At 35.6% G+C, this 68,656-nt stretch overlaps 10 protein-coding genes across 17 annotated transcripts; 7 read left to right on the forward strand and 3 right to left on the reverse strand.

Annotated features, from left to right (window-relative positions):
- Positions 1-6,200: 6,200 nt before the first annotated feature.
- LOC121254268 (ubiquitin-conjugating enzyme E2 28-like) lies at positions 6,201-7,939 on the forward strand. The gene is made up of 4 exons (XM_041154238.1): positions 6,201-6,432; positions 6,543-6,670; positions 7,037-7,141; positions 7,519-7,939. Exons 1-4 carry the CDS (start codon positions 6,363-6,365, stop codon positions 7,660-7,662), a joined length of 447 nt encoding a protein of 148 aa, XP_041010172.1. The 5' UTR covers positions 6,201-6,362; the 3' UTR covers positions 7,663-7,939.
- A 5,200-nt stretch (positions 7,940-13,139) lies between these two features.
- Positions 13,140-16,481, forward strand: LOC121254269 (probable receptor-like serine/threonine-protein kinase At5g57670). The gene is made up of 10 exons (XM_041154239.1): positions 13,140-13,504; positions 13,617-13,690; positions 13,775-13,893; positions 13,987-14,102; positions 14,184-14,741; positions 14,828-15,076; positions 15,170-15,333; positions 15,420-15,647; positions 15,735-15,884; positions 16,021-16,481. Exons 1-10 carry the CDS (start codon positions 13,348-13,350, stop codon positions 16,279-16,281), a joined length of 2,076 nt encoding a protein of 691 aa, XP_041010173.1. The 5' UTR covers positions 13,140-13,347; the 3' UTR covers positions 16,282-16,481.
- Positions 16,482-17,366: 885 nt separating this feature from the next.
- LOC121254272 (basic leucine zipper 23) lies at positions 17,367-21,249 on the forward strand. 4 transcript variants are annotated; one of them, XR_005938599.1, is made up of 4 exons: positions 17,367-18,736; positions 20,004-20,126; positions 20,785-20,857; positions 21,071-21,249. XR_005938599.1 is itself a non-coding variant. In XM_041154242.1 (2 exons), the coding sequence occupies exons 1-2, from the start codon at positions 17,956-17,958 to the stop codon at positions 20,030-20,032; spliced, it is 810 nt and encodes a 269-aa protein (XP_041010176.1). In that variant the 5' UTR covers positions 17,389-17,955; the 3' UTR covers positions 20,033-20,445. The 4 variants fall into 4 exon arrangements, 1 of the variants encoding a protein (XP_041010176.1); XR_005938598.1 differs by having other exon boundaries at positions 20,785-21,249; XR_005938597.1 differs by lacking the exons at positions 20,785-20,857; positions 21,071-21,249 and adding an exon at positions 20,234-20,445 and having other exon boundaries at positions 17,389-18,736.
- Positions 21,250-22,248: 999 nt separating this feature from the next.
- On the reverse strand, positions 22,249-25,653 carry LOC121254270 (WD-40 repeat-containing protein MSI3-like). The gene is made up of 6 exons (XM_041154240.1): positions 25,170-25,653; positions 24,432-24,755; positions 24,184-24,327; positions 23,581-23,705; positions 22,966-23,061; positions 22,249-22,754 (listed from the first exon to the last, which is right to left on the reverse strand). The coding sequence occupies exons 1-6, from the start codon at positions 25,488-25,490 to the stop codon at positions 22,538-22,540; spliced, it is 1,227 nt and encodes a 408-aa protein (XP_041010174.1). The 5' UTR covers positions 25,491-25,653; the 3' UTR covers positions 22,249-22,537.
- Positions 25,654-27,467: 1,814 nt separating this feature from the next.
- On the reverse strand, positions 27,468-28,450 carry LOC121254275 (heavy metal-associated isoprenylated plant protein 26-like). Its single transcript, XM_041154245.1, has 2 exons — positions 28,168-28,450; positions 27,468-28,065 (listed from the first exon to the last, which is right to left on the reverse strand). Exons 1-2 carry the CDS (start codon positions 28,246-28,248, stop codon positions 27,682-27,684), a joined length of 465 nt encoding a protein of 154 aa, XP_041010179.1. The 5' UTR covers positions 28,249-28,450; the 3' UTR covers positions 27,468-27,681.
- An 11,258-nt stretch (positions 28,451-39,708) lies between these two features.
- Positions 39,709-41,662, forward strand: LOC121254271 (probable BOI-related E3 ubiquitin-protein ligase 2). Its single transcript, XM_041154241.1, has 2 exons — positions 39,709-40,747; positions 40,900-41,662. Exons 1-2 carry the CDS (start codon positions 40,403-40,405, stop codon positions 41,431-41,433), a joined length of 879 nt encoding a protein of 292 aa, XP_041010175.1. The 5' UTR covers positions 39,709-40,402; the 3' UTR covers positions 41,434-41,662.
- Positions 41,663-43,925: 2,263 nt separating this feature from the next.
- LOC121254273 (CDP-diacylglycerol--inositol 3-phosphatidyltransferase 1) lies at positions 43,926-47,816 on the forward strand. 2 transcript variants are annotated; one of them, XM_041154243.1, is made up of 11 exons: positions 43,926-44,058; positions 44,392-44,503; positions 45,018-45,102; positions 45,212-45,261; positions 45,900-45,939; positions 46,132-46,176; positions 46,274-46,339; positions 46,471-46,585; positions 46,665-46,721; positions 46,820-46,918; positions 47,444-47,816. In XM_041154243.1, the coding sequence occupies exons 2-11, from the start codon at positions 44,437-44,439 to the stop codon at positions 47,501-47,503; spliced, it is 684 nt and encodes a 227-aa protein (XP_041010177.1). In that variant the 5' UTR covers positions 43,926-44,058; positions 44,392-44,436; the 3' UTR covers positions 47,504-47,816. The 2 variants fall into 2 exon arrangements, with proteins under 2 accessions (XP_041010177.1, XP_041010178.1); XM_041154244.1 differs by lacking the exon at positions 43,926-44,058 and adding an exon at positions 44,068-44,204.
- Positions 47,817-49,651: 1,835 nt separating this feature from the next.
- Positions 49,652-52,477, reverse strand: LOC121254276. Its single transcript, XM_041154246.1, has 2 exons — positions 52,028-52,477; positions 49,652-50,711 (listed from the first exon to the last, which is right to left on the reverse strand). Exons 1-2 carry the CDS (start codon positions 52,337-52,339, stop codon positions 49,872-49,874), a joined length of 1,152 nt encoding a protein of 383 aa, XP_041010180.1. The 5' UTR covers positions 52,340-52,477; the 3' UTR covers positions 49,652-49,871.
- A 1,943-nt stretch (positions 52,478-54,420) lies between these two features.
- Positions 54,421-57,733, forward strand: LOC121254277 (glycerate dehydrogenase). The gene is made up of 13 exons (XM_041154247.1): positions 54,421-54,733; positions 54,819-54,902; positions 55,031-55,171; positions 55,491-55,612; positions 55,731-55,812; positions 56,199-56,271; positions 56,401-56,492; positions 56,587-56,661; positions 56,751-56,858; positions 56,950-57,027; positions 57,148-57,192; positions 57,306-57,420; positions 57,508-57,733. Exons 1-13 carry the CDS (start codon positions 54,611-54,613, stop codon positions 57,528-57,530), a joined length of 1,161 nt encoding a protein of 386 aa, XP_041010181.1. The 5' UTR covers positions 54,421-54,610; the 3' UTR covers positions 57,531-57,733.
- A 1,226-nt stretch (positions 57,734-58,959) lies between these two features.
- Positions 58,960-68,391, forward strand: LOC121254278 (heparan-alpha-glucosaminide N-acetyltransferase-like). Of its 4 annotated transcripts, none has more exons than XM_041154251.1 (15): positions 58,960-59,616; positions 60,940-61,257; positions 61,899-62,036; positions 62,140-62,221; positions 62,516-62,592; positions 63,233-63,333; positions 64,166-64,295; positions 64,619-64,735; positions 64,801-64,877; positions 65,182-65,248; positions 65,442-65,520; positions 65,807-65,898; positions 66,249-66,392; positions 66,811-66,864; positions 68,250-68,391. In XM_041154251.1, the coding sequence occupies exons 2-14, from the start codon at positions 61,153-61,155 to the stop codon at positions 66,844-66,846; spliced, it is 1,245 nt and encodes a 414-aa protein (XP_041010185.1). In that variant the 5' UTR covers positions 58,960-59,616; positions 60,940-61,152; the 3' UTR covers positions 66,847-66,864; positions 68,250-68,391. The 4 variants fall into 4 exon arrangements, with proteins under 4 accessions (XP_041010185.1, XP_041010184.1, XP_041010183.1 ...); XM_041154250.1 differs by lacking the exon at positions 68,250-68,391 and adding an exon at positions 66,974-67,211; XM_041154249.1 differs by lacking the exon at positions 68,250-68,391 and having other exon boundaries at positions 66,811-67,211.
- Positions 68,392-68,656: the final 265 nt, after the last annotated feature.

Genomic DNA, 68,656 nt, shown 5'->3' on the forward strand with positions numbered 1-68,656 from the left:
CGTTTCATATGTCTTCCTAAGGAAGCCTTCTCCTCATACGTTCCGGTTCCCCCCCTTCTTCTTCCTTCTCCAGTTCTTCTTCTTCTTCCTTCTCCCTTCTTTCTCGCGTCTCCCGTCCCAGTGACTGAACCATCCCTTCTCTCTCGCGTCTTCCGTCCTAGTGCCAGCGTGCTGCAGTTCGTCGTTGCTCCTCCGTGCCGCCGTTCCTCGTTGCTCCTCTATTCAGCTTCCACCTACGGTGAGCCCTAAATTTAATTCAAGCACATCTCTTATGAATTGGAGCCAGCAGTTGTGATTCTTGTGAATTGGTTGTATTGAATATTCAATATAGTCTCAACACGGCGCTCAAAACCCTGAATTTTACATTGTATTGCAGACTTGCGCTCGAGCGAGGTGTCGAGCGCACGTTGTATTGAACATTGGCTCGAGCGCCACATCGAGTGCAAGTCGAGCGAACCTCCCTGGATGGATTCTGCTCGAGCGCCACGTCGAGCGCAATTCGAGCGAACCTCTCTGGATGGATTCTGCCGAGCGCCACGTCGAGCTCAAGTCGAGCGAACCTCTCTGGATGGATTCTGCTCGAGCGCCATGTCGAGCGCACGTCGAGCGAACCTCTCTGGATGGATTCTGCTCGAGCGCCATGTCGAGCGCATTTCGAGCGAACCTCTCTGGATGGGTTTTGCTCGAGTGTCACGTCGAGCGCACGTCGAGCGAACCTCTCTGGATGGGTTCCGCTAAGTCGAGCGCAAGTCAACCGAACCTCGATGTAATAATACATCGATACAATAATATATTATGAGACAATAATACATGTCCCATTGTATAATACAATAGCCAAGTTTATTTTTAAACTAATTTTTTGCTTCTAATTTAATTTTTTCAGCTTCATTGATTGTGATATGGATCCTAGACATAGTGGAGATGATCGTCCACAAAGGAATGTGGCGGATGCCAATGCTACAACTCCTACACCGGTGGGTACTTCCACCCCTAGAGCCACATCTAGGGCAGCTACATCTAGAGCAGCTACATTTTGTGCGAGTAGTCGACTCTCACTCCCAGTTGATATAGAGGATGAGGATATGTTCAACGAAGAGGAGGAGATGCCCATTGAGCAAGATCAACCACCACGACCTTCTAAAAAGAGGTCGTGGACATGGGAGCATTTCACCAAAATTTCTGGTGAAATTGCGAACCCAGTAGCAAGATGCCATTACTGTGGATCACTTTATGGATGCCATTCGAAGAAGCAAGGTACCAGTGTGTTAATAGCACATCTAAATGGTTGTCAACGATATAAGATAGCGAAGGGATTGCAAGCCACTGATCAGACCAACCTCAGTTACCAAACTTCTACAGCCACTGATGGTATACAGACTAAGAAATTGGTCATCCCTCAATACAGTGAGAAGATGTTGAGGGACATGCTTGCAGAGATGATAATTACTGATGAGATGCCATTTACCACAGTCGAGAAAAGAGGCTTTTGAAAGTTTCTAAATTTTGTTGAGCCACGATTTCCCATTCCATCACGGTATACAGTGATGCGAGATTGTATGAAGAGGCATGCGAAGGACAAGGAGGAGATGAGGAAGATGTTTATTACTACTGGCCAGAGAGTGTCTTTTACGACTGACACATGGACTTCCATACAGAACGTCTGCTACATGTGTATCACAGCACACTACATTGATAGTGAGTGGATTTTGCATAAAAAAATTATTGGTTTTAAAGAAATTGTGGATCATAAAGGTGCATCCATTGGGGCGAAGATGGATGATTGTTTAAAGGACTGGGGAATTCGAAAAGTGCTGTGTATTACAGTTGACAATGCTAGTGCGAATGAAACAGCAATTGATTGGTTTAAGCGGAACACGACGGTGAGAGATGATGTCATTCGGGCCCACGAGTTTATTCACGTTCGATGTTGTGCTCATATCATTAACCTCATAGTTGTTGAGGGATTAAAAGAGGTTCATGATTCCATAACCCGAGTCCGCAACATTGTACGATATGTGAGGGGTTCCCCTCAAAGGCTTGCCAAGTTTAAGGCAATAGCAGAAGATCTGAAGATTGAATGTTCTAGTATGCTGTGCTTGGACGTTCCGACTCGATGGAATTCTACATACATGATGTTGGATGTGGCACAGAAGTACCAAAAAGCATTCGAGCGGATGGAGGTCGAGGATGGGGGCCTGAGGTATGCTTTGTTGGAGCCAGCAGGACAGGGGCTCGGTGCGCCGGACGCACATGATTGGACCAGTGTGAGCTATTTTGTTGAATTTTTAAGAACTTTTTATGAGATAACCATGCGGCTATCTGGATCCAAATATACGACTGCGAACTCATTTTTCAACGAGCTCTCGGAGCTTCACTTCCAGTTGGAAAATAGTTGTACTGACTCTGCTGGATTGTTATCTGCTATGGCTACGAGGATGAAGATCAAATATGATAAATATTGGGGGAATATTGAGAAGATAAATAGATTGCTATTTGTGGCTGTGATCCTTGACCCCCGAGTTAAGTTGGCCGTTTTAGAATTTTGGGTAAATTCCGTCCTCGGGGCAGTGAAGGCTGCAGAGTTTATTAAATTGCTAAAAAGTGATGTTGATGACTTATATCATCACTACAGTACTAGTGCTCAGCCTTCATCCGCAGTTGGTAGCTCCTCACATTCAAGGCCGACAGGATTGACAGTTTCCTCAGGTGATACTGACCCATCTGTAGGGGCTAGAGGCAATCGTATTATACAGCAGTATCATCAACTCATATCAACAAGGAATATTATGCATTGTATATCTGAGGTTGAACGATATTTTATGGAAGCTGTCGAGGCACCTAGTGATGTATTTCAGTTATTAACTTGATGGAAAGTTAATTCCACCAAGTATCCAGTCCTTTCCCGTGTGGCCCGAGATGTGCTAGCCATTCCTGTCACTACAGTTGCCTCAGAGTCGGCATTTAGCACTGGAGGTCGCGTGTTGGATGCTTATCGGAGTTCATTGTCACCGTCAACCGTGGAGGCCCTCGTTTGCACACAGAATTGGATAAGTGAAACGCATATTGGACTAGATACCGTTGGCGTTGATGCCGAGAGCTATAGGCTTGAATCGAGTAAGTTTATATGCTTTTAAATGATGATTTAATTATTTTTAATGTTTCTAACTTCTAATTTTTATGATTTTATAGATCTAATTGTGAACCCTAACATAATTACCGATGATTGAGAGTCTGGAGCGGATGCTACTTGAGAGTTGGGATGGAGTTGGGAGAACCTCCTTTCTTGGTAAGAATCAAATTATTCTTTTACCGTATTCAATTTTTTATTATCAATTTTTTTTCATCTATTGATTGCTACTTTCTATCTTCATTTCAGGCATGACCAATGGAACAAAAAGTATTTGACTGAAATCCGTGTTTAATCGAATTGTAGTTATATTTCAAATTATAGTCATATTGTTATTACGTTATAAATGAGACTGTTATAACTTATGGCTACATCATACATGTTATTTACTTTTTAAACTATTTATATAGTTATATTTATGTAGTTATATCCCGAGCAAAGACGTGAGATAAGTACTCTTTATTCTATAATTTCTATTAGTACTTATCCATCCTCTCTCAAATGTTTAGAATTTATTATCCAACTGAAATTAATCAAATTATAGAAATTCGTACCATCATTCTTTTTTATAAAATTTTAAATTTATGTAATTTTCAACTCATGAGTCATGAGCACTTTTAATGCTAAATTTCAGATGGACATAAAACAAATTAAAGATATAATCAAAATTCAGTAACAAAATCAGAACGAATATTTAAATTATTGAAAACTCTTGAATAAACCAAATATTTGTAGATCGTTTTACTTTTAAAAAAAATATATATGTTGCTCACTATCTGAAACGAAATTGAACAATAAAATTTAAATAATAATAAAAAAAAAAGAACAAAATTTTGTTCGGAGTTTGGAAATTTTGTTCGGAGTCGGAGCTCCGACCTCCGTTCGGAGTTCCCATCGGAGTTCGGGGCTCCGACCTCCGTTCGGAGTTCCGATCGGAGTTCGGGGCTCCGACCTCCGTTCAGAGCTCCGACCTCCGATCGGAATCGGACTCCGACTACGTTCGGAGTCGGAGTCGGAGGGAAAATCCGACTCCGACTTTTGTCGGAGTCGGAGGTTGGAAATGACAACTCCGACTCCGTCGGAGTCGGAGCCCACCCCTACTACAAACTAGATAGCAAGCACCGACCATTTTCTTCTCCCTTCACCTTTCTCATTTAAGTGGGTTGTAATAGAGCCGAGTCGATTTTTAGCTTGCCGAGCTCACCTCGACTCAAAATATTCGAGTTCGTGCTTGAACTTGAGATTTTTTTTTTATTATTTGTTCAAGCTCGACTCAATAAGCTAAACTCTTAACTCAAGTTCGAGCTCGTCTCACAAACAAGTTCAAGTATAGCCAAGCTTGAGCTAGAATTGTTTATTTTATATTTTTTGAGTAAAATTTAATAATTAATAAATTAAATAAAAAATAAAATATTTAATATTGAATTTATACAACTAACAAGTAGAACTTCTATTGAATTATAAAATTTTAAAAAAATAATTAATTAATATCAAACTAGTTTATATTTATCCAAAATAGCAATATATTATATGTCTACATATATTATTAATATATATACTTAATATAATAGCATATATCTATTTTATATATGGTTCCTACATACTAGTATATGAAATTATTAAATTTTATCGATTAATTATTATACAAATTATAAAATATACCTATGAAGTATATTCACTATATATGCATAAGTAATTAGATTACATATTATATATTTAATTATAAAAGTGGTATGCTTATATTATTAGCTAATGCATATATATATGTATATATATAGATGTATATATATATATATATATTTATCAATATATGAATGAGTTTTAATTAAGTCGAGCTAATGAGTTGACTTGAGTATAAATGAGCGGGCATTAACAAGTCTTAGCTGAGTCGAGTTTTGTCTGGTATGTATCATTTACAAATTGAGCGGATATCTACTTTCATGAACGAGTTTTTTTTTTTTTTTTTTTTTTTTTTTTTTTTTTTTACGAGTTAAGTTCGATTCGAATTTAACCGAGCGAGCTATCGAACAAACTGATTCATTTACTCATTTACAACCTTAAGTGCTTGTAATAATCTTATCTCAATACTTGGAGACTTTACTTAAGCATGCGCAACTTGCGTGTCGAAAGTTACCTTGGAAAGGAACGATACAGAATTTAAAATGGAAAGTCGAGCGAGGAAAGCTAAGAATATGATGGGCCTATCAACATTTTCTTGTGCAGAATCTTGCATCTGTTTTCCTTTCGATTGGTTTGTAGAACAATTGGTGGTGTTCAGCGAACCATTTGAGCTAAATACGAATATCTTCTCTTTGAAATTTTGAATGATACACTCACACCTTTTTTATAACTGTTTTATCACCTCTTTGAATAATACACTTACACCTTCTTTTTTTTGTTTCTTTATGCTATTTAAATCAGAATTAAAAATTTCAGAATATGATCTTCTTATATAATTTATAAAAAATAAATTTAATCAATCAATATAATCATGTAATTTAATAAAAAATACATTCATTTTTATAAAAATTGACATTTTTTTACTCTTTGAGTCAATTTTTATAAAATTAAATTTAATTTTAATTAAATTATATGATTTCGTTAATTGATTGAATTTATTTATTTTTTATAAATTATTCAAGAATGTTATGTTTTAAGATTTTTAATCTAAATTTAAAAGATAAAAAAAAATAACTGAATAGTAAAAGCTATAATAAAATATGTGCAAGTGTATTATTTTTTTTTTTTTTTTTAAATCCTCTAGGTATATTAACGGTAGTAATCCTCAAAAAATTATGATTGGGATGCGAGTCCCAGGGATCTTTACCTTTATTCTCCGCTGTTTATCTTTATTTCTATGTACCGTATTCGTGGTGACGAGACGTTCATTGAAACTTCCCGGCCCCTCTTATTATAACGCGATAACATGCAAAGCCACTATTAGAAATTTCTTTCAGATCAGCCCCAGTTTTCAAAAACCTGATTCTTTGCTTGCAACTTTTTAGATGGAATCTATACTATGCGCACTTTCATCAGTCCAAAAGGAGTTATTGACATCTTCCTTCATTGGCAGCTCCCTCCCAATACCTCCCCCATTAAATACACCACCATGCACCTTTCCCTTCAGCAGTACGCGTGCTCATAGATTGTTTTCCTTCTTTTGCAGACCCATCTCGTCTCTTCAATTCCTCAATATATACTCAGTTCGAGATATTACAACTCTGAATTTGCTTTAATGGCAGCACGGAGAATATTGAAGGAGCTCAAGGACCTGCAGAGAGATCCACCAACTTCATGCAGTGCAGGTACTTAGAGGGCATAAAGAAACTGAAATTGGGCTTTTAGTAAAAACTACGTACTTAATTTTATTCATGAACAGAAGATCATTACATGATTGCTGATCGTGGATTTTCAGGTCCTGTGGCTGCGGATATGTTCCATTGGCAAGCAACCATCATCGGTCCAAATGACAGTCCCTATGCTGGAGGTGTTTTCGTTGTGACCATCCAGTTCCCACCTGATTATCCTTTCAAACCCCCAAAGGTATAGAACAAATTAATTCGTTAGCTAGTACTATCCTTTTGGCATCTAGTTGTTATATATGTTTGAACGTTGATGCGTTCCTTCAAAAAGCTACTGCTCTGCCACAATTCTATAAATCTTAAAAGTACTGCTACATCTGAAAAGCAATTATACAAAAAATAATTTTATAAATTGACATAATTTCATCTTATCCGTTAGATCTATTTTATAATTTTAGTAATTTTATAATCTGACGAGCCATATTAAATTGAGTCAGTTTATGAGATTACTTTTATGTAATCTTTTGTGATTAAAGTATTTCTCAATTTTAAATATGACTTTGAAAGAGAAAAATGGTGACACTCTCCTGTGTAAAATTGCTTGCAGGTTGCCTTCAGGACCAAGGTGTTCCATCCAAACATAAACAGTAATGGGAATATATGCTTGGACATACTCAAGGAACAATGGAGCCCTGCACTCACCATATCTAAGGTGATATAAGGAGACTCTATGGGCCCTACAATATTTATAACTTGAGAGTGATAATCAATAAACTAATGTGTTATAGAGTCTACTTTAATTTTATGCTTGTTTTTCTCTCAGTACTGATATAGACTGGTCTAGAATTCGGGTGAAAACTTTAGAGGATTTGAATCTATCCAAATCCAACACAAGGGCCTACATTCACAACATTTTCACCTTTTTTTAATTGTTTGGGAATGTTATGATCAATTTGCTCCTATTATGATATTGTCCTTATATTGTTCAATTTTATATCCCCACTCTCTCTACTCTTGCTGATTTATAATTGCTTGAACCATTGACGTCATTTAAAATAAAAATGATATATATTGGAGGGATTCTTGCAGGTTTTACTCTCCATATGCTCCTTGCTGACTGACCCAAACCCGGATGATCCTCTCGTTCCTGAGATTGCTCACATGTGCAAGACTGATAAAGTCAAATATGATTCAACCGCTCGGAGCTGGACGCAAAAGTATGCCATGGGCTAAGACCATGATGTCTATTTATATATATACATATATATAGAAGTGTATTAATTATATAAAACCTTCTATATATATATATATATTATATATATATATAAGACATTTTATCTCTCATGCTGCCTTGGTGAGGTATAGGAATGATCCAAGCTAGGCTTTAATTTTGTAATTTGAGCATCTCTTTGCTTCGAATAAATGGCTGGACAACCTTAAATATTGGCGCCTATCTTTCATGTTTATTGCTTAAGATTGTAATAAACAGCGTCAACTTCACCCTTCTTCATCTTGGGCTATGTGTCACCTCTAGTTAATTACATTTAGAAGTAGATGCATATGATATAGTTCGGGCTAGTTAAAAATCGAAAAAAGAAACCTAAATCAGATGGTTCCACACATGATGATCATATCGAGCGCGAAAACCACGCAGTTGAACAGTACTCATTCAAGTTCGATCTGCGCCAGTTTAAATACGTAGTTGACTATACGTACGTGTTTCCATTTCGATTCTTATCGAGGGAAATTATACACTAGCTAGTACTGCAGTAGTACTACTCCCAAACTACCTACCACTTCTTTTTTAAGTGCAAAAGATCATCTAATTTGCATCCTAAACTACGAAAAGTTTTAGTCTGTACGTACCGTGAACTTATATAAAAGGTTTCAGTCATGTCCACTGGTCTAAACTGCTGCCACTTCTTTTTTAACGGCACGTCTGCATGCTTTTTCACTACATGCCCTGCTAAATTAAGCCAGTAGTACTTGTCATCAATGACGTCCTATCGAGATTGATATATAATATCGTTGTCAAGGAAACCCGTGGTGTTAATTTTGAAACGTAGATTGTTGAAGTGTTTCATTCCACCTTTTCTTATGATCACAATGTTCGCGTTGATATAATATATATAGTTAACTTGAGCTAGATGCGCTAGGCATATTATCAAGAGTTAGTCTGCGTATAATCTGTAAATGAAAACTGCTCTACAAGTTTATATAGTTATATATAAAAAGAAAATTAAAATTACAATAATATCTTTTTTAAAATAATTTTTTTTTTCTTTTTATTTTTTTCATCAATGAGACTACACACACAATCATCCACTTAGCATAGTTCCGTAAATAGAATTTCTCTATTATCAATGCATTTTCCTAATGTTTCTAACAGGCGGGTGCGCACGGCATGCATGCGTGCCTTTTCTTTCACAAATTAAAATATATAATATATACACTTTGTGATCATATAATATATTTCTGGATATATATATATAAAATATATGTCGCTTAACCTACCGAATCACAGAAGCAGATTCTTCCCATAATATATTTAAGGATTATAATGCGAATGTTGGTTAGAATATTGTCCATATAATAAACTAAGAAATTAACTGATATATTTTCCTTGCACTTTGGCCCGTAATATCGTGTATATATATGTCATATAAATAGGTCAGCCTCAGAGATGTGCCAAATAATATTCGAGTCATGTGAAGTACTGATGAAATTCCACTGATCATCCATGTAGAGCCAAATTATAACCAACGTACATAAATGATTTTTAAGTGGGACTGCGCCCAATATCTTTTAACTTATACAGATCATCAATATCATATATGTACATAACTACTAAAGTTGATGGGTTGAGTACATGCATTATTATTACCTTAAGTAATGCATTATTATTATTATTATTAATTATTGAAAAAAAAGGAGGTAGCTAGGGCATACTTACAAATTAATTACCTACCTGCGTACGTATATACGTACCTAACATATATTCGCTAGCTGCTTCAAAAATAATTAGCTCATACGTGAGTGCATGCTGATACTGCATGCACATTAATGCAGCTGATTAGTTCGTCGATCGATCGCGTCTTCATTAGTTTTCGAGTTTATAATATATATATATATATATATGGTACTTGTTAAGAAAATAACGCAACAGTACTACCGGAGAACAGTAGTGCAGTCAAAAAAATTTATAAGCTGCATGCACGCGGGTGGCAACTTGCTCATTAGTTATGGGTACTATTTCTTTTCATGGCCTTGCATTTTGTCTTCAAACTTAATTTGCACGACATTAAGGAGATCATTACATTAACTTCCCAAAATTGTTCCTTGACTGTTGCCCCAGAGGCAGGCATGAGTACTACTGTTCCTGGTACGTACTTACCAACATCATGTCTCATGTCCATCGACTTTCACTAGATTATATAGCAGTGGTCAGATTCATTCAAGTCTCTCACATTAATTAATTTTTTTCCTTTTCTTTTTTCCAAAAGGCAATAGATTCAGATTGATCGTTACCTGACATAACTGTCAATACAGGGTATGGTCGATACCTATATTTGACAGGAGATCATATATATTGATACGGCACATGGGACGGCAAGTGATGATGGATCGATGGCCAGCAACCATTATCTGTTAATAAATGAATATGGTAGACAAATAGGAACTAACGTGCATGAGGTAGAAATTAAAAAAGTTACCCATTTTTTTTTAAAAGCATATATATATGTAAAAGATCAACTCATACTGTATATATATGATACTGTAGAAGGATCAAACTGCCTATAAATTATACGGAAAACGCTATTTTATCCTCTCATTTGTACTGTTCTATTTGACTAATTGACAAATTCTTTTTTTACTTAGTGATTAAAGAAGTGATTTTAAGTGTATTGATATATTTTTTTATTTTTTTAAAAATATTTAAATATATTAAAAAAATATAAAAAAAAATGTACCGCCCAGCGGTAAGAGTAGTGGGGCGGCATAGTAGCCCCACTCAAATTATATTGTTTCTAATAACAATGATATGGAAATGTGGTAGACATGAAGTAGCTTTCTAGGAACTTGACAAATTTCTAAAAAAAAAAAAAAAAAAAAAGGTAAGGGTACTAAAAAAACATGATTGTTATAACATCTGTAAAATAGGAATTTTTAATATTAAGGTGATATATATATATATATACACATATATACACACACAGTATGATATCAGTATAGGGACCCAACTATCAGTATGAGAATTACCATGGAAAAAGCATGCCAGACATGCATGAGTTGGGTCCCTATACTGATATCATACTATATATATTATATGGCGCTAAACTACTCCACTAAGATTAATGTCCAAGTGGGGGAATCTTTATCTGATCATCACATTATAATATTCTATGTCCATTAATATTACTGATCATCTCTTACTTTTTGTTGTGCTTTGTTCTTTTATAATCCTATCCAATTACGTACCACACATACCACTTCTCATGATTTTTGGCAATGGAGATTCAAATTTCTCTAATCTAGATCATGTATTTATATAGAAAATATTTAGACCTGATTTGATTATATAAAATTAAATTATATCATCTCATCTTATTAACTCATATAATCATTGTAATTTTTTTAAATTTATATAAAATATAATAAAAATTTAATTTTTAAAATAAAAATAATATTATAATAATATTTTATTTAATTTTTAACACAAACATCTCGTAATATAGTTAGAGTCTGTACGGGCATGTCACATGCACGTCGTTTCTTCGCGGACATGGATACACGTGTAATGAGTGAGACATGTGAGCTAACAAAATGGCAGAGGAGGTTTCTATTCTTCAAAATTATATTCTTTAATTTTCTGAAAAAAAAAATACGGATTGCATGCCCCAAATCCAATTGAGGGTGGACGTCTTTTACACGGGAAGTTTTTACAATTTAATTAGCTAGACGCCTTAATTGGAACCGAAGACCAATCAATGCAGTCAACATCGCAGATCAAACTTGGATAAATGAACCCAACTTGTATGCTTAGCTCTCTGTTCACGTAACTTTTCTATGTATTAAAATTAGGTCAAATGATTCAGGTCACCCTATATATTGACCACCTATATATATATATATATATATTATTATATGGTCCTCATCGAATTATTCGGCACGTCTCTGTTATTATCTTAATAGTATATATGTAATATCCCCGTATATATATATATATATTAGCACAAAATAAATAGTGTAGCTTTCTTGTTTGCATTCAAAATTTATCTTAACTCATCTCATATTATCATTACAATTTACTCAAATTTTCATGTAAAATATAATAAACAATTCAATCTTTTCAAATATCAAAATAATTTTTTCCAATTCCCACGTAAAATATAATTAATAATTTAATTTTTATTCTACTATTCATAAACCATCTCAACTAATCTCTGAATCTAAACAACTACTTTTAGTTTGTGAAATTTATAATATTCCTTGGTACGTTTTACAATTTGAATTTTAAGATATAATAATTGTCTATAAAGACAGGCAATTTATCAAGGACTTATATATAATTCGAAACTAAAGATCTACACATAAATAAAGCTGAAGATCATAAGTTTTTACTAAATGAGTTTGCTTCTATCTCTTCAAGAAAAATATTGTTCCTCTTTATTCTTCTTTATTATAAATATATATATATATATATTGGTGCAAATCCTATAACGTGATGACACTGTAATTTTAAGCAAATGGTAAACGTATAAAATTATTTAAATAGAAATGATAAAATATATATAGAATAAAGATTAACAGTATTACTCTGATCTTGAATATAAAATTTAATATATAGGACTATATATGTTAAGATTCATTCATGGCTTTGATTATTAGTGTAAAGCATAATAAGATTCAATTGTCAAAATGACAATTGATGGCCGGAGCAATTAAGGGGCACTTTTGCTCGTCTATAAGGTTTATAATTATAATTTGATTGTTTCGTGAGTCAAGCAACGTGTATCACAATCAGTCAAGCAACGTGTATTATAAGCTTCTTGTATTTATTTACTTTCTTTTTTAATTAAAAATAGATAATCTCTCTCTCTCTCTCTCTCTCTCTTCTGGTCTGAAACCTTGTCCTTTAGTCGTAGCGTTACGCCATGTGGCACGGCCTCGGGCCTCTCGACCCGCAACAGCCGGTGCATGGAATATGACCGGATATCCTGCGTTTCCCGCTAAAGCTGCCGGTTTTTTCTTCTCCCTCTCTCTTCACTCGAAAAACTCTCGCCCACTTCTTCATGCCGTTACTTTCTTCGATCTCCTTCATTCCAAGCCTCCTCATCCTTTTTTATTTTCTTCAATTATTTTCTATTTTTTTAAATAAATCCCAATTGCCTTAAGATATCTCTTTGAAATTGAGCTGCAGTAGGTAGCTAGGGTGATGCTGTTTAGGTGGTATTTGCACATTTAAAACAATTTTGGCTCCAACGATATATGGTCACCAAGACGTGTGCAACTTTTAGGTACATTAATTGTCGGGTCTCGTTTATCTTTTGCTAAGAACATTTTCTCTTTGGGTAAAGTTTTGATCTTTGACGCAAGATCTCTTGTGGGTTATCCCCGTAGTTTCAGGACTTTATCTCGTGGAAAGGAATATAAGATTCGTTGGAGATTTTTTATAGATTGGGATTTTGTTTATTTATTGGTAATCTGCTAAGGGGTGCTATTGGATATGTTAGTCAAGCTTGAGTGAAAATGGCAAACTTTCAATGCAGTAGTTGATTTTTCTTTTCAATGCAGCAGTTGAAATGATCCATTCAGTAAGTGGCAAGGTCAGAAACTAGACGAGTTCAAGAAGGAACAGAATTTAATTAATCTTTTGAGGTGTGAAAGAGATCGATCAGTTAGGAGGAAAGGATCAAAATGACAGGTGAGGAGGAAGTAAAGGCTGCTGAAAAGAAAAATGTCTTGGTTGGCATTCGAATGGACAGCCATAGCAGAGAGCTGCTCAGCTGGGCTCTTGTGAAAGTAGCCAAGCCTGGAGATTGCGTGGTTGCAGTTCATGTTTGTCGAAGTCCTGGTAATGTCCTTATAGAAAAATTATGCATCTTTATAGAAGACTGATCTTAATTTTCAACGCTTTACCGATTGATATTCTTGTTTCTCTGGGGTAACACGATTCATCACTACAGATCAGGCTTCGGAAAACAAGAACTTGTTGGATTGTTATTTAGAAGTTTATGAAGGCTTGTGTACTGTAAAGAAGGTTAGTAATGCTTCAAGTTTCACTTTTCTATCTCATTCATTGGAATGTCCTTGGTTGCTCATCATTTGTCATACTTGGCTTCAGGTTGATCTCACCGGTCATATCTTCACAGGAAGTTCAGTCCGAAGGGTTCTGGCGAGAGAAGCAAAGAACCAATCTGCAGTGGCAGTTGTTGTAGGGATAAGCAAGCAAAGCGCTCTCGGGTAGGGGGAGAGCCAGAACTCTACTTTGCAGTTCGCATTGGTTTTAGCATGTGCGATTCTTTTCTGGTTTCTCTAAACAGATATCGTTTTCAGGGGTTGGGCTTCCATAGCCAAATATTGCACCAGGAGACTCCCTTCAACAACTGATGTTTTGGCTATCCATAAGGGAAAAATTGTCTTCAGAAGGTTCACCAATAATCAACTACCAGGTTTGGTATTTGGTGTCCTGGTTTAAGAGCTTGTAGAACATTTTGTATAAATCATATAGTAATTTGCTTTCACTATGTCAGGCTTTAAAGGAGTTCCAAAACCAAGTTTCACTCATATAGAAGTTCCCACTTCCAAAGAGTGCCCATCTGAATTTGGTGACTCCGAGGCAGAGTCTGAGAAATCTGTTTGTGAAGTGGTTCAAAACTCCAGAGACGGTTTAAGACATGATGGGGAAAACTTGAAGGATGAAGTTTTCAACCTCGCATGCGAACATAACAAACTTGCTTTGATATATACAGGAGACCCTTCAGAGCAGAGACTTGGTTGGCCGTTACTCCGTAGCACTAGTTCATCGATTCCACAAACTCCACATGCAAGGAAAATGTCTGTGGTGCAATGGGTAATGAGCTTACCAGATCGTTCCCCAGAGCTTAGTCATGATCAGTGTTCAACTATCAAAGAAACTGCGTTGGAAAGAGATATCGGAGACATTTTGCATGAGAGTGCCAAAAATAATGGTGCCTCTGCATTGCGTGAGCTGCCAAAAGGCTTGGAGCATCTCCTCAAATCAGACTCATCAGGCTGCAAATGGTTCGGTCATGAGGTTCTGAAGACTGCAACTTCTCAGTTCTCTTCAGGTGAGTACCTTTTCATCCTGACTTACTCATGAAATCTCTTTCCTATTCAGACTTATGCTTGTCCTAAATATCTGCTATTGTGACAGAAAATATGATTGGGAAAGGAGGTTGTAATCGTGCATATAAGGGAATTCTTCCAGATGGAAAGCCAGTGGCAGTAAAGATTCCGAAGTCAACGAAAGAAGCATGGAAGGATTTTGCCCTTGAAGTTGATATCATCTCCTCACTGAAGCACAAACACATCATGCCCTTGCTTGGGGTCTGCATCGAAGATAATGCTCCAATCTTGGTTTATGACTACCTGTCTAAAGGAAGCTTAGAGGAAAACCTTCATGGTAAAGCTTAAATCAGCTTTGTGCTTTTTTTTTGGTTTTCACTCGCTATAACTGTGTCAGACACCAAACTGATATGTTAAATATTTAATGTAGGTAAAAACAAAGACAAATCTGTGTTGTCATGGGAAGTGAGATTTAAGATATCTGTTGGAATTGCTGAAGCTCTAAATTACCTACATAACGAATGCCCTCGGCCTGTTATTCACAGAGATGTCAAGTCTTCAAACATTCTACTCTCTGACGAGATGGAACCACAGGTAACTCACCAGACTAAATTAGATGATATTTAAAAGTAATAAATTGTCAAGATGTGATATGACTAATTGTTGTTGCGGTGTGACAGTTATCTGATTTTGGGCTTGCGATATGGGGACCAACAAATTCATCATTTATGACTCACGGCGATGTAGTAGGAACATTTGGTTATCTTGCTCCTGAATATTTCATGTATGGGAAAGTAAGTGACAAGATTGATGTGTATGCCTTTGGTGTAGTTCTTCTTGAATTGTTAACAGGGCGAAAATCAATTGGTTCTGAGACTCCCAAAGGACAAGAGAGCTTGGTCATGTGGGTAAGAGAACTCCCCCCAAAATAAATAAATAGAATTTCAGCTTGTATTAATTCTGTGTATGATAACCTTTAAAACAAATGAGTGCAGGCAAAGCCAATAATAGAGAGTGCAGATGCAAAAGGCATATTGGATCCAAATTTAGAGGGAAACTATGATGAGGTTCAGCTGCAGAGAATGGTTGTTGCAGCAAACCTCTGCATCACACGGGCGGCTAGGCTTCGCCCTAACATCAGTCAGGTAATAATAACTATATGCAACATTGAAAATGTCATGCTCTTAGTTATGAGTCATGTATCGACCAATATTCCAAATACAAGCTTCTTCAAATTTTATATGAAAGCTACTTGAATTATTAACCAACTTACTTTTTCAGATACTGAAGCTCCTAAAAGGGGATAAATGTGTTGAAGAATTGGTGAATTTCCAGAAGGGTGATCTTAAGGATGATTCAGAAAACCTGGAAAACAATGATGACGAGGTCTATCCGAACTCTAGTGCAGAGTTACATTTGAGTCTTGCACTACTTGATGTTGGCGATGATACCACATCATATAGTAGTGTGGATCAGAGCAACAGTCTTTCTTCAGAAGAATTCTTGAAAGATAGATGGAGCAGGTCATCCAGTTTTGAGTAGCTTCAGCTTTACTTGAACATAAAAGGGGAACAAAAAAAAAGGAGAGAATAATTATAGTTGTTCCTCCAAAATACTACTTCACTCTTAGCAAACACAAATTTGCTTAACTTTGCCAGATGTGTAGTTTGTACTTTTAGGGATGAGGAAAAGAACTGTTGGCATCCAAATGGTGAGGTGTTTCATAGATGTAAAAAAACAAATGTAAAAACGCTATAGAATGTTATTCTCTGATATGACCAACCCCTAGTTTATCAAAGTTGAGACAACATTCAGAAACTCATACACAAAATGGAATATGATGCTTAATAATAGCAAACTAGACCTTGCATAAAGAATGTGGACATAAGATTAAAATAAATGCAACTGGTTACATACCTCTATTAACATTAATTGGCAAGAAAATCTGCAGTTAAACAAGGTTCAAGAATATTTGCTCTCGCATTTATTATTTTTGGGATAATGATATCCTTACACTTTCTTTACTACTGATTTATTACTCAGTTTTGTTTTTCCCTTTTTGTTTTTTGAATCTGGATTAAAAATCTAAAGAAATGGTCTTGCATAAGTTAGAAGAAAATAAATTCAATCAATCAACGTAATCATGAATTTTATAAAATTGACTCACAGTGATGATCATAAGATGTAACCTGCTACACTCTAGCCACACTGCACTCTACAGAATAACTTGGCCTGAAATTTAATGGACGGTCAGGATCAGATACTAGTTAAACATTATAGTTGAGGTGAACCCACACTGACCAGCTATCGTAGTCCTTCACCCACTGCAGAATTTGCTTTGTTTTCTCAATATTACACTGATCTTTGGACTCTCTGCACTAATCACTCGGTATCTCCGTTTCTGCCTCCACTCTCCCTCTTTCGTTTGAGCAGTGATATCCACGAACATCTTTTACAGTATATTTTATAATACATATTATAAAATAAGAATATATTTAGAAGATAATGTTAGTTTTATAAAATATTTTATAAAAATAATAATGTTAATTTTATAAAAATATATTTTTTTTAAAACATTATTTTGTAAAGTCTCGTGTGATTATATTTTTCCTTTCGTTTATGATGCGCTTGGCTAACATCGTCGATCGTCATTAAGGTCCCACCTAAGGTTTCATAGTGAGCCCGCCGAGGACTACCTGGGGTTTCAATTTCTTTCAAAGCCGCGACCTTTCTCCGAGTCTTCTTGTCACTTTTTTTTTTTATTATTCTGAGAGTCTTAATCGCATCAATTCATTGAATTCAAATTATGATTTGAATCTTCTGTAAGGTTCATTAGGTTTAAGGTTGTGATGGTAAACCTTTGCTCCCTCGTTGGAAATCTGTTATTGTTGGCTTGATCATGTAAATTCTTTGTAGTTTGTTGCCATGAAATCTAATCTGACCTGCGGCTGAAATGGTTGGATTGTTTGTGTTTACGCAGTTGATTTCCAGGGTTTCTGAATTTTAATGTGCAAAATCTCAAGTGGGGGTGTTATAGTAGTTTTGTTTTGGGCATCCGAATCTTTTCAGAACCACAATTTCCCATCTGGTTATTTGTTAATTTATATCAAGACGGAGAACTGGGCTCAAACTTCGTCTGGTTCAACTTCACAGCCATAAATTTGTTACCTTGTCACGTAGTTTATCATTTTGTTTGGTGGAAGTTTTGATATCGAAATGGACGACGGGGAGCTCGATTTCTCGAACCAGGAAGCTTTTTCAAGTCCAAATATGGGGGAGCTTCTGAGAAGTTGCTCAATGGATAGTTTCTTTGAGGAACTTCTTAAGGACTCTCACGCTTGTACTCACACTCACACTTGCAACCCACCCGGCCCTGATTCTTCGCACACGCACACCTGTTTTCATGTGCACACTAAAATAGTACCGGCCCCAAGTGACGACAAGGTTGCCACGGATGATACTGCGGAGTCCACTGAAAAGAATTGCAAGAAACGCCCGAAAGGCAATCGGGAAGCAGTTCGCAAGTACCGTGAGAAAAAGAAGGCCCGAGCTGCATCTTTGGAGGATGAAGTTGTGCGATTAAGGGCTTTGAATCTGCAGTTGTTAAAGAGGTTGCAGGGTCAAGCTGCATTGGAGACAGAAATTGCAAGGCTGAAGTGTTTGCTTGTGGATATTCGAGGAAGGATTGAAGGGGAGATTGGATCGTTTCCATATCAGAAATCAGTCAATCCAAACTTGCCTAATCCTAGCATGCCTGGCCCATATGTGATGAACCCATGTAACATGCAGTGTGGTGATCAGGTCTATTGTCTTCGTCCAGTGGTGGATGGCCAAAGTGGAGAGGACGCATTATTGAATGGGCAAGGCCTTAATGGCTGTGAATTTGAGAATCTTCAGTGTTTGGCAAATCAGAATTCAGTGTCAAAGGAGCTTCCTGGTTGTGGTATGGGGTATTTAGCCTCCGATGTCAATTCTTCTGGCACAAATAAGAGGAAAGGTGAAACTTCATTGCTTTTCCTATTCTGTTTTATTGTGATGTGGAACTTGTTTGCCTATCTCGTTAGCAGTGCAAACACTGATAGCGATTTAGCAATTTTTTGGGTGGAATACCTTTATAACATGTTAGAAATGGAGCTTATTATTTTGGAAATGAACGGCTGGTTATTGGGTCAAGCAATGTAGTTGTAACAGATATTTGAGTTTGCTATTATAAAATAAGTTGTATTGTATGTGGCTGTTGTGATCTGGGCTTGTGATTAGTAGCCTATACTGTTGCAACTTTGTAGATCATCTTCTTGTTGGCTTTCATGAGTAGGGATACAATAGGAAAATTTTGAATGCAACACCCCTGTATACTCTTCCTTTAGGTCATTCGAATCCGTGTATATCTCATATTGGTGATGAGGTTTGGATGCATTTTTTTTTTTTTATTTGCTATAAATATCAAAAGAATGTCTATAACATCCTGATTTGAAGTAGAAAAAACCATTATTATAGTGTATGTGCTTGTAACATATCCTGACCTCTGTAGTTATTTAATGATATCGTGCTCGAGAGTGAGACCTTCAGACAGAGGAGTTCAGTGGACCATGAGTTAGAGCCTTAGCTGGGGTCTGCATGCGGATGACAGAAAGTTTTGACTGCAAATGAAGATACTTAAACATCATATAGAAGAATATAGACTTCAACCATAGAAAGACTTACCTAGGCTGGCTACTGACCTTTCTTCCCTGGATTCCTCTGTGGTCTAGATTTTCCATTTTAAATTATTGGAAACTTGAGGACTGGCCACTGGGCTTGGTTTAAGCAATTAATAACTTGATAAGATTATGACCTGATTTGATGTCTACTTGTACTTTATACTTAAAAGCATTTCTTTTTTGCTGTGTGGTTCTGTCTTTCTTACTTTGCAATGTGGTAGACAGTACAATTCATGCACCTGAGAAAGAAAAAGAAAAAGTATTTAGTTCATGTCTCACCTCGACCCTAAAAACCATGTGTCTATAATATGCACGGCTTTCATATATGAAGGAGCTGGAGTTAATATACCTGAGTTTAAGCCTAGGAAGAAGGCCTATTCTTCAACTCGAACATAGGAAAGGGGAGAAAGAGGAGGAGATGGGAGGGGTATATATGCATGCATGAGATTGCAATGTTCTGAATGATACATCTGTTCATTGGCTTGAACGCAGCTTTAGGATTTTTGCTACTTATTTTTTGTTGGCTCTTTATGACCCTGATATTTATGGCAATTGTTTTATTAGGAGGGACTCGTGCAGCAAAAGCAAGTTGAAGTGCTGCTTAGTCAGCAATTTCTGTATGCTCGAGGGTATATATGGTCGTCCAATAAGTAGTATTGTTGAACTCATCATAAGCTTTCCTTGCAGGTTATTTAGTGATTTTTTTTAATTTTCGGTTTTATTTCTGACCCAGTCTTGGGTTCTTGGAGCTGATATGGGCATATGTTTTCCTGGACTTGCTGCTGTTTCAACAGGTGTCTTTTGTCAGTTTATAACATTTAGTCTGCTTTTAATGTTTTGTAAAGCAGAAAAATTTAGTTGATGTATTTTTTGTGAACAAACTTGTTGCTAAGGCCAACTTTATTGTTTCTATGAAGTTGAATGCCTTTAGTTTCAGCCTTCGTATACTATGTGACTACACATAGACCAGTCAATTAAAATGAGATCATTTGATGTTCTTCCTTTACTTTTGATTTTGATTTGTAATTAAGTAGTCCTTTTCTTCTTTCGGTGGATGTTCTTGCAATTTTTTTTTTGTATCTAAGCTATTTGAATTCTTGATCGCTGAATTTACAGACCTTAGGGAGATGGATGCCTTGCATCTTTCAAAACCATGGACTTTGAACAGGTGATAAAAGGTTTTAGTTCATGTGATCCAAAATTGTGATTTGTGTGAAGGATAGAATCAGCTTGCAATGTTTCCAGTATAATTTTTATCCTGGTTTGGCTTTGCAACTATATAACATAAGAAGTTTACTTCTTCCCTTGGCATTTTTCCTGACAAAAGTATGCCTAATTTAATCAGGAAGGAAGCACTGCCTTCTAACTGAAGTTTTGCGAAGGCATTCATGTCATCCACAATACATGACGAAAATCGGGTAACTTTCTCAGTATGTTGGCTTTATTTGAAGCAACCTGCCACTGTGATTACAAACAGATGGGAGTTCTCACTGCCATTAGGGTGAGAAATAAAGGTGGCAAAGAAGATGCCATGGGCTTATTACTATTTGATGGATCTCTCTTTGAAAGGATGTGTTTTAGCATGCTTTCTTGTTGATAAAGATCCTGAATTCGTTGGTCAAATTTGGTAGGTTAACTTTTTGAGTCTACTCGAGAAGAAAGGTGGAGAATGGGGTGTCTGTTCAATTCTGCTTAATGAGTAAATCTATTTGTGGGGGATCTCTCTGCAGTTTTTGTGCCTTCATGGTATGCTTAACAACTGTGTATTGTTTGTTTAGAAACATAATTATTCTGAGATATTTTCAGACTACTTCACTACTATTTTATTACTATTAGATGATAATACTCTTAGTATGCAAATGGTGATACAAGTAATGCCTCATTCCATTCGTTGTGTACTCTTTATCTTTTATAACATTCGATAATTTAAAAAACTACTCGTGCAACTGACAAAATTACTCAAGTTTAGAGAGCTGCTAAAACCCATCCCGTTCGTTTAGGTACAGCCGATCACCGAAACCCCGTGAGGACTTTTATTTTCTAGTTTTTAAATTGTATTGTAAAAATATTGGAGTTTTTTTTTTTTTAAAAAAAAAAAAACACTTACAGAAGCGATTTTTTATGAATGGAATATCCATTCTGTATCATAAAACTGAACCAAAGTTCTCATAACCATTCTTAGAATATTGATTCCATTCTGGAAGTTTTTTATATATTGCCCAAGGGAGGGATAATGAGTTGAGATGAAAGATAAATAAAACATTATCATAATATAATTTTTAATATTAATTTTGTATAGAATTTAAAAAAATTATATTATTTATTATATTTTGTTCAAAAATTTAGAAAAATTATAATAACTATATAAGATGATAGAAGTTGAAAGACTCTCTAAATCCAAACAAGGCATAAATCATCACTCCAAATGTACTTACAATTTTACTCATTTTTATTTACAAGACTCATTTTGTTAATTTTCTTTTGAATTTAAAATTTTATTATTTTTAACGTATCAATAACTGACAAAAATAAATTTTTTGTAAGTTTTAAAAGTACATTTAGCATTTTCCTAAAACTAATATCATGCTCCGATACCTTTTTCCACACGGGGAGCAAATGCCTCTATCCAAACCCACCTTCACAAACTACATTATAAGGACGTGATCTATCGAATCGACTCCGCTAAACGGCTGAAGTGTCCTCGGGACAGCCGGTAAGGAACCGGGACCACTAGAAACCTTCCTTTTCTACAGGTTATATCAGTCATGGATGGCAACGAGAAGGAAGAGAACAAAGGGAAAGAGGGGGAGAGAAGAAGAATACCATTTTACATCACAAATGAAGCCTAGGGGACTGCACAGACCCATCACAAGCTCCACCAAGTGGATGTGAATTAAATAACCATCTAGACTAGCTATAACGGCAGGGGAGTACCCCCAAGATGGATCCTAATAGAAAGTGTGAATTGACGATACACGGACACCAGAACCTACAGATATTTTTTTAAAATGTCTGATGATCATCTCAAGCAAAAAGTTGAACATTGTTCCTACCTAAATCTCACAGTTCAAGGTAAAAGATTCCCTTCAAGTATGTGGTTATTCATCAGTCGGTTGCATATCATCGTCATCACGATATATACTCTCAGCCATTTGCCAGACCTGAACAGTATTGTCCTCGCCTACGCTTGCAATGACCCATGGCTGGTACTTGTTCCATGAGAAATCTGATATCTTTGCTTTGTGACCCCCGTGAGAGAATAGAAGCTCCGGAGGACCATCTTCAGCATCTCCCTCTGACTGCTCATCACCGATCCTAAAGGCATTGCTTATCAGTTAAAATAGGCAAAATATTCAAAATGGCAAGAAAGAACCTATAAGAAATTCAGAACTTGCTAGTAAACTTCGTAATGCATGATTCCACGTTAATTAATCATGATTCGTAAACTTGATTAAAGGAATTTTTCTTCAAATAAAACAAGAGAAAAGCAAGCACATTCCTAGCAACTATTTATGCTGTGCAGTACCTGTTTAGATCCCAAACCATCAACCTCCTATCATCAGCAGATGATGCCAATACAGTTTCATGGTTTGGATCCCATTCTACCTGGAACACTTCCTCTCTGTAGGAAACAAATCAAGGGTATAAAAAATTCTGAGTTGACAAATCAAGGGTATAAAAAATTCCGAGTATAACAAATTAGCTCTCAAACAAACAAAATGATGAGTTGCACCAAGAAAGTACTAACTCCCACACAAAAATTGGAACCACTGCTGCAAAAGACAGTACATTGGTTGTAAAGAGTGTGTTCCTACCTTCAACATCTATAATAATAGATTAACTTTGTCAATTGGATAAAATTTAAAATAGCATCGAACCCTTTTCACACTGTGTATCCCATTGTTGGGCAGTTAACAAGCATTCCTACAAGGTAAAACATCATCTCGATGATAGTTTTGCCGCAAGATCCATTCAGAGAAGCACGCAAATGAATGAGAGCAAAAGTTTATTCCAACTGACAAATAATTGGTTTTGCAAGAGATGAAAACAAAGAAAGTTTTTTTGGGGGGGAGGGGGGCCATAATTAGTTCATGATAATGAAATAAAAGATTAAGATTAATCTAATAGGCATAGAGCGTACGAGTGACTGCTTAAGACATGCAGTGGCACACTCAGCTTCCTTGTATCAAAGAGACCAATTGTGGTATCAGAAGATGCCGTCGCCAAGATCCATTCATTGTATGGATTGAATGAAAGATAGTTCACCTACAAACGCCCAAAAATACATCAGTAACAGATCAGTAATATTCAAACTTTAATACATGTATATCACAGGAGAAACGAAATGCACAGAGAATCCTAGGGCAACACAAGTTCAAAATTACAAGACTATACACATGATGCAAGAGATATGGAAATACAAAGACAGTAGGACTGAGGAATTGGAGCTATGAGAGATAATAAGTAGCAACTATAAATTTTATACATAAAATAAGGAGCAGGTCTCTTCAAGACCTGAAAATTAATTGCATCAATTAAAAGCAATAAAAGATTATTTTTTATCAGTTAGAACCTTAAAACAAAATAAGACACATTTAACACATACAAATATGGAAAATTGATAAAAAGAACCACTAGGAATCTAAGGGTATATGTGGGATACTCAAAGAGGATATAGTAGGTAAGTAAAATTCAATACACAAATTGGAGAGCCACTACTATCACATAATGAATAGACTATAACCTCTTTCTCGTGAGCTTTGACGGAATGTAGGGGTTGGTTTGTGCGCAGGTCCCAAATGACCAATCGGCAATCATCCCCTACAGACCCAAATAAATTTTCATTCTTTGAATGCCAGGATACATCTTCAACAACACTTTCATGAGCCTGTGAATTACATTCACAAATCACATAAGACAATCTACAAAATGTGCCATGCCCAAGACACCAGCATTTTAGAAAAAAAATGATACACTGATTCGGAAAATTACCTCATAAACATGCAATGCATCAAGCACCTTATGTTGAGCCATGGCAGACACATCCCACAAACATATCTTATGGTCATGAGAGCCACTTAAAAGGAATCCCTCCTTGAGGGGACTCCAAGACAACCCATACCCTTCCATATCATGACCCCTTAACCTCAAATCAGGATCACAATCACCCCCTTGTTCCTTCGCCAATTGTTTCGTACAATCAAAAACATAAACCTCAGACCCACTTGTCTTAGCTCCCACAATTGCCGGGTTCTGTGGCATACCCCGCGCCCTATTCACCTCTCCATCAACACGTATCTTCTGTGTTATCTCCACCTACAAACATCCCAAACAAAACAATTAAAACATAGGTTCAGCTAGCAATTTCAATACTGGCCAGTATAAAATAATCCTTAAATAAGGGCGTAGACATCTCTTGCGTGTTTTTTTGCCTATGGAAGTACCAAAGATACACATCAAAACATTCCGCTATAAGTTTTTATCAAAATATTCGGTACCCAAAGGATAATTCTTCATAATGAAAAAGTGAGTAGTTTTTCTATCACCTCTAACCATGCGAGTACTAATTATATTATTTAAACACGTTTACCTAACGATTTTCACAAACACTTGGTACCCACAACAAAACTCATCAAATACCACATACCCAAGGCATAATACGTAAAAAATACGGAATGCCCAGAAAATAACACGCGAGATATATTTTTGGAAGTGTACCAGAACACTGACCTTAGGGATAATGGGGTTCTCGGCATTGCAATCTGTGTTGATTTCAGACTCGTTGCTGGGGAGGAGAGCGTCGGCGACCATGAGGAAATTGGGGAAACCTTCGGATGTATGGGTCCCGAGAACGAGTCTGTGGACGGCGAGAGATGGGTCGGAGGGGTACGGCAGCGGGGCCGAAAGTGGAACCCAGTGGACGGTAAGAGACGGCCATTCGAGAGGGTGAGAGATGACCAGATCGTAAAGGAACGGAGTGTTCTTCTTCCATACGGCGTAGTCCTCCTCCACCTGATCGAGACCCGTCTCTTGTTGCTGTTCCTCCGCCATCTCTCTGTCCGCCAAGCTTCTGGCTTTCCCGCCAAACAAAAAGGAAGTGGAGGGAAGGACGGGAGCGTGGGGTGGGATTTATTAGCAGATAGGTTTTGGTTTGGGCTGGACTGGAAATGCTATTAGTTAAAAAAGAGAGTTGAAAGTTACATTATGGAAGGCCCAAATAAAACATGAGAAGTGGCCCAAAAGCACATACGGGAAAAAAGTGCATGATATATGCAACTCAAATTAATATTTTGTGACAGTATATAAAAATTAAAATCCATCAAAATCCTTCATATATTCTAATAGGCATAAATCTCATTTCTCAATTTTTATTTTATCTAAATAGGCATTTATTATCTCTATCAATCTAACACTTATAATCTTAGTAGTTACAATATTTGACACCTATGAACTCTAAAGAATATCAATGACTCTATTTTTATGTCAATCTTCTTCTTTTTTTTTTTTTTTTTTTTTTGGAAGGGCAAGTGAATTTTCAGTACATCACCGGACCAGACAGTTTACACCTCTAGACACATCAAACACGCTAATGATGCGAAACACAACCTTAAAAAATACTTATATTTTAAGTATAATCGGTGCCAAAGATTATCATTTTAAGTTAGATGTTTTTTCCCCTTTCGGACATATATGATCATAATTCGTTGGAGTAGTTATATTTACTATTCAAATCAATTGGAAGAAAGGAACCTTCGTGGAAACAAATGCGGACGTTGATATGTATAGAGGAATTTTGGATGTGTTAGGCTTTCGCCACCTATAAAATTACAATTCTGGAGGTTGCTTGGTGGATTAGAAAGACATTATTAAACAATACCATTCGAGAGAGACACGACAGATTTATTTATCAGTTTCGTTCGGATAACGGCGGTGGGTGTTTGGAAAATTTGGAGCCACGCAAAGCCTGGAGTGGATAGCAAACAAGCCGGGTCAAGATTTGGGCGGCTGGACTTGGGGACGACTTTTAACTAGGTTTCCATGTTTTCCGGAAAATTAATTATTCTCTAATTTTTTTTTTAAAAAAAAAAGTTGTTGGTTTTAGATGTGCCTATCGTCATATAAAATAGATTTAGTGCTTGTTTTGATTTTAAATCATTTTATCTCATTTCATAATTATATATTTTTTAAAAATTGTTATACAAAATATCATAAATAATTTAATTTTTTCAAATTTAAAATAATAATAACATTAAAAAATAATATTACAATAATATTTTATTCAACTTATCTTAAACCATTTCATGTCATACCATCTTATATTACTATCCAAACAAACCTTTATTTACGGTATTTATTTAACCCTTTAAGCAAAAGATAGTTTGTAATACTATTCAAATAGGAAATTCATGGGATTGAGAGTCACTCCTATAGGCTTATGGGATTCAATAGCCGTTTTTAAGGAAGGAATCTCTGAGTATTAGCAAGTCGTTATAATTATTAAGTAAATCTCAAGAGATTAAAATCCGAGTGTCCTACGCATATGTACGTGATTTAAGTATAAGTTTATGAATAAATTTGTGAATAATTTTATTCATTATTTTTACACACTTACACACTACATATATGTGATATATGATGAAAAGTAAAAAAAATTTAATTAGTTTAAGATCAATAAAATAAATTAAAAAAGATTATAAGAAAAAAAATATAATATATGAAAATAATAAATAACAAAGCTCTAAATTTGTATTGTAATTATCTCTTCCTCCTCTCGAGAAGAATTTAGGACCAGACAATTATCAGCCAATTAATATGGCCTTCGGTCGAACGAGTCAATTCGAATGAAAAGCTTTTTGACTACTGCGCTGATTGAAACACATTTGTCTGGAAAGCTTTTTAACGTGACGTAACACTATATAATTTATTAGCTAGCCCAGAAATAAAAAATAAAAAAGGTTCACTATACAATTGTTTTAAATAATTAATTAATTATGGTTCTGTAGATAGCAAAAATAAAAGCTTAATTAATTACAGAAAAAAAAAATAGAATTATACCCATAGATCCATCAACATGTACAATCGTAGTACAGAAATAAGGATTTGGTTCTTAAAAATTGCTTCTAAGATCTAAAAAAAACTATCAAGTGAAACTGAAAAGACCCAAGTCCCAACCCAAAAAAATAATACATTACAGCACACAAATCCCATCAAATATTAATACAAATCTACGGTCCTAATTTCACTACATTATGGCACATGCGGTGGGATTCTCGTCACTAAAAGCGGTGGTGTATCTGACCTCCGTGGAGCTGGCACGTGCCAGCTGCGAAATCTGCGTGTCCTCGACGTTTCGCACGTACCCGGCGGGAGCCTTGCGGTCGTAAACTCCAGGAGCGTAAGGGTGAGCGACGACGTCGTAAGGGACGTAGGGCCAGAGCTCGGCCTTCTTGCCAGTTCGATGGGCGACGCGTGCCACCACCTTTGCGGGCTCCACGTATCCAACGACGGTCACCTTGTTGGCCTTGCGCTCCACGTCCACTTGCTTCACACCCTTCATCGCCTCCACCGCCTTCTTCACCCTCCGCTCGCATCCGTCGCAGTCCATCTTCACCTTGATCTCCACCGTCTGATCATTAGAGGGAAAAAAAAAAAATTAGCAAATAGAAATGAAACAGAAGGTTGATGGAGATAGATAGTTAGAGTAGGCCGGGGGGATGCCAAGGTTTACCTGCAGTTGCTTGCGTTTCTTGAGCTTGGAGCCACCATTAGAGCAATCAAACAGGTCAGGGAAATGATCCAAAACACCCATTTTTTTTCACTTTACAGAGCTTTAGCACCCAAAAATGGTATCTTGGAAAGTGGAATTATAAGAAATGAAAGAGGAAAAAATATATGGCAGATTTCAAAGCTTGAAGTGGTCGTGAGTGACAACAGTTATACTAATGGTAATTGGTAGGGGTTTAGGCCTTAGGGCTGTCCACCACTTTATTTATAATTAAAGAAAGCTCGTGCTCGTGCTCGTGCTCGTGGAGGGTGTTGTGGAGACCTCTGTTGGTCCCACTTTCAAATTTTGGACCGTGGGGCCGACCATTATAAGATAAAATCGTACAAACAAATGATCTGCTTCGTCGGTTACATAGTTCGTCGAGCTGATTTTTGCCGCGTGTCATGATTAGGCCTAGAATCTAGATAAAGAGACCGGTGACAGAATCGAGAATTGTGTCGACACCTTGGGGGAGGGAAGGGGGGTTTATCCAGGCACCGACCGGCTGGGCCCTCCAGGCTCCAACGGTGTTTTGAATTGAATTTGCTTTGAACCTTAGGAATCTGTAGTGGGTGGAACCGGAGCTTTTAAAATGGTCCCATGATAACATATGGGTGGTGGCGGGTCCACTCCGAACTTGATGGGCTTTTGGGATAAGGGGCGCATGAGATTGGATTGTGCTTTTTGTGTACGTACTGGATTGATAAAGATTTCGTTGTCGTTCCAACTTTCTTTGCTATCATTGCTACCTATATAATTAAGGCATGTTTTCGACTAACAACGAGATTTTTAGCTATCTTAGTTGCATGCTACCATTCCCTTAATTCTTTGTTTGTAAGGTCATCACTCTCTCAAAGAATGTCGTATCATTAAAATTATTTATATAATCATCAACTTTTAATAGCATGAAAACCTATAATAGGGTTGGAGGACCATGTTAGATTATAATAGAACTATTCTATTTCTCAAGCACTATCTACCATCACATAAATGGTAAACTTTGATTTGTAAGATTCAAATTTAATTTTGTAAGAATTATATTAAGTGTGCTCCACATAATGACTTGGGAATATAATTTTTCATTACAATATTATCTAATAATTATTGATGAAATAGGCCTTCTCATTGGTAAATATTTATATAAAATCATTAACTCAAGCAGTTCATTAATTAAAAATGACAAAAAAATTAATTAAAAACAGCTAATTCGTTTAGTTCATTTCTCTATGGATTTGAATAAGAGAAGAGAATAAGACGACGACGTACGTAGGTTCCAGCTTGCACCCGAACTAAATTTAACGCAAGTTCTAAGCACGGGCCTGGGCGTCATTTAGGCCTACACGGCTTTATAGTTCAGGGCTTATTTTCCGAACCCAAAAAGATGGGCTCGGTTCCAGCTCACTCAGTCCAACAAATTTCCAACTTTCTCAGTAATAAGCAGCAGATCATGGCCCGGGGCTGCTAGTTGATGGAAATATATATAGCAGCCTGTCGTTTGTTTTTAACCTTGTCGTGCCAAACTTCCCAGGCGTGAAACCCAAACATTGAAGGGAGATGAAGAGAATCGCTCAAGTATTAGTAAAAATCATGATTTTTTAATTATATATTAATTTGGCTCCACATTTGCATGCACGCCACGTCTTATAGTGCTTAATTAATCGTTCATCAATATAATTAATCTATATATATAGATATTTACGAGGATCAATCCACGTCGGGTTGTCCTAGGATCTATATGCATCATTTTCCATGTTGTTTGATACTATAAAAAATTTAATTGCTCAGTCCGTCCAGATAGACATGCACTCCATCACATGCACGTCAGAGATTAATTGTTTATATTGTTTGATCATGAGACTGGGACATCAGACATTACCAAAGCCTAAGTTTCCCTTTGGAAGTTTCGAAGAATACAGTTCTTGATTCACTCTCTATATATATAAAAAAGTCATTTTTCTGAATTTTCCGGTGATTGGTGTTTTCATCCAAATTGAAACTATTGATGTCGTGTTTTGTGGGCCTGGGCAATTTCACACTCCTGGTATACGAGTGATCACCTGCATAGTCACTATAGGGGGACCTTGGGATCCGTTGATCTTTTGATTCTTAAGTTAGTACGGTGAATAAGATAATAAATAATAGTCAAAGAATGATAATGTAAAGTGCTAGTGATAGATTGACCGATTACCTAGTATGTTGTGGGTTGGACCTTTATTTATAGTTACCGACCAGGCCCACACCATAGCAGGGTGTTGCATAGCAGAGGATAATACGCTTGTGATGTTGATTCACCGAGCGGCTCCAATGTCGTTACCTTGCTGAGCTGCAGAGGTCTCAAGCTTACTGTACATTGCTCGAACCTTGGGTTGAATTGAATGTGGCCTAGTTGCTGCTCTGGGCTGCATTAAATGCAGCACGCCTTCTACTCTGAATTGCATTGAATGCGACACGCCTTCTGCTCTGGGCCGCATTTAATGCATCATGGTTTTTGTCCTGGGCCGCATTGAATGCGGCATGCTTTATGTCTCGGGTCTCTTCCATCTGGTGATATGCGCAATGTCCTTCTCTCCCAAACTTTGCCCATATCTTTTGCCCCGTCAGTATGGCCCAACCCTGATTTCCTACCCGAGCTTTGAACTAAGTATTACCTGTTTTGCCCAGACCAGGTGACATGGCCAAGCCCTGCACTTGGCCCAATTTACCCTAAACCATATAGCCACTGTTGCGCCTTGGGCCCATTATTTGGCCCGGCGTAAGGGATTTTCTCCCTTCAGAGGAACAATCGACTTCTAGTCTTACTAAAATTACATAAGTGTTCCCTTGCCTTTTTTTTTTTTCTTAATTAAACAAAATACATTTACATGCCCAAATCTTACAACCATCTTTTTGTCACATTCCTGATCTCAACGGATAGCTATAAACATCAATAAATGACACGATGCAATGTACGTACTCCCATGTATTAAATTTGGTATTGTCTTGTCAAACGTTTGCCGTTTTCAAATAATTAAAACCATATGATACGATCGAGCAAAGCTCAAGAAACAACGATCGTCCTAATTAATTACAGTTTCGACATGCCATTGATTATTTTTACTCCCTGATCTTTTACTTCGCTCGTAATATTCTTTTTCAAAGTCGAGAAGGATGGCAATTACTAATTAGAAAGGCAAGGAAGAAGAAGAAGAAGAAGAAGAAGGAAGAAATCTCTCTTCTTTTCTTCTTTCTTAGTCATGATCTTGGGAATTCTTAATAAAATACAGATATTTATTTTCATGGAAACATAACAAATTAATTAATGAAGATCATCATGTTTTCTTGTATAATATTGCTACCGATCGAAAGTATAGTTAACGCGCGCGTTACTAATTTCATAGTTGGGAACTTGATCATCATCCTCGTACGTATAACTTAAATGAACAATGAACAGTTGATCTATACATTTTTTAGCGACTAGCTAGCTAGGGAGCAGATCGCATATAAATTAATTAACAATTGCATGTTGCAAACAAAATCAACTTAAATGTGAGATATTCGAGGTTAATCGCACGAAAGGCGATTTTCATTGATTTTTTTTCTTTTTTATTAATACTCGTACATTTGTTGACCTTTATTTTCGATACACTTTGTTCATGCGAAATAAGCTTTTGCTGTGACAGCTTGTTTAAGCCATTTTTCCCTTGTTCGATTGTCTATGTACGTCTTACAATATTCCTATTTCTAAACTGTTTTTTTTTTTCTTTGGTAGATTTTAGAGCCAGTCTATTCCTGGATTCAAGCAGAAGTTACTTCTTGTCATTATTAGAAGAGTAGATATATATAAATATATATATCATATATATGTCTTACCATTTTTATTTACATTTACACTTTTATTTATAAAATTCATTTGGTCAGTTTTAATTTTAAATTTTATAATTATCAGTATATCAATAATTGATATAGGTAGAAGTAAATTTTTTATAAATTTTTTACAGTACAAATAGTATTTTTGTATATATATATATTGAGGCCAAGCTGGCTAGATTGGTCATAATTTGAATAGTGCATCTTCGTATATATGATCTTTTCTTGTCCGTCTAGTACTCCACGAGAAGCGCGCAGCAGCAGCAGCTACAATTCGTAGAAGGGGTGGAAAAAAAGACGTACAAGTAGTCAGAAAATAAATAAGTGATGGTGTAGTTGGAGGTGGGCTTCTTGGAAACAAGAACAAGTCAAGAGTGGAAAAGGCAGATAAATTATTATTGCGCTTTAGAAAAAGCACACGTTAGCTAGGTAGATGCACAAGCGGATGATCAGTACTAGTACTGTTTGTTTATAGATCGATAATAATTCAATGTTCCACAGTCATCCACATCCCACGCACTGACCCATGCAGCCAGAACAGATAACAAGATCAACCCGGCCACCCTAGTCAAAGTTGCACGAGAAGCACTCCAAAGCGCCTTTTCTTTTTTCTTTCTTTTGTGGTTTCAAGCGAAGAAAAAGACCACATATATAGCAAGGGAACATCAATGGGATATCACGATTATATGGAACTCCCCACCAAAGATAATTCACATGGCTTCCGTGTGTCGATCGGGTCTCCACTCTCCAATGTTTCAAAAAAATAAGAATAATAATTAAAAATGTAATCAACCTGACTTATCACATTAACCAACTCTCTTTAATTTCTTTATGGAATCAGGGAGGGAAGCTATAAGAAGGCAGCAACGTAAGGAAGAAAATGATCAGATCCCTTCCGTTTATTTTATATTTCTTTAATTAGTCACTTGCCGTCACGAGAGAGGCGTCATGGCCCAAACACGTACGTAAAAGATAAAGGAGATAAAAGAAAAACATGAATAAAGTGATGATGGCTAAAATTTCAAGAGGTTTTCTCATGTTTGAAGTCTAGCTAGCTATCACCTTTTTTATACACGGAAAAGACTGGAAAAAAAAGTGGTAAAAATTACAAAGGGATAAGCAATACCGGTTACTGATCTTTTACTTGGCACGATAAAAGACAACGATGGCCGGGGTTGTTTTATGTTTTACTTATACATGAGGTCGCCGCGACGGGGGGTGGGGTTGTAAAACAAAAGAAAAGCTTCCCCAACTCCTAATGCGCGGCGTAAATTTAGCTGTCGCATGCAGTACTGATCAGTTTCAGAAAGGAAATATTAGTACTACTTCCCAATACATTTTGAATGCATGTCCTAACTCTTATATTGTATTTCCATCGTTGAAATAAATACTTTCTTTCTTTCTGGCCTCAGTCTCCATTAGCTAGTACTGATCATCCAGTAGGCTTCCCTTGCTTTTCAATAGGTTTGCGATAATTAAGCTGGGGAGCGATCGAGGCCCCTTGTTTTAATTGGCCTTAAATTTCTTCTCTCCTTCTGAACTCTTTTACCATGTCGTTGATCTCGATCCCATGCAAACAATATGATGATCATCATATTCTACCGTCCTCCTATCGATGATTCACAAATAATATTAATAATTAAACATGATATAAAATGGGAATCCATGCATTAGTGTAATATATACTATATATATCAAATATAACTACTATATATATATATATATGACCAAGTTTTTGTTGTTTATTAATTATTAAATGACGTCTCCACCCTCCAGCGCCAAAATTGACTAACTATTTAAATATTTAAATAAACCGCCCCAAAGCAAATATCAATGGCTGTACGTTTTGCATTAACAGAGACATGAAACAAGCTGCTGGGTTAAACAAACAAAACAAAAGAAAAAAAATTGCCGATTGTTATGAACGTAAGACTATATATATATCTTATCTGTCGTGGACAGATATGATATTTTCTCTAAGATTTAAGTCTTTAAAAATTTATCGCATTAACAGAGACATGAAACAAGCTGCTGGGTTAAACAAACAAAACAAAAGAAAAAAATTGCCGATTGTTATGAACGTAAGACTATATATATATCTTATCTGTCGTGGACAGATACGATATTTTCTCTAAGATTTAAATCTTTAAAAATTTATCATCTACTAAACCATGTCAATCACGAAAGTGTACTTAAAAATTATTATCGATTGTAATTAATTTATTTTTTAAATCAACTTTATAAGTTCTCTCTTAACGAATAGTTATATTTATTTTATAAAAAAAAAAAGAGTACATATATACCTTGAGATATATAATTCATTCCCATTCGATGGATTTATCGTAAGCCTACTTAAATTGGTCCACATACCGACGAGTCGAACATCATATGGAAAGTCTCTCTCATGATCACACAGGGTCAGCTGGTCAGGCTGGGACCTAGCCTTTGATCTTTTTCATTTATTTATTTTCATTTGTTTATTTAGTTTCTTGTGGTGGGTCACAAGCTGGAAGTATTTTGCCATTATATTGCACGAGACCAGCTAGCTTTGGTGCCTTGGTAACCTCACGACAATTGCCCTTTCCGACCCCCCCCTCCCTGCCTCCTGTCCTTTCAGAGCCCGTCATCACTTAACACAGTTAAAAAAGAGCAATATAGCACGAGACAGGTGCCGATAAAGATCAAAATAAAAATAATTATTTTTTATATCTTTAAATATATTTTTTTAAAAAAATTAATAGTATTATTAAAAAAAAATTTCTTTAATTATTAAGTAAAAAAAAAATTGTCGGGATCGAATAGCATTTTTGTTAAAAAAGACTTGGGTAATGGATTACTGTCTTATGAAAAAGCAGGCATGGTTCTGAATAAAGTGTGATTATCTGCGATCTTTGGATTGTTATGTCCCCCAGATGCTAGTGATTGAGTTTGAGCGGCAAGTGAATCGTGTCGATGATTCTTTCCCCGTTTTTTTTTCCTTCGTTCTTTTCTCTTTGGGGCCGGGGACGTGGGTCATATACAGGAGAATGGTTTCAATAAATAGGGTTTTGGAAGAACTTGAAAGAAACTTCAACGAAATGCACGAGTAGTGCTTAATTTCCAACAAACACAAGATTTCCTTGCTTCTGTAATTCTCCAAAGGACTTTCGGCAAGATATGAACACCCTAATTGTCATAGTCCTTATAAGCAAAATCGCAGAAAGTTTAGAGCTGGGGTGGGCCGTGGGTGGTTTTATTCAAAAAGTTGATGCACGCAATTATGATATTATAGGTGTAACATAATATGCTTTGTTCACAAAACTTCTCGCTCCTTGATTTGTGGGAGGCTTTTGTCAAAATTACTGTTTTTATCAATCAGATTGGTCCTCAACCCCCACGCTTAGGCAATTATTATGCTTTCTAAAACCACTAGCATAAAACTTCAAATCTTATTGAAAAAATCAGACCAGAATCTTAGGAACTTCTCCATCAAATCCAATATGAAATTCAAAACAGTTTGGTGGGGTTGACCTATCATCGGAAGTGAGAGTCACGGCAGTGCATCCATATCACTTTGCCAAAAGCAAGAAAAACAAAGCGAAGTAGTTGGGGAGTTGCAGAAAAGACTTTGTCAATCAAATACGAGACATGGGTTTTGGATTCTTGCACCTCCTCATCTTTAACAATGGTAATAAAAACCTGGTCTTTCATTAAAGAACCAAAAAAAAAAAAAAAAAAAGAAGGGAAAACTACATAGTCAATGTAGAGAGAGAGAGAGAGAGAGAGAGCGAGGTGAATTCACATGGATTGCACACCTGTTGCAGAAATGAAAGGGGCTCATTTGGTCAGGGTTGGTGGGCTGCACGTGGGTCCACCACCCACAACCGTATGTGCGCTCTCTCTCTCTCTCTCCCCTTTCCTATCTGCTTCTCAAATCGCATGCAAACGGGAAACTATGCCATATTGCTTTCAAAAAATTGATGATGATCGTTTTCAAAGACCTAGGGAAATGTAACAGGGAGTTTTTCCAAGGACTTTTTTCTGCTTGTGGACCTTTGAAATCCTGATGACATGGTACCGTCCAACGTGGGGCCGTGACTTTCCCAGTGGAGGTGTTTGTTGGCCATTGAGAAACGTAAGTATTATATGCTTCTCTAGTACTACAAATGGAAGAGTGATCAAGGAGCTCAGAATTCAAGAGAAACAGAGAAAGTGACCCTCAATACAGCACAACCGACAAGATTTACACGGTCTATATTCATTGCAGATCGCGCTGAGGATAGATTATTCACATTAACGTACGTATATTTATTCTAATCTTTTGCCGTCTCTCTTTGAGGGTACTTTATTTGGTATCTTTCATCTCCCATCACCCTTAATCATAGGTTTTTGTCTAACCACACACCAAATACATCTGCGTATGCTATGTCAGATTTTCTTTCCCCATCAAGAGCTCTATTTTTATGGATGCTTTTTTTTCCTATATATGAAGATCTGTTCATTTGTTCTATGTTCTTATAAGTATACAGACTACAGCTGGGCATCGAATTCTTTGTTTTATATAGAGGACTGGATATCTGAAAGGATTGAAACTTGACAAAAATCTCATAAATAGCAGATATGATGAGAAATGACAATTGCTACAGAAGATCAAGAACAAATTAGACTGGATTTTTCGTAAATAAGTTCTGAGTAGATTTTTCCCGAATTCGAGTCAATTGTGTTAGACTAGGTTTCACTCCAATAACTCATCTTGTTTATGGGTTTTGTAAACTCGACAAGTGTTACATGATTCCAATAAAAAGCAGTTTAGATAGATTGATTAAGTTGACGGAAATCATCATGAATTTAATGAGCGGTGGAACTTGCAGAGAAAATCCAAAGGATGGAATAGGACACCATCTATCTTTTGTCAAAAGAATGGATCGGAGATCATTGCTTGCTTTCATGTTTCAACCACCCAAAGTGTTAAGAAAATCACACACCAAATACACCCAGATAAAAAGTATAGTAACAGCAAAAAGACAAGGATGATGATGTTAATTTAGACTGACTTTGACAACAAGATAAGCAAGTTGCCTGCAAAGAGAGATGATGATTTCCCATTTGTGGGAGTATTTAAGCGGAAATAGAGGGAACAAAGATGTTGATGTGGTACGTTTGGCCCTGATACTGGTCATTTTCCTCAAGGTAGGACAATGGGCCTTTCATGTTTCGTGTTGAAAAATCAAAGCATATCACTAATTGGGACCGATGACTTGTCAATACATTCATGATAAGCATTGATGGAATGCTGTGGATCTCATGAATTTGCAGTGTACTTGTATTGGTCATGAAAACATGGCTTATTTAATTAAATCCACTCTATTGGTCTTGCATTATAGGTGCTTCTTTACACCATTTATCTGTACAGCTGCAGCTTTAATTAGTTCAAATAATATCTCTTCTAAAATTCATATTTTAAATATGAAAATTTTTTCTTATCCACTATATATTCACCAACCTACACTTCATATCTTATGAAAAAATCATAAATATGAAATGTGTGAACGAATAGTAATTGATGTATATCATTCCTCATACTTTAATGAGTGATGACTAAATTCAAACCATTTAAAAAGAACAAAAAAAAAAAGATAAATTAAAGACTAACATTAGTATATACTCAAAGATAAATGTTATGTATCAGTTATTATTCACTCTCATGCTCTACACCTATAGCTTTTCATAAGGGGTGAATATATTTTTCATAAGGTGTAAGGTGGTGAATAATGACTTATGGGAATAATTTTTTATATTTAAAATATGAATTTTGGAAGAGATATTATTTAAACTTATTAAATATGAATATAGTCATCACTCGTTAAAACATAGCACACGCTGATCAAGTGTGACTAAACATGATAAGATCACGACGAATAACAGTATTTTTTTAATTCTAAATAATGTTTACAGTATTAATATGTCAAGTAGTTGCTAAAGAAAATAAAAATAAAATAAAAATCTTGATCCTCTATAGGATAACAGATAATATATGTAGTTAATATATTTAATGATCAATCTCAATAATGTATTGTATATAACTACTTAAAATGAGGAAACATAATAAAACACACAAGCATCTATCTCTATCTTTCCAGCATTATATAAAATAAGCAGATAGCACATGAGATTGACAAAGGACAATTTCTATCTATTTTCCATAATATTACAGAGTCCTCTGCAACACGTTTCTCTGGGCTAAAGCAATGTCATGACTCATAATATAAGGCATCCATGTCGAGATTAATGCCCTTTAGCCGTCGTTTTGAAAATGATATTTGAGCAGTCAGTCTCTATTAGATCACTCTCATTAGATTAATTAAAAGTTAAATTTAATGAGAATTTAACTATTAAACCATCAAATATATCATATTAGAATAACTATATTCCAAATACAATAACTTCTAAAGTAATTTTTAAATTTGAAAGATACTGTTCATTCATCAAATTCATTTTATATCATTTGTTTCTCTCTCTTGAAATTTCTATCAATGTCTTTCTAATTTCTATTTTTAACTCATAATTTAATTAGAATATGATTACTAATTAATATATAATATTATGAATAGTAAAATATGATAAAATAAAATAATTTCATAATTAAAAAAATTAAAATATTTTTGAAATTATTAAATATTTTTAAAATTAATTTCATAATCTAATGTAGAGATTTAATGTGAATAGTCAAAGTCAAATTCATCTTTTATTATTTTATTATCATATAATAAAAAATAGTTATTCCAATATAGAGACTTATATGAATATAATAGTTAAAATTTAAATTCATCTTATATTTATCAAAAATGTAATTTAACTTTAACTAATCCAATAAGAGTGCTCTTATATTAAACATCAGTTCTGAACTTGTAAAAATATTTTTCTCAGAGAGACCAATTCTAGGCTGATCGATTGTATGCCACTTTTTTTTTTTTTTTTATATATATATATATATAATAAAATGGTGTAAAATGTGGGGAAAATACAAGGACTTAATTTAATCCTATTTTATAGGGAAGAAATAGAATTTTTTTTTTATAGATTTTATGACATTATTTTTAGCACATTTAGTAATGAATTAATATTATATCATATATGTGTCTTGTACTTTATTTAAATTGGAAACCTGTATCTTAAATTTCGGATTTGCTTAAAAGAATATAAGTGTGATCGGGAAACAATTTCGAGAAGGTTTTGACGAGATGAGATTTTGTGTTGGTTAATTATTGGAGTCAAAATTCCAAAAAAATAGTGATAAATAAATCCTTAAATACTTATACTCAAGTTCCTAAAAAGAAAAATATACGGCTTATATTTAGCATCGTTTGGCAGTAGAAATATTTCATCTCATTTTATTCTTATAATTTTTTTAAATTTTTATATAAAATATAATAAATAATTTAATTTTTTAAAATAATAATAATATTAAAAAATAATATTTTATTTAATTATTAAATTTTATTTAAAATTATTTCATCTCATTATACTGTTTAAATCGCAGATTATCGGGTCAGCATGAAATATAGTATTCCTAAAATATATATATTTTTTAATAAACACTAAAATTATTTTGTTTAACAGAAAAAGAAAGAAAACCTATTATTCAGACTTTCCAGATGACCAACCTGACAAATCTCTCTCTCTCTCTCTTAAAGGAGAACTGACTTATTCACAGGGGCTCTGAGAGTTTCTCACCCATACCCAACTTGGAATTGAATTTCTTTATTCAAAAACAAACGCCCTCGAAATCTCTGACCCGATAGTTTAGTCACAAAATCTGCATGTGTACGTCGTTGCTTACCGCGTCCCATACATCTCTCTTTAATGCTTAAGAGCCTTGGAAGATAGAGAAAAAAGAGGAAGAAAAAGTTAAAGATAGAGAGAGAGATAGATAGATAGATAGATATATATATATATATATTATATATCAGTATCCTAGGCCGTCTCTCTTTTCCTTTCAAGCTTTCAGCTACTTTATATTTCAATCAGAATTATCTACTACTATATATTAACCACATCTTCATTTTCCAAAGTATATATATAGGTACCGCACTCTCCCCATCGCCACGTTTGTTTTTTGCATGTTCCTTAAAACCAGAGCATTGTACCAGAGAACAAGCAGAGAGAAAAAAAAATCGAAGCCCTTTTATTCTTCAAGGACAAGTCAAGCAATAGGATTGAAGCAAACCCATTTGGTCATCTGTTAGAGAAGGGCTGAGAAAGATCTGAGGAAAGAGGGTCTTGTTTTTGATCGTTTGGTTTTGGTTTGGTAATTGGTGCCGTCTGTTCTTCGTTTTGGAAGTTGTGGTCTTGGAGGGTTGCTTTCTTTGCAAGTATGGCCATTCAAGCGCAGTTGTATTCGGAGAATCTTGGGTTTCCATTGTGCGGCTCACAGGATTGGGTCATGGACAATGGTTGTGGTGGTTTTGGTGGGTTCAATCAAATATTTTCCAATCCCCAACAGAAACAGCAATTACAACGACAACACGTGCAGCAGCTACAAAATCAGCAGCAGAGGAATCAAAACCTGTTTTTTGAGAACAGTTCTCTAACTTCTACCTTGGAAGACAACACCAATGCCATCGGCAACAATAGTCATCTACCAATGCTGTATTCTCAAAGCATAGCTTCTCACTTTGAGGGACAGAGGCAAGAGATAGATCAATATATCAGAGCACAGGTTAGACACAACACCTTCATATTATTTTCAGACCAGAATTCTATTGTTTTCCCACATTATTGTTGGAATTGGATCGTTGGGTTTCTTCTTGTTTTGTCAAATGTTTAGCAGATCTTAATTTCTAATTGGTTTATTTCTTCATCTGGAAGCAGAATGAGAGACTGAGATCAGTATTGCAAGAGCAGAGAAAGCAACAACTTGCAGGACTGTTGAAGAAAATCGAATCAAAATCATATATTTTGCTAAAACAGAAGGATGAGGAAATTGCGCGAGCGGCTAATAGAACAATGGAGCTTGAAGATTTATTGAGAAGATTGGAGTCGGAGAACCAAGCATGGCAGAGAGTGGCCCAAGAAAACGAAGCCATGGTTGCATCTCTTAATAACACTCTAGAACAGGTTTTGGAAAGAGTCCCTTGTGGATTCAACAATGGAGCAGAAGATGCGGAGTCTTGCTGTGGTGAAAGTATAGAGCAAGAAGCAGCAGCACATCAAAACAGAGAGGCATGGTTTGAGGATGAACCGAGAACGAGAATGGTGTGCAAAGGCTGTAACTTTGGGAGTTCGTGCGTGCTGTTCCTTCCTTGCAGGCACCTTTGTTCATGCAAAGCTTGTGAGGCTCTTCTCGATTCTTGCCCCGTCTGCAGAACGGCAAAGAAGGCTAGCATAGAGGCTTTGATTTCCTAGGCAAAATTCCCGAGAAAAGTAAAAAAGAAAGGAAAAACTCATCGAACTATGCTTGGGTTGGTTCAGAGGACGATGAATGAACAGTACCAACTTAGACGCATGCACTGTTTTTAGTTTTTAACTTTTTATTTTTACTCCTTAGGTATCTGTTTTTCAGATTTAAAGTTGTACCTTAAACAACCAAAAATCAACTGAACGGATAGTACAGAGCATCTTTTCCTTTCCTGGATTTACTCCTTTCACCTTTTTTACATTTTCTTTTTTCATTTCAACTTCATTTTTAGTCGTGGTAATTTGATTTGATTATTCATATCATATTTTACCAATTATTTTGCATTTGACAGTGCTGAATTTACAAGTGACAGTAGGGATTGAAAGCAATGTCAGATTAACCTGTCAATGTTCACACTTCACATAAAAAAAAAAAACAATCCTACCCCCAACGTACAGATGCCTAATAAATGGGCAGAAATAATTTTGGGTTTCTGAAAAGGGGGTGAAAAGCGTGCTGCCAAGCTAGGATTAGCTGAGAAACTTTGCAACAGCTACGAAAGGGACACCACCCCCTCTTAGTTTTGCTAGTATTAAAAAAGAGAAGGGAAGTAAGAACAAGCCAAATTTGCTTCTTTAATAGCAAAACCTTTTTTAATTCTAGCTCTTTTCTCTGTGGTCTGCTTTGTCTTCCTTCTTTTGTCTACTACAGGGTTAGTTAACTATTAAGAAAACGTACAGCATGTACAGTTTATTAGTCATTGACAGATGTCAGATATAAGCGTTGAAAGAAAGCAAAGGTTTTTAAAAAAAAAAAAAAAACCAGAAAAAATGGTGTTGTTCAGTGGGTGTAATCAATAACGTAACCCATGCATCTGATACGAAGAATGCTTGATATGCGTGCTTTGAACTTGGGAAGCTTTGATTACCTAGCCCTGCACCGTACATGCATTACTTTATTGCAGATTAATGTGAATGGGATTATCTCCGTTCATTGGGCACTATATTCCAACTTAAACTATATACAAAGATTATCCGTTTTGGACATAACAAGAAGTGTGATCAAACGTACTTTTCAATCCCAATCGATTGGTCATCTCTGCATTATCATCAATAGTTTTTGAATTGATACGACTAAGGCTATGTATATTCTTTCAAAATGCGTTGGCTGGAACCCATTAGTTGGTTTCAAACCAAATCCATCAGACAAACACGAATGCAAATCGTGATAAATGAGTACAGCCCACTTGACATATAAAGATGAAGACAGAGAAAAAGGAGTAGATAGAGTTTTGGGGGGGGGGGGGGGGGGGGGGGGGGGGTGAGTAATTTATGTAGATTGAGATATGTAGGTGTTGTGGGTGAAGAGTTGACAGGAGATTTGTAATGCCAGCAGGAGTCGTCCTTATTTGGCGCCTTCTCTGCTTTCCATTCACCGTACAGCTTTAGACTGTGGGATTGTTTGTTTATGGTGGTGGGGTTCTTTTGGGGCCTCCCCCACCCCTCTCTCTGATTCAGACTTGCCTCTACGCGTGTGTTATTTGTGTGTGTGTGTGGGTGTGAATGAAATGATATTTCCTTGCTGTTTCTTTGACATGCAAACGTGTGGGGGTCCCCCGTCTCTGAAGATTTTGAGTGAGAAAACCAAAGGTGGGACTTTGATTTCCACCCCTTTTTTTTATTTTTTTCCTGCCATTGTTTGTGCTATCTTTTCTGCTTTCCTTGTTTTTTAGTTTTTATACATTGTATATATACGTAGAGAGAGAGAGAGAGAGTACAGGAATCTTGGAGAGAAGTTTTACTGCTTAGTTTACTGGCAGAGACGAATCTACGAAGTACAGGGAAAAGAAAAAGAAAAATCATTCAAAACTTGTTTACATTTTTTATTTTTCACTTTATTAAAGGTGATCTCTACTCAAAATCTAATTCCAATCGAGGATTCCCTTAACTTCTAATGCGATATATTAATGTTTTCTTTTTTCATCTTAGACTATCTTATTTGTTTCGGGTTTTTCTTTTGGACAATACTAGAATGCCTATCAAATGTGCTTACCAAATATGCGCATTGATTTTTTTTTTCCCCCTTTCTATAGGAGGTTTCGAACCCAAATTTTTATCTAAAAAATCGAATTGCATGCCATCAAATCATCATGCTCTTGGCCACGTCAACAATTTTTCATAATTGATTAAAAAAACTGAGGTGGAGGAACCACTTAATATATAAGTCCTATTTCAGGGATTATTGTGAAGTTTGTTTTTATCTCTTGGATCACTTAAAAAAACATATCAAACTTCAATATTGTATTTTCTAAAAGAAAATTATTATATATTTTTTTATTGTTATCATACTAACATTGACACATTGTTAGCGAGGAACTAACATTCGTGAGGATACCCCCGGCCAACTGGCCCAAATACATTCTTAGCTTTCTGAGTCCAGGCCCAAAAGCCAGTTTGCTTTTGCTTTTTTGGGCATCTGGACAAAACGAATCACGAAGTCCGTAAAGTGGAAAAGACGAAAAAACCGAATAATTTTTTTTTAAAAAAAAAAAAAGAAAAGAAAAAGAAAACATAGTAAATAGTAAGCGCACAGCCGAGGCGGTCGTAGGCGAGGCTTCGCTGCGAATTTCCCAGGTTCCTTTCCTCTCTTTGCTCTTGCTCCAATTTTTTTCGAACTTAGCTTGTTTACTTCACCCAGATCTTGTTACGCGGGCAATCCACCTCCTACTCACGTGGTAGAGATCTGGGTCACGATCAAGAGGGTCCTATTAGTATTAATGGTGGACCCATTTCCTCGTTTTATTTCCAGTTGTTTTCAAATTATTGTTCATTCTAATTGGTGGGACTATTGCAATCCAACACAAAAATTGAATGCTTCCCATTGATTTCTGTACGCGCAGCTATTCCAATATTCGTTAACTTTGTGTGTGAATTTAATTGTTGAGTACTGGGTTTTTGATTTGGCAGTCAATGCCTTTCATGCAATTGTAAGGTTGTAGAGAGAAGCTTCCAATGGCGAAAAAGACCACTACAACCCCAGGAAAACTCTCTGTATACCTCTACATTCCCAATATCATTGGTGAGTATTTGATTCTACTAGAGAACTATTCTCTTGTTTTGCTCCTGGATATAATGCTAGACAATTGAATGCTCATATCTTGGTTGCTGAAATTGTGTTTTTTTTTTTTTTTTTTAAAGTTAAATTGGAGATGATTCGACCCCATTCTCTGAAAGTAGCAATTGAATACCGTGGTTGAGTTAAGTTGAGTTGAGATGATAAAATATTGTTAGAATATTATTTTTTAATATTATTATTATTTTGAGATTTGAAAAGTTGAATTGTTTATTATATTTTGTATTGGAATTTGAAAAAGTTGTAATGATGAGTTGAGATGAGTTGAGGTGAGTTGAGTAACCAAACGAAGCTAAGTGTTCAACTTAGTACGGAAACCCATCCTAGGTTTTGATTTCCTTTCCTACTGAACTATTTATCGACCACCAATTGGATTCTAGCAGTCTATTTGTTTTGGAAGAAATGACTGAATAATTCTTTTATGTTGCCTATGTATGAATTACCGCTTAATTGGATGCAGGGTACATAAGGATCATTATAAACTGCATTGCTTTTGCCCAATGCTTCTCCAACAAATGGCTTTTTTCCATTCTTTATTTCTTCAGGTGAGAACCAGCGCTTTGGGAGGTTTCTTTTGGTTTCAAGCTTCATTTTCTTTACCTAATTACCTTGTGTGAAACTGGGAACATTAATTGATTGGATATGTGGTCTCAGCTTTGTATGTGATGGGGTGGATGGATGGTGTGCTCGCAAATTCAATCAAGGTAGCGAAATGTTTGTCGTTGCCAACTATGTTTTACTTCAGTAGCTATTGGCAATTACTTTATCTTTAGCAAAATGGAACCGAATATGTGCATCCCATGTGTGAATTAAATCTATCATTTACGCTGTCAGTCTAGATGGCCTTTGTCTTTATCTCTAGTTGCAAAGAAATTAAATTAAAAAAACAAATTTACTAGAAATCTCATGTTTTGGCTAAAAAAATCCTATTGCTCCTCTCTTAGGTTCGTATCTCATGGTATTTTTGGCCATTCTGTTTTGCTTTGCAGCCTCAAATTTTGGTATCATGGCTTTAATTTGAACCTTATTGTATAATTTGTGTTTATATGAAGCTGAATAGAGCATAAATCTAAAATGAAAGAGGCAACCCCGTTTAAAGATTCAGCTTTTACAGACTTGTTCAAAAATTTGTTGTGTATAGCTAGACAATAGCCTTTCTTATGATAGAGAACTTGTAATGAGCATAATAATGCGATGATGTATGTGATCTTTAATATGATACAACTAGCTGATTAAATATATGAGCTGCAACATTTAATTCACATTCTTTTTCTCTTTTTTTCTTCTTGGTTTGGTTTAACATTTAATTCACTTATTATTTTTTATTTTTTTTGTAATTCAGTTTCAACATTTGGAGCTGTTTTGGACATGATAACAGACAGGTGATCTTTGGAACTCTTCCTCTCTCTCTGGCTCTCTGTTTCTATCTAAACAGAATCATATACCAGTTCTGAGTTTTCTTCAGTTATTTCCCTTATTTATTATAATCCTTCCTGTTGTAAACATCCACGGAAAAGTTGAATTATCTGATTTTAGGTATCAGCTCATGGTAATTACTATGTCTTATGTCCCAGGATTAGCACTGCTTGTCTGTTGGTAATTCTTTCCCAAGTATACAGGTAAGATTTATCATAAGATTTTTCACCTTTCATTGAAGAAGATTGCTCAGACTTATATGCATACATATCTGAGCTTTTTGGTGGGGATTTCAAGCAGGCCTGGGCTGGTCTTCTTGTCATTGCTTGCCTTGGATATTTCCAGCCACTGGCTACAAATGTACAGGTACGGCCCCGCCCCCATCCCCACCCCCAAAGTTTATATTCTTTTATGATCATATCTACTGGATGGCATTGTTTTTTATCCTAATCAGCACTCTCTTATGTTGGGACATTTTTCTACTGTTGCTGGATCAGTACTTTCTTGTTAGGCAAGGCTAGTCATAAAGATGTGAAAGACAGTTCTAATTGGCTCTTCAAGGCATACTACGGAAACAGAATGTTTATGGCCTATTGTTGTGTTGCATGTGAGGTAAGTTTTACTTTTGGTCAGTCTGTTTAGGTGAGAATTAACTAGACCCTTCTCCTGATTTGTCTTTTCAAGTCTGCAGGTCCTTTATATAATATTGTTTCTTATTGCGGAGAATCAAACTGAAAATTTGATGGATGTAAGTGCAAATTTAGTTACTGTTGTCAAAGATTTTAAATTTCAGGGAGGATTTCCCAGGTTATATTAGTTTCAAAATTAAATCATTCTCTCTTTTAGGTGTTGATGACTTCTGCAAGACAGAGTCCAGTTCTTTCTTTTCTACTCGTTTTGAGTTTATTTGGATGGGCAATCAAGCAAGCTGTTAATGTCATACAGGTAACTATCAACGTCTTTATAACTTCTAGAAGAACTCCTGTCCACCTAAATTATATTTTGACAGTCAAGACATTTATAAAAGCAAAATAGCATCTTTCTTTTCCTGAAGAGGATCAATGCTAGATTCATTTCCTCATTTATTTTATGCCAAAAATCATAATGCATGGCTCAGAATCCAATGTTTGAGTATGATTGAAATGTTATTACTTATAATTAGATCCTTTTTTATTTTTTTTATTTTTGCTGAAGTGATATCGTATTCTTTCTGGGATCTTGGTGAATGGTGACTTTATTGTGTATAGTGGTGGTAAATTTTTTGCATTGGTTGCCTTATTATCACCCATTTGCTCCCTGGTAGATAAGATTATGAGATCTAATTTGAAGAACTCCTTCTATGCATGGTACATGTTGCATTTAATCATCTGAAAATTCTCTAGTTGATATTTATGCTTAGTTGTTATTCAACTTGGTCGTGACTCTTATTCAACAGTCAGATTAAACAAACAAATCATTTCATGCTTTCAGATGAAGACAGCAGCTGATATATGTGTGCTTTACGACATCAACAAAAAGCAGAAGCCCTAATGTCTTTTTACTGCTGATATCTGTCACTATGTTCTGCCTTCAGTGCCCAGTTAGTTTTTGATTCTTGCCCTAAAGGCTAATGGAATCTCTAGGTAATGGTCTTCTGAAAAATTGAAGCAAGTTTGTAACTGTTAGAAGAGCGCTTTCTCTCCATGATGCTTTGTGTATCCTTGGCCTGAATGCGGGTTTTCACTGCTCATTTCATTTTGGCCTTTTGCTTTTGTTTATCCTTTATTCTTTTTCCAGCTTTGTTGATGTCTATATCCGGTTTGTATGCCATAATTTAATTCACATAGCCTGTGTGCTATTTGCCCATCTGGAACTTGATATTGACGATACTATTACTGAACACGCTTTGCGAAGGCATTTCCCCTCCCCCATAAATGACTGAATATTTGTTATACCTGTTTATGAATAATTAGAGACAATGGTGAGTGGTGACAAATATTTTTCCTCAAAAACTGCATACAAACGCAAGGAGTACGAGTATGTGGCGGTGTTGCCTAGAAGAAAGGCCGTTCGTTCCGAGAGTATTAAGTGCTTTTGACTCGCTGTTTCGCAGGAGACCCTGAGAATGAGCATTCTTATGGAGATTCATTTGGAAAAGACCCATGATAGACAAATGAAGGAATCGAGCATTCCTCAAATCAGGCCTAACGATAAAAGTACCGGTAGCACACCAATTCTTGTCACATTTCAAAGAGTCCTGAAAATCTTTGACCACTCTTCGGGTGCTTGTCCCATAATCTTATCAGAGTGACATAGTTACAAAAAGATTATACAAAAATAATCTCACAATTTGATATAGTTTCATTCAATCCGTCATATGTATTTTACAATAAAAATAACTTTACAATCTAATAAATCACTTCAATTTATGTGATTAGTTTTGTATAATCACTGTAGTTGAGTATCTCATGTTATTGCTGTTGGGCGAAAAAAAGCCCACCAACAGGCTGGCTACACGTAAGATAGAGATTTTGTAGCACAATAGAATGAAAAGCAGTTAATTAATTGCTCTAATAGTAGAATAAAATATTGTTAAACATATTATCTTTTAATATTATTACTGTTTTTAAATTTGAAAAAGTTGTATTGTTAATTATATTTTATGTAAAAATGATAAGATGAGTTGAATTGAGTTTTAAATTCAAACCACCCTTAATCTTTTTCCATAAAATATCAAATTACATTTTCTACATGTGCATGATATATTTGAAAATTAAAAATTTGAATTTTAAATTTTTGAAAAATGATTGATTATCATTTTTCACATGCGCATCATATGAGTAAAAGTTTGAATTTTAAATTTTTGAAAGATGATATAATTATCATCTTTCACATGTGCATGTTTTGTTTGAAAATTTTGAAAAGTGATTGATGCTCTTTTTGACATACGTAAAAGATAGATATTTTGTTGGAAAATTTTAAAAAGTAAATAATACTCATTTTATCATATACAAAAAGTAAAAGATTAAGTTTAAAAATTACATAAAAAGATGAAATTTTATTAAAAATTTTGAAAAGTGAATGGAGCTACTTTTTGACATGTAAAAATTTTTAAATTTAAAAATCAAACCTACGAAGCTTAATGCACGGATGAGTGGGGAGTTTAGGTAAGGGATGAGATCTGGTATAGTCAAGTGCATAATTAATCACATAACATACTGACACGACGGAATGGGATTGGAGGGCTGGTTATGGCCGGAGACCAAACCGTCTGATCTCCATGTTTTCTCTATATTTTTTTAAAGTCGCCAGAATCAATTCAACTCGAAGACAGCAGAGATAATCAATACAGCATGCTTGCTGCACCCACCACACAGCTGAGCTAGGAGCAGGTGTTTAAAAGAAGTCTCTCTCACAACGTTCATAAAAAGAAAAAGGAAAGTCTCTCCTTGAAAGAAATTGTACCGCTAGTCAACGCATGATTTCATTTTTTCTTTTTCTTTATCCTCTTTTTTTCCTCTCAAAATTGGAAGCCCATTGGCCTAAAGAATATTAGAGATGGTACAAGGTCAGACGGCTTTAGCCTGTCGAAAATGTTTTATACCGAGGCCCGTACAAAACACACAATAACTTGAATAAAGTAGAGCACTATTTGTGTGAAACATTGAGCATAACCAATCTGAAATCTGCCACAAAAAAGAACCATAAAGAGGTTTTCAAATGCACCAGGTTCGTTTGTACGTAAAGATTACAACCTTCAAACGCCAAAGAAGACAAATTAGAGAGGATGATTCTCACTAATACAAGATGCGGTAACTTTTGCCGCAAACAAATTGGCTGACTCTTTTTTTAAGCTCTTTTCACTAAAACAAACAAGGATGCTTCCGAAATATGGATCATGGAAAGTTGGTAGGGGATACTAATATAGGCTATAGCCAAAAAACTGACTAATGAGTATGGCAAATCCAAGGGCAATTGCTACAAGGGAAGAAGCCCATGTGAGTTTCTCAGTTATTCTTGGAACTTTGTCCTTTAATGCTTGACTACACGAACCTATAAACACTGTATAGCTTCCCATTGCAATGACGGTCCCGAGCAAGAACATAATAAGAAACGCAGCTCCAGCAATGCGAGAAGGCAAGGCAAGTGCTGGCAAGACCATCATCAATGCATCTGGCTGAAGCCCGTGGACAATTCCGGTGGCAAAAGTTGCAAAACCAATCTTCTTCTTCCCAACCGTTGGGTTTTCAAGCCCTTCATAAATACCAACATCACACTCGCCATTTTCTAAAGCAACACATGGAGTGGGGACTTCTGATGCTTCCCTAATGCCCATAGCACCAATAACAAGTAAGGTAATGGCCACCACTCTTGTGCCCCAAGTTCGGATTACTTCAATGTGAAGCCGATCCTTTAAGAGTAGAAATAGCAAGCCAAAAATTACCTGACCAGCGTCATGGCCACAACCCCAAAGGGCTCCAACAGCAGCACTTTCTATGCGGCTACGACCAATTGAGAGTGGGGCCAAAGCAGCAAGGTGGTCAGGTCCTGATAGTGTGTGTAAGCAACCAGCAAAGAAACCAGTCCAAGCACTACTAAGTAATTCAGTCCGAATCAGTCTTTCCCCAACTGCAGCAGCACCAGGAGCCCCCGCCTTAGTTGCACTTTGAAAGGTTGCAAAAGCTGCCGGCGCAAAAACTGGCTGGAGTACGATCATAATTAGAGCAGAGATTACCATAAACGTTCCAGTAGTGGCTACCTGCAAAGTGTTCAAAATGAGGACATTTTGTAATTTTCATCAAGTAATTGGGATGATCGACCAATAGAAGAAGTTCAGACATAATTTATGTATTTGGATTTCGAAAACCCTCTAAAAAAAAGATGATTATTCTAGCTAATTTAAAGTTACCACTTACCAGTTGGTTGCAAATAATACTAACAATATTAAGGCCTCGTTTAGATAGTGAGATGAGATGAGATGAGATAATCTGTGAATAGCAGTGAAATGATTTGTAAATAATAGTAAAATTGTTTGTGAATAATAGTGAAATGATTTGAATTAAAATGTTTATGGGGGTTTTGGGAAAGGAGAGAAAAAGTTGAATAAAAATATTATAAAATTAAAATATTGTTAGAATATTAAATTATTTTTATTTTGAAATTTGAAAAAATAGAATTGTTTTTTATGTTTTGTTTGGAAATTTAGAAAAATTATAATAATTAAGTAATGATTAGATGAAAAAGTTGAAAATTTGAAAATTTGAAATTGAAAAGTGTTTGTGTTTATGGTGTTTGAATATTGAGATGAGAGTGTCTTGTTATCCAAACCAGACCTTATCAGATGGGAGTATAATTGACCATCTGTAGTACAAACCATTGTTTATGAGGATTCTGAAAAACCCTCCGATAATATTAGGTACGTTAGAGTTAACACTTGTCAGTTGGTTGCAAAATGACAATACCAACAATCGTTTGCACTTCAAGGCTACTTGTGTGTAAAAGTCCAATGTCAGCTTGCTTCACGAATTTCAAACATGGTAATGAAAAAAAATCCCAAATTTTCTTTTACAAGAACTGAAAACGGTCCAAACACAAAGAGCTGCGCCAACTAGCGCCCAATGCAAAACCTCAAAAACCATAATGCAGGAAACCTTGTACAGTTCAGGAACTAATTATTGTAAAGGCACTGATAGACGGTGACAAATTCAATGGCTGTAAACTAGACCCAAATCAAGGATTTCCCTTCTCTTTTCCTCATTTAGAGAACCAAAAAGATCTTCGTAATCCTCAGTCCAGCTTGAGCTTGATTCGAATGATTTGAGAGGTAAACATCTATAATAAAGGGCATCTGAATGAAAAGTCCCAGAGGAAAATGTGAATAATAACTGAAACTCTCTTCTTTCTCACTCCGTTTTCACAGCACCCAAACAGCACATTTCTTATCAACCATCATAGAATTGACACATAGCAACATATAATCGCAGCAATGATCACATACAATCGTAAAAGAAAGCTCCACACAGAGAAACTAGACAAGAAACAAGTTTTACACAAATATTTGCACAAAGATCATACCTTTCGTTGCTCAGTTGCCCCAACTGCGATCTGTTTGAGAAGATGGGGTTTTGGCACCGGCCCATTTGGCGAGCCGAGCCGGGAAGAAGGCGGAGCTGGTGAATTTCTCAATCCAAACGATGAAAAAGAAGAAGAAGGAGATGGGTCGTCGTTTTTGCAAGAGAAAGAGCTTACCCGTCTGGAATCGGAGGGAATTGTTTGGAGAAAGCCAAGTCTTGCGGAGTCAAGCCCGCCGAATCGAGGGACAAAGAGAGCACGTTTTGGGTGGAGCTTGAAAGGGGTTGGAGAAGAAGAGTACAGAAGCCTTTCCATGGCCTCTCTGGTGTCTCTCCCCTCCGTCTGTGGAGAAATTAGAGAGAGGTAAAAGATTTTGCGGAGAGAGAGAAGGAGAGGGAGAATGCGAGAGAGGTGGTTGAGGATAAAGTGGCATAGAAAGTTCAACCGAAAATTGAACACAAGATTATAATATTAGCTTATATTGTAGTACTTTGATTTATTAACCTAAAGTCAATGAGGAAAGGAAAAAAAAAAACTACGATAAAAATTTACTTTTCTGTATATTTTCAACGGAAAATTGTCACGTCAATGAAAAAACTCTTATACAATAAATTAAAAAAAATCATTTAAAAATAAGAGAATTCTGAAATACATTTAGATACAAAATAACTTGAGTGGTGCTTGACTCTTTGTTTCTTTGTTTTCTGTTTATAATGTTCTTTGAATTGTATACTGGATGTGCCTCAAGATTTAGTTGTACTATATTCAACGAGGAACTTAAAGTTTAAGTCAATTTATTACCCAAAATTGAAATATCTTACCTACATTACCAAATAAATTGGCAGCCAATACTATTGTTAAGACAATTTGGTTTCCATAAATTTTTCTCAGCTATTTTTTTTTATTGGTTCAAGTTGCAAGCAAATTAAATTATATCATTTACTAACCCCAACTTCCAAAATAATAATAATAATAATAATAATGAAACCTAATCAATAACTTGTTGGGTTGTGTTACCGTGCTGCTCAACTTTGATTGTTGGGCGTGTCCGTTAGCACAAAATTTTTTTTATTTATATTTTTTTAACATATTTAAATATTTTTAAAAAATAAAAAATATATTAATATATTAAAAATCACTTTCTTAATCATCAAGTAAAAAAATTAAATATATAAAGAGACAAAGATAGACGACATACTAACATTTTTCTTTTAAGAAAAGTGTTAGGCAGCTATCATCATCAGTCCAAAAGAAACTTGGGGGCATAATTGTGGCCGGCTATCTCCCTACACAAATAAGAAAATTCTTGTAATGTCTCATTCATTTATTCAATTTTGCTACCCCCACTTCTTGTTAGGCTCTATGTTATTCAACGCCAATGATCCCTTTCTCAAACATCACCATTTCCTCGTTTATCTGTTTCTTTCAATGAGGGGTTGCCAAGATGGAAAGCTTCCTCGTTTGGCCGGCAATGACTTCAAAAGAATTTTCTTTTGGCTTCATTCCTCAAATAACCTCGTCTTATCATTGAATATTCAATTTTTTAAATTATTCTTTGAAGATAAAGTATCAGTTTACAAAAAAGCTCACATAAAAAAAATATATAAATCGAAGTAGTTTAATTTAATACATTAAATCAATTTTATAATAAAAATAATATTATAATCTAACATATCCTATCAAATTATTACAATCACTTTGTTGACAAAATATTTTTATTATTAGACAATAATCTTAGTAATTAGATTTTTATTTTTTATTTTTTTTATTTTTAAATGTTAGCACGAGCTGGATTATTACATGGTATAGATATAAATTTCTTTTATTATATCTAAATTATTATTTGGTAATTTAAAAATCCGCGCTATGTAAATAAAATAACATTTTTTTTTCCCTAAACCAAAGGGCAAAGGGTGAAAAGCACGTTCCCCACTCGCGCTTGCCTTCGCACTGATACATACAGACCTCGCGCTTGTGTGCGCGCTACACACGCACAGCAACATAGTGCTCCTCTCGTTGGTGGCGGGCAGCCTATATTATTGGGCTACAAATGGACCTCTAGTACTTGGGCTCGAATAACCCAATTCCTTTTGAGCATAGGTAAATGATGGTGTAGTGACACATTTGGGTATTGTCTGTTTGATTATTGGGCTCGGCCCATTAGAGTAGAATTATCCACTTGATTTAGCAAAATTTTGTTGGGGACAAAGGGTTATTTCTGTAATTTAGAGGGAAGGCCCCATCGTCGCCTTACGTGTCATCCAGTCAGGAAGCAGCGTCATCCATTATCTTATACCCAATGAGAGGCCCAAATACTCCAAGCACGAAGAACCACTTTCAGCTTACTCTATCCTGAGAGGATTATATCCAGTGTACCATATAAGCTAGCAGACCTTAAAGATCATCAAGTCAAAAAGCGAAAAGTCAAAATTCATACAAAATGAACTGTTCTTATTGGTGAAGAATAACAGTGTACTGCACTTATACCATACCAGCACTAGTTTTTAAGAAAGCGTTGAGTTACCTGGAGTTGGAGAAGCTCTGTGTTTCACTCGGCATACTCTGCAACTTCGAATATTAGCTTTCATGGCCAAACCGGTTTCCATTGAGGTGTGGAACCCAAATGGGAAATACAGAGTTGTTAGCACAAAACCCATGCCTGGAACGCGCTGGATAAATCTGTTAATTGAGCAAGATTGTCGAGTCGAAGTAAGTTTCATTTTATTGTTCTTATCTCTTCCGAGTCCTCCTCTTTTGAAAAGTTTATTATTTGATTTTGTTCATGCTCATTCAGATATGCACAGAAAAGAAAACTATACTCTCCGTGGAAGATATCATTGCTCTGATCGGCAACAAGTGCGACGGAGTGATTGGACAGGTATCGTTAATTTGATGGACCAAGTCATTTTGGAACTGCTCAGAAATGATTCTCTTTCTTTTACTTTGGTTTTGGATTTTAGTTTTGATTTTTGGTGTTGTTGAGAGATGCTTGGGTATGCGTTTCAGTTGACAGAAGACTGGGGAGAGGCTCTGTTTTCAGCATTGAGAAGAGCAGGAGGGACAGCTTTCAGTAACATGGCGGTTGGTTACAACAACGTTGATGTCAATGCTGCTAACAAGTATGGTGTTGCTGTTGGAAACACTCCTGTAAGTTCTTTTATTGTTTGATTGTTTGTTTTGTGTATGTGACTCGGTGTCGTGCATTTTGTGCACGTGTTCATTGAGATATCTGATATTTATAGATATTTGACCATGCTATTGCTAGTATTACGATTCTTAACATGTTGTGGACCATGGTATATATACCCATTTAATTAATTTTGTTCAAGGCACCTCCATACATGTACAGCTACTTATTTGCCTTGTTTTAATTGTATTTTGTTCATATATGGTTAAATTTTGGGTTTAGTGTACCGGGAAAAAAGAAGGCAAATACTGAGATCAATTCCATTGTTAATATGGTTAGGGAGTGCTTACAGAGACCACTGCAGAGCTGGCAGCTTCACTTTCTTTATCAGCTGCTAGAAGAATAGTTGAAGCAGATGAGTTCATGAGGGCAGGCCTATATGATGGGTGGCTTCCTAATCTGTACGATCACTTTTATAAGTCACATCTATCAATTTGCTTGTATTTCATATCAGGTGAATGAGTTATAAGTTTCAGATGATCAAGAACAAAGCATGATTTGGCCTTCTTTTTCTGATAGGTTTGTGGGAAACCTGCTTAAAGGACAGACTGTTGGGGTGATTGGAGCTGGTCGCATTGGATCTGCTTATGCCAGAATGATGGTAAATCCTTATAATTCGAACTTCAAATTGAAATTTCTTGAAACTTAATCTAATTTGACCAAGTTGAGTTGAATTTGTTCGGTGCCTAGCTAGACTACTCAGTGGATCCATTATTAAATTACCTGATGATTGTTAGAATTGATTGGATTGAGTTGTGGGGTCATAAATTTAAAAATTAAGAATATATGATACGATTTTCAACTGTTAACGTAAAACTCCCAAGGTATCCTAGATATCTGTCTTATTGCAATCTGTTATATAACTCAACACCAGGACAAGCGATATAATTTATGCTGGAAGTGTAAGGAATAAAGCATCCCTGTTCAACTTCGGATTACAGTGTAATTCACTATGTTGATGAAAGTGTATTTGCTCTAATGTCACAGGTTGAAGGATTCAAGATGAACCTAATTTACTATGATCTTTACCAGGCCACACGCCTAGAAAAGTTTGTGACAGGCATGTCTAAGTAAACCATTGATGTTAATAAGCTCTGTGCTTCTCTTTCTCGGAATGAAAAGAAAAGGAGAATTTAAACAAAAAATCTATGCTCCTTTGGGCTTATGATAATTTGTTCCTGAATTGTAGCTTATGCTGAGTTCCTAAAGGCCAGCGGTGAAAAGCCTGTAACTTGGAAAAGAGCAGCCTCCATGGAAGAGGTGCTCCACGAGGCAGACGTGGTAGGACTTCATGCTATGAGTTTAATGTGCCTTCATTATCTTAAGTTGATAATTAGGTTTCAGAAAAATGATATATTATTGGGACTCTCTGTAGATTAGTCTTCACCCAGTCTTGGACAAAACCACTTATCATCTTGTTAACAAAGAAAGACTAGCAATCATGAAGAAGGTAATTATAATATTTTCTTATTATTGATGATGTGATTTATAAGATTTATCTGCTGCACCTTGCTAACAATATGAAGTCTATTTTTGTAGGAAGCAATCCTTGTAAACTGCAGTAGGGGACCGGTTGTTGATGAAGTAGCTCTTGTGGAACATTTGAGAGAGAATCCTATGTTTAGGGTTGGTCTTGATGTCTTTGAGGTAACCAATTCACACCTACTGTGTCTTAAAACTTGATTCACTGACAGAAGAAAAATAATTGAAGATAAAGTAGTTAATTTTATTGTCTTAGGATGAGCCCTTCATGAAACCTGGGCTTGCTGACATGAAGAATGCAATTGTGGTACCTCACATTGCTTCGGCTTCCAAGGTAATATTGATAGATTCTTTGTAATGCAAACATATTGACATGACCACGGCCTATTAGCCTGCTTCTTTTAAGATTATTTAGTTACAAAAAGTAACAATATTTCCTTCATGATTTATGAAGTGGACACGTGAAGGAATGGCAACACTGGCTGCTCTGAATGTACTGGTATGCACATGAAAGTTCCGTTTCAACAAGTCTCCGTTCTTCTAGCTTTGGCTGTGACTTGATTTCATTGTGAAACTACTAACAGTAGTACTCTTTACCTTCCCAAATTGCAGGGAAAGATTAAAGGATATCCAATTTGGTCCGATTCAAATAGGGTAGAACCATTCCTCAATCCGAATGTGCCACCTCCAGCTGCATCTCCAAGCATTGTCAATTCCAAGGCCTTGGGTAATATAACCTTTCTGACACCACCAAAATCATAGTCGGGGGGAACTAATTTCTCAACTCTTAACTTGAGTTTTGTCACAATTGCAGGTTTACCTGTTTCAAAGCTGTAAGTATGGATCATTGCTGATCGCATAAGGGTCTTCTGGTGCAAATTGTCTAATTTCTTTTAAAGGTTGGAGCATGGCTGCCTCTTGAGAGATCATTTCAGATCATGTCAGTATGAAGAGAGGTGGATAATGTATATCTATTTCACTATCTTATATAACAGACTTTTAAAGACTGTCTATGACTGCCTATGCAATGGCTTAAACTTTGAGCTTTCACATCTATTTGCACGTATGCATGAATGAGTTGGAATTTGTCGGTTAAATTTGAAGCCCGGCCTAGTGCTGAGGCTTTGCTGGATGGATGGCTCTTTTTTGAGGTTTATACTCCTTTATGCAATCTCAAGTACTTAATGAGTGATTTGCGTGCCGTATAAAAATAGCTAATTAAAACAAAAAATAAAAAGTGAAAATACACAAACTTCCCTCAAACTATCACTAAATTATAAACTATGATAATCACCTCCAACGATCGAAAAATAAAAATAGCAATGTCACTGTGTCCTATCCATAAAAGATAATAATTTACTTAAGAATAAATCTTCTCATCAACCACTATTCACTTTCCCACACCTCACAACACCCTATGAACAAAAAAAAAAAAAAAAAAATTGTTAGGTGCGGGATGTGGAGGTAAATAGTGGTTGATGTATAGTAAATCCTTTACCTAAATCCGTTTGAGGTGAGTGCATTACACACCTTCAGATTTCAGAGTTTACTCGGAGAAAAAGGCTAACCGATATTGCACGTACACCATCATCAATTAGCTATTTATACAATTATTCTCTTAACTTTTAAATGGGACTTGGAAAACGATGTACGTATGGCTTGCCTAGCAAGATTTTAAATTTGTCCTGTGCATTAAGGTGTTGGGACTATATATGTTACTTATTTTAGGGGGAGACGTAACCTAATCCCAATAATGTGGATGTGTTTTCATTGAGTATGCCTCGACTTTCCTTGTACTTTGACGATGGAGTGCAAAATAACTTAGGGTGTTGAAGCTTGGAAATTTCATAGGAGTTTCTTTTTCAATTGTCATCTCTTGTTCCATTCTCCTTGAGCTCACTGTACGTATGTAGTGGGATGCTGATCACTTTAAAAAACCCAAGCACGTTAAACAAGTCCCTCAAGTAGTTGGTGTTGGCCGATACTGAAGATCATTTAAGCGAGAAAGATGGACATTTATGTGGATTTTATATAATTTATTAAATATTTAATATTTTTAAAGAAATCAATACCGACAACATTAAATATTTAATAAATACACTACTTCACGTGTCTTTCTTGAACTTAATTTTTTATTTATTTTTGAATAACAACTTAAAAAAAAATATCGGTCACGTTTAATATTGTATAAATAAATTGAGCATCAAGAAATCACCGAAAGCACATACATAATTGAGAGGAGGCGGTCGCAGCACACAGCTTCGGCGTGAGGTCGTTTCTCTATCTTCAAGCTCATGCACGTATGAATTGCTCAGCTGATAAAATTTCCACATCATTAAGCTTTGCAGCAAGCTCAGCGTTCTCTTCCTAAAAGGTGCCGCTAGTTTCTCCGTTGCCATACAAAGGCTGGCATGCAGCATATATATCAAAGTGCTGCTTCTTTCTTATTCATCCCGATCAAATGCAGCATGCGTACGTACGTTGTTGTATATGCGTATTGATGGTTGCTGCAAATAATACCGCTAACGATCGAGATTAATCTATAGCTGTTAGCTTTGCATTGAGCTCGGCATAATTTCTGATCTACCTCATCCCATGCCAGTTGCATGCCTCGAGCCTCATCGATCGAATTGAATCAATGCGTCGATCGGTTATAACTTGTCGACTTGATCAAAAAGCTTCGCAGTCATGATCTTCTCTCTCTTTCCCCCCAACTTGGGGCGATCAAGTTGTTCATAATTATTACGCAAAGCATGCACCGTGGTCATGATGTTCAGAATTAGGTGTAGACGCAACACTAGCGAGCATATATATCTAATTTGTTTCTGCAACATTATCTGGAAGCTAATTTGATCTTCATGATAATATGATTGATCACAAGGTGCAGTACTAAACCTGAAGTACGTTGAAGAATAATTATGAGGTCAGTTTTCTCTTCTTCCAGGCCACTAATTATATATACAGCGCATGTATATATATATATATATATATATATATATATATATATGTATGTATGTATACACGTTCACATGAGTACTGCGCACAGAAGCTTCTAAATTAATGGATGCATCAATTAATAAGCTTGGCATGCAATCATGAGATCTTTATTTTTCTCTTCCTCCCACTTGCGGCGGCTGTCTAGCTAGCTTTCTCAATCTTCATACTTAATAAGCATGAACTCCGACGTCAACCCGAGTACTACCATATATATACGTACATGCAACTTCCAATACAAAAGTGTAACTTACTAGGCGGTCCAAATTCGTTTCAAGATACAACCTTTTGACATGAAAATTTGAAAATTAAATAAAATATTATTTTTTAATAATATTATTATTTTAAAATTTAAAAAATTTGAATTATTTATTATATTTTGTATGAAAATTTAAAAAAATTATAATAATGAAATGAGATGAAACCGTTTCTATATCCAAATGAAACGTACTACAATATAATGTATGTTAAATTACCAAAAAATGTGGATTTTTTATCAAGAGTTCATGATTTTCAAGTTCAAGAAATCCCTTCGTCTCGATCCCACCTAGCCTTTGTAGTCCCGTTACACCAATACATTAGCCCCTCAAAACTACAATATATAATCAATCACAACTTAATTTTTAGTTAAGGATTTTTATAGTGAAGATTTTATTACGAAATATAAATTTAGCCTCCCCAAAGGGAAATTAAACTTATAATTTTATGCGCACCCTTTAAATCAGATTTTCCGGTAATTAATCAAAGAGGACTCATATGAGACTGGGCGGATCAGGGCTTAAAAGTTAAAACGTACTTGTAACCAAATAAATAAAAAATAAAAAATAAAAAAAAAGACCAAATCTATTATTTGCACGTGAAATCTTAAAATTATTAAATTATAATTAGGAGTAACAAAAACATGATCAAAGCATCCAATTGGACAATATATATAGAAGTACTATGTGGTATTATTTTGGCCAAAAAGGGGGACAAATCAAAGTATCAATGTCTCCCACTCATTTCTTAATTCGATGATCTTTCTGCTCAATCACCCAAATAAAAAAATAAATTAATAGATAAGATTTATTAATGTGAAAATGTACACGTAAGTAGATTAAAAAAATACTTATATTTTTTAAATATTTCTATGATTGACGTCATGCATAGACTATACACTAAACAGTGATAAACAGTGTGTCACACGTAAATATATAAATGCAGAAGCTACTTTCGAATATTCAGAATACGATGTTGTTAATTGGACCCACAGGAATATTGATTCGGCCGGATCCCACAGACTTCCAGCCAGTAAAGTCATGCCACATGGCGAAACAGTCTCCTTCCGAGACAGTGTAATAAGGACTAGGAGTAGAAGCGGAGGCATCGTAATTCTCACTGTCGTCTTCTTAGAGACAAGCCGATTTTACGTACCTTCCACCCAGTCTCTCTGAGCATCAGAACTTTCGGCGTTCCATCCCGGTAAATGGCCGATTACGAGCCGCTAAGGGATGTCGAAGAGCAACTTCAGACCAACAGGAGAGCCACGCGTGTCGCCTCCCTGGATGTCTTTCGCGGCCTCTGCGTCTTCGTGAGCTTGCCGCTTCAATTTTTTTGTTACTCTGTTTTTTTTTTGGCTTGAAATTCTGATTTCTCACTCGCTTCGTTACTTTTCAAGTTTGTGTTTAAGAAATATTGTTTCTATATCTGTTTTGCTTCAATGGACATGTTTTTTCTTTATTAGTCAACCGTGATCCACCATTTGTTCCTGAGAAAATATAGGACAAGAAATCAGTTAGTTATTGTTCTACATATTCATGTATAGATGCTTCACTAGGATCCGAGTAACTTACTTTTATTTAACTAAGCAAATAAAAAATGTGAATTAATTATTTTTTTTTTTTTTATGGAAGATACAAATTTTATAACTTTCTCTTGTTTGGCTAGTCACTTGTTTTATTGAAAGTTGAATAAGATGTTATTGTTATAATATTATTTTTATTTTGAAATTTAAAAAAATTGAATTGTTTATTAAATTTTGTATGGGAATTTATGAAAGTTGTAATAATTATATGAGATGAGATAGTTTGATTTTATGAAACCAAACCAGCGTCCGGAACAGAATGCAAAAACAGCCATAGAAATGGATTTTTCATGGGTATATTATAAGCAACAATAATTTATAATATTTATAGTGGATGTTAGTGGTTGCTACATTGCTTGCTTTTCCAGCTCATGATGCTAGTTGATTATGGCGGGTCGGTTTTCCCCGTAATTTCTCATTCCCCATGGGATGGCATTCACTTGGCTGATTTTGTGATGCCTTTCTTTCTTTTCATTGCTGGGCTTTCTCCTGCTCTTGCGTACAAGGTACTGATACAATTTTCCACCAAGGAAGCTGACTTGTTTTTTTAGTATTCATGATCAGTATGTTTAATGACTAAAGTTAGCAGCTTTCCATTTGCAATTTCAGAAAGTACCCAACAGAGCAGAGGCTACATGGAAAGCAGTGCTTAGGGCAGTGAAGCTTTTTCTTCTGGGAGTTCTTCTTCAAGGTAAAGTTTGTTGATAACTTCCAGTGTAAACCCTTTGGTTCACATATTGTCATGCATATGTGAATTTGTCTTATTAACAGGGCGTGCTGAGTCCTTAAAGCACCCTTTTGGTGGGGCGGGGCTCAGAAGGGGATTGAAAGAAGATGTTAATTTGTAGCTCTTTTCAACATATATATGACGTGTATTTGCAATGACGAGTTTATGGTTGGAATCTGATCTTTATTTTGTTATTGTTCTATTGACTTTATATCTGTCATTTTGTATTTTTTGGGTGTAAGAGTCACTTGATTTCAGGTGGTTATCTGCATGGAGTCAATTCGCTGACATATGGTGTTGACATCGAAAAAATAAGGTGGATGGGCGTTTTGCAGGTGGGCATAATCTCCATTCAATCTTACTTCTAAAAGAAAAAGAGAACTATATTTGCTGTTTTAGAATCTTTAAACATCGTACTCTTTTTTAAAAAAGTTGTTAGATCTGTAACTCATATGAAAAAATTATTTTTCTAATATAGACCTCACTTTTTTTTCAAAGAGAATTTGTCGTATTTATATACTCTAAAACTATATCTAGCATTACTAAGAGAAAAACCTCCATTCAAAATATTTGAACTCGCTAATAACCATCTAATATTTCTGCAAGAGTAGTGTTGTATATATTTACAATTTTACGTATAAGACTATTTTGTCAGTTTCTTTTTAAAATTTAAATTTTATAATTTTCAATATATCAATAATATTTGACAAGTGAGAAAGTAAGTTTTTTATAAATTTGTTCAAATACAGTAATATTTTTCTTTATGCAAAGTGAAGCTACACGGCACTAGTACTCTGCCTGCAATTTTTACTTGAGAAGTAATTTAACTTTCCACATGGACAAGTGATCATCATGACAAGTGGCTTACGTGGTGGCCGCCTGCTTTGGAGAATGATTGGACTGTAGAATATGTTGCAGAAAAAATCACATCTTTATTTCATCTCCTTCTTCTAAACTCATTGTCATTTACTACAGAGGATATCTATTGGATACATTGTTGCGGCTTTATGTGAGATCTGGCTTACATGTCGGACGTGGAGGCAAGGAGGTTTCTTTAAGAGTTACTTCTGGCATTGGTAAGGTCTTAATTTTGGGTACTGTAATATAATGTTACAGGTTTCAAGGCTGCAACACGTATTAGTAACTTCAAATGCGATATCATCCACCTTCAATGTTCAATAATCAGTCCTGTTTATTGGTGCCGGCCTAGATTATTTTTTCTCCCTTCCTCTCATAAGACGTTGATGGTGGGACCATTGTCTGGTGCAATGGTAAAATGTCGGGGGCCTGCCAACTACAAGTCTGTATTTTGAGTTTTGGACTCTTGAGAATGGCTGTTTCATGCAAAGTTCTGGAAGGGTGGGATCATATCCAGGCCACCCCTCACAGGATTCCACTTAAGGGAGATCGGCATTGGATAATGATTCTTTTATAGGTTGATAAGCTCGCTGATAATCCTCCCAAAATTTAGTAACAAATGGATATGTGTGTGTAATTGTGCTGGAGATGGCCGACTTCATCAGTGGTCTTAGATGTTGACTTGAATGTCACTGGAAAATAAACGAAAAAAGAAAATAACTTGGTTAGAATCATGAAGATGATTGTAAAAACAAGGCATTTAAGGCATGACTTTGCATTACTTGTGCAAGGGGGGGAAGGATACCAATTGTTCGAGTAACCATTACTCCAAAAGGTTGATTTTCCCAATTTGGTACTTATCCAGTGTTTAGGAATCTAGATTGCAACTCAACTGAAAATAGTATTTATCCCATATTTAGATCACTTGACTTACTCTTTTCTGTGCCCATAGATATCAGACGAGAACAGAGGGAGAAACTATCAGCTTTTTTGTGCCCATAGCTTTGATTTTCTATCAGCTTTGTTTCATTTATATTTTCTTAATTGTAGGTGCATTGCATTTTCACTGTCAGCAGTATACATGCTGCTATTGTATGGTCTATATGTTCCAAATTGGCAATTCACAGCACCAGCCTTGGCATCTTCTTTGTCTCCATCAAATGATAGCAATGTTTACATGGTGAGAGCAGAGTCAGTAATCAGCACATTCCCTACATTCTTCCTGTACATGGTTCACTTTCCTTATCGTGGTCAATGATTTGCTATAGCTGTATAAAGGCGTGGTTTAGCGCTTAGATTAAATTCATGTCAGGACTCTGTGTATGTGTGTGCACGCACATGTATTTCTTTTCTTTTATATAGTTCAGCCATTAAGCCAGCTAGTTAAGGTATGTATGGTGTTTCAATTTCCCACCTAGTTGTTTTGCGTGTAGAAGTACTTGTTAAAAGTTCATTACTTGAACTAACCTAATTCATGGACGCATGCTGGTTTATATCTTCTAGGTGAGATGTGCGGTGAGAGGTGATCTTGGACCTGCCTGTAATTCTGCTGGAATGATCGACCGCTATATTCTAGGTGTTGATCATCTATACATGAAACCTGCTTACAGGAACCTGAAGGTATCTGTAAGTTGAAAATTCTTGTCAATATTGTGCAACAGATGGATAACAATTCCAATTTATAGGAGTGCAAAATATCCGATGGCCAAGAGTGTTCACCTCCATGGTGTGATGCTCCTTTTGATCCTGAAGGTATCTTAAGGTGGTCAACGAAATCCTCATTGTTGTCATAATTTATTCATTGAGATAGGTTCTTTCTGTATTTTGTTTGGTTCACTTCAATTTCATACACAACTTGCTCAGTTCATCTGGATTTCTATTTCGCATATTAGTTTTGAATCCAAATGGTACACTCGTGAATCAGTGAATGCAGATTTGGCATGATAATATTAAAAAACATGGATTATGACAAGGACCAAACTTCCATTTTGCATAAATAACTGCTCTTTAATTCGTCCATCTTTCAACTCGGTATTAATTCGTAAGACATTGCTACATGTTGTCAGCTCCTTAACAGCAGCTGTGACTTGCATTTTTGGTCTTCAATATGGACACATTCTTGCTGACTTACAGGTGATATATTTTAGCCAATCTTGACGACCTTCCCCTTGTTTTAAAAGTACTATGTCATATCCTCAATTATCTGCACAAAGATGTTGTATACTAGTGGGACCTTGAACACCAATTTAGTGGAGAAGCTCATTATGAAACTAAAAAGATCATGAGAAAATATCTAAAAAACATAGAGTCCTTGTTATTTTTTCAGGACCACAAGGGGCGCTTAACTAAATGGTCCTTGTTATCAATTTCTTCGTTTATCCTTGGACTGTTGCTTGCTTTCACAGGTATGTACTTCAATCTCTAAAACTTTTTGGCTTTCATATCGACCAGTACCGTATGTACTTCATATATAGGGAAGCCAAACTAATATATAATATTTATTTATTGTTTTTTAGATATAGTAATGCTACGTACAGTCGTGGAGTGCGCAAGCACTGTGCATGATACTGAAAATATATTTATTTATCTAACAACATATGTAATTTGTTAAATAATTATTACAAGGTATCTTTAGGTATTCTTTAAAATAGCATGATACTGAAAATATATATGTAATTTTTTTTGTATCAGGCATCCCTGTGAATAAATCTCTGTATACAGTCAGTTATATGTTGATTACTTCTGCATCTGCGGGGATCACATTTTGTGCTTTATACTTGTTGGTGAGTTCTCGGAGTCAATCCTTGCTCCTTGAAGGGTTGACCACTTATACATCATACATGGAAACATTTCTTATGTTGAATGTCCTTCTGAATTTTCCTTCCAAGAAAGAAACTTGATGGTATTAGCTGTAAAGTTCATGTCAGGATCGTTTACATTCACATCTTGTATTTTTTTTTTTTCCAGACAGTACTCTTTTCATTATGCTGCATCTGAATTAGACCATCATGCATGCCTGCAACATTTAAATTTGCTTCTTGTCATTCAGTGTGGACGAAAGAAGTTCATGAGTTAAGATTCATGAAAATAACCTAACATTACAAACATGTAAAAAAAAAAAAATGTTTTGCAGGTAGATGTTTACGGTTACAGACGCTTAACATCTGTGTTGGAGTGGATGGGAATGCATTCTTTGAGCATCTTTGTTCTCATAACTTCTAACTTAGCTATCATTGCCATTCAAGGATTCTACTGGACTGCTCCCGAAAATAATGTTGTGAGTGTTGAGGAATAATCTTACATTATTTGTGGATAAAGTCTTAGGCATATTTATAAGGAATAAGCAATCATCTCTTGTATAACCGGTTTTATGAGATGAGTTAGATCCATGAATTTCTTCATGGTATCAGAGCATGCCACAGGACGAATGGGGGCCACGCTACTTACCCTTTGACAAGGACCATGAAAAATACTGGCCTGCACGTAAGGAAGGGTATTGAGGAATAATCTTACATTGCCTGTGGATAAGGTCTTAGGCATGTTTATAAAGAATGAGCAAGTCTCTCTTGTAAAACCGGTTTTATGAGATGATTTAGGTCCATAAATTTCTTTAGTAAGTAATTAAGCCGGGTAGAAACTTCTTAAACCAACACAATACATATATATGTTAGCTGCAACTTTTCTTATTTTTACAGGTCCACTGGATCATATCACGTTTTGTGCACGCATGACAAGGGCATCAACTTCCTGTCTGTTGGTTAAGCTTTTGGATCTATCCTTAATCAGATATTACGCATGACATGTATCTTTTGTGTTACTCTTCATGATGCTTAAAATAATTCTTTTGTTGCTTTCCAGTTTTACGGTAATAATCATGGAGGTTAGAAAAGATGGTAGAAAGAAGAGAACTCTAGTTGGTGTAGCCAATCAATCTTGTTGCAGACTGTTGTGATTCTTTATTATTCATCCTTTTCTTTTGTACAGAAGACAAGGGTGAGTAATGAATGGTGTCCTGTAGTCGCTTATAACTGAAACGTTGAGTAATTTACACTTCAAATGTACAGAAGAATTATGAAGTGTTGAACCTTTTCTAGTCCATCATTAAACTCCTCGATGGAATGTTTGTATGATTAGTGGTAGACTTCCTGAAAGTGAATTTGGTGATGGCATGTTATCTTTTGTTTCCAACAATAATGGGACACTGAAGTTAAGTTACAAGATTAAAAAGGTGATGATTCTAATTTCTAGGCAGGGACGGAAGTAGGATTTGGTATGTGGGGGCGTTTAGCAAAGTGTATTGTATGTAAGATGAACGATAACTAACATTTAAGGTAGCAGAATGTGCCACTAACATTTAATATTTAACTATATAAGGTAGTTATCTAGGGATAACTAAACTATTGAAACCGTCAATCTGAACCTCTCACTTGAGCTCTATCAGATTTAGATGAATAATAAAAATTAAGATAGAAATAGTTATGTGAGACTTGTTGAAACAAACGATAAAAATTAGGTATATGGTTTCATCTATTCACTCTTAATTGTTAATTCGATGGTAGTATATATATACTTACTAACAAAACTAATCCAAATTAATAATTTAGCTAGTAGAAGACTTGAAAATAAAAGTGTAAATAAATAGGAAAAATGAGATTGTAGACTTACCAAATAGCTTATAAAAAGAGACTAATATATTTTCTTACCTCTTATGAGATGTTAAAAAAAATAAAAATGTGAGATTTTATTAATGACAAAAAATAGATGTGAGTATGAAAAATTGTTTAAAAACTAAAAGAAATCTAAGGGCTCGTTTGTTTTCAGAGATGAGATGAGATAAGTTGAGATTAAAGTTAAAAAGTTGAATAAAATATTGTTAAAATATATTTTTTTAATATTATTTTTGTTTTGAGATTTGAAAAAGTTGAATTGTTTATTTTATTTTATGTGAAAATTTGAGAAAGTTGTAATGATGAGGTGAGGTAAAATGAGATCAGATGAGATGAGATGTTTTCTAAAATTAAACGAGATCTAAATAACTAAGTAAAGTAAGATTTTTTAAAATGTTTTGAAGAAGAAATTATCTTTATAGTACAACATCTTTAAAAAAACCATATACTAAAACATCAAAACGTAGGTCTGCCCCTGTTTCTGTGAAAAAAAAAAAAAAAAAAAAAGTTAATTATTCCGAGACTGGGAAGCCAAATTGGAAGTGAGACCTAGAACCGGACTAGTTACCTGAAGCTGGGGAATGAAAGGGAGGCCCCTGAGACAATGCAGTTACTTCTCACTGCCTGAAAAGCAGCCTGGAGTCTGTCTACACATCGGGTTAGTTTCTGTAGCAGAGTAACAGAAGGAGTACAAAATGCAGCTCAAAAGTGAAACTTGTCAGATTCACACTGAACATGATTGCGGTGGACCTCATTGTCCATAGCTAGAGCTCAATCGATGGCATCCAACAGCTTTTACAATTTCCCCACCCGCCGAAGAAAAACTGAGTTTGTAAGTCCGAAAGAAGTTGCGTTTGGGACAAGTTGGGAAGTT

Source organism: Juglans microcarpa x Juglans regia, chromosome 3D (genome assembly GCF_004785595.1).
Source record: "Juglans microcarpa x Juglans regia isolate MS1-56 chromosome 3D, Jm3101_v1.0, whole genome shotgun sequence".
Classification (NCBI taxonomy): Eukaryota; Viridiplantae; Streptophyta; class Magnoliopsida; order Fagales; family Juglandaceae; genus Juglans; species Juglans microcarpa x Juglans regia.

Bases quoted from the DNA above. Each gene is read 5' to 3' on its own strand.
- LOC121254276 (XM_041154246.1), bottom strand. From the start codon at position 52,339: ATGGAAAGGCTTCTGTACTCTTCTTCTCCAACCCCTTTCAAGCTCCAC. The intron at 50,712-52,027 runs GTATGATCTTTG...AACACTTTGCAG, and splicing joins GGGCAACTGAGCAACGAAAG to GTAGCCACTACTGGAACGTT.
- LOC121254278 (XM_041154251.1), top strand. From the start codon at position 61,153: ATGGCCGATTACGAGCCGCTAAGGGATGTCGAAGAGCAACTTCAGACC. The intron at 62,593-63,232 runs GTGGGCATAATC...CATTTACTACAG, and splicing joins GGTGGATGGGCGTTTTGCAG to AGGATATCTATTGGATACAT. The intron at 63,334-64,165 runs GTAAGGTCTTAA...TCTTAATTGTAG, and splicing joins AAGAGTTACTTCTGGCATTG to GTGCATTGCATTTTCACTGT.
- LOC121254269 (XM_041154239.1), top strand. From the start codon at position 13,348: ATGACAGGTGAGGAGGAAGTAAAGGCTGCTGAAAAGAAAAATGTCTTG. The intron at 14,103-14,183 runs GTTTGGTATTTG...TCACTATGTCAG, and splicing joins CACCAATAATCAACTACCAG to GCTTTAAAGGAGTTCCAAAA. The intron at 15,648-15,734 runs GTAAGAGAACTC...AAATGAGTGCAG, and splicing joins AAGAGAGCTTGGTCATGTGG to GCAAAGCCAATAATAGAGAG.
- LOC121254272 (XM_041154242.1), top strand. From the start codon at position 17,956: ATGGACGACGGGGAGCTCGATTTCTCGAACCAGGAAGCTTTTTCAAGT. The intron at 18,737-20,003 runs GTGAAACTTCAT...TTGTTTTATTAG, and splicing joins TGGCACAAATAAGAGGAAAG to GAGGGACTCGTGCAGCAAAA.
- LOC121254268 (XM_041154238.1), top strand. From the start codon at position 6,363: ATGGCAGCACGGAGAATATTGAAGGAGCTCAAGGACCTGCAGAGAGAT. The intron at 6,433-6,542 runs GTACTTAGAGGG...GTGGATTTTCAG, and splicing joins ACCAACTTCATGCAGTGCAG to GTCCTGTGGCTGCGGATATG. The intron at 6,671-7,036 runs GTATAGAACAAA...AATTGCTTGCAG, and splicing joins ATCCTTTCAAACCCCCAAAG to GTTGCCTTCAGGACCAAGGT.
- LOC121254273 (XM_041154243.1), top strand. From the start codon at position 44,437: ATGGCGAAAAAGACCACTACAACCCCAGGAAAACTCTCTGTATACCTC. The intron at 44,504-45,017 runs GTGAGTATTTGA...AATTGGATGCAG, and splicing joins CTACATTCCCAATATCATTG to GGTACATAAGGATCATTATA. The intron at 46,919-47,443 runs GTAACTATCAAC...TCATGCTTTCAG, and splicing joins AAGCTGTTAATGTCATACAG to ATGAAGACAGCAGCTGATAT.
- LOC121254271 (XM_041154241.1), top strand. From the start codon at position 40,403: ATGGCCATTCAAGCGCAGTTGTATTCGGAGAATCTTGGGTTTCCATTG. The intron at 40,748-40,899 runs GTTAGACACAAC...ATCTGGAAGCAG, and splicing joins ATCAATATATCAGAGCACAG to AATGAGAGACTGAGATCAGT.
- LOC121254277 (XM_041154247.1), top strand. From the start codon at position 54,611: ATGGCCAAACCGGTTTCCATTGAGGTGTGGAACCCAAATGGGAAATAC. The intron at 56,493-56,586 runs GTAGGACTTCAT...GACTCTCTGTAG, and splicing joins TGCTCCACGAGGCAGACGTG to ATTAGTCTTCACCCAGTCTT. The intron at 56,662-56,750 runs GTAATTATAATA...CTATTTTTGTAG, and splicing joins GACTAGCAATCATGAAGAAG to GAAGCAATCCTTGTAAACTG.
- LOC121254270 (XM_041154240.1), bottom strand. From the start codon at position 25,490: ATGGCGGAGGAACAGCAACAAGAGACGGGTCTCGATCAGGTGGAGGAG. The intron at 23,706-24,183 runs GTTATAGTCTAT...GGGCGTTTGTAG, and splicing joins TCAAAGCTCACGAGAAAGAG to GTGAACTATCTTTCATTCAA. The intron at 22,755-22,965 runs GTACTGCACAGC...CAATGCCTTTAG, and splicing joins ATGGTTTGGGATCTAAACAG to GATCGGTGATGAGCAGTCAG.
- LOC121254275 (XM_041154245.1), bottom strand. From the start codon at position 28,248: ATGGGTGTTTTGGATCATTTCCCTGACCTGTTTGATTGCTCTAATGGT. The intron at 28,066-28,167 runs GTAAACCTTGGC...TCTAATGATCAG, and splicing joins AGAAACGCAAGCAACTGCAG to ACGGTGGAGATCAAGGTGAA.